At 46.5% G+C, this 58,744-nt stretch overlaps 2 protein-coding genes and 1 long non-coding RNA gene across 5 annotated transcripts in view; 2 read left to right on the top strand and 1 right to left on the bottom strand.

Annotated features, from left to right (window-relative positions):
• Positions 1 to 2,024, bottom strand: part of LOC135899170 (uncharacterized) — a 68,819-nt gene extending 66,795 nt beyond the window's left edge. For both annotated transcript variants that reach the window (XR_011514453.1, XR_010563548.1), the window contains exon 1: positions 1,879 to 2,024. This is a non-coding gene — a long non-coding RNA (uncharacterized lncRNA). The remainder of the gene's footprint in view (positions 1 to 1,878) is intronic.
• Positions 2,025 to 15,551: 13,527 nt separating this feature from the next.
• On the top strand, positions 15,552 to 22,819 carry LOC139059875 (uncharacterized). The gene is made up of 2 exons (XM_070538370.1): positions 15,552 to 15,742; positions 21,169 to 22,819. Exons 1-2 carry the CDS (start codon positions 15,584 to 15,586, stop codon positions 22,597 to 22,599), a joined length of 1,590 nt encoding a protein of 529 aa, XP_070394471.1. The 5' UTR covers positions 15,552 to 15,583; the 3' UTR covers positions 22,600 to 22,819.
• A 17,262-nt stretch (positions 22,820 to 40,081) lies between these two features.
• On the top strand, positions 40,082 to 58,522 carry LOC135899171 (uncharacterized). Of its 2 annotated transcripts, none has more exons than XM_065428438.2 (5): positions 40,082 to 40,177; positions 40,290 to 40,519; positions 54,646 to 54,699; positions 55,330 to 55,405; positions 58,296 to 58,522. In XM_065428438.2, the coding sequence occupies exons 2-5, from the start codon at positions 40,316 to 40,318 to the stop codon at positions 58,322 to 58,324; spliced, it is 363 nt and encodes a 120-aa protein (XP_065284510.2). In that variant the 5' UTR covers positions 40,082 to 40,177; positions 40,290 to 40,315; the 3' UTR covers positions 58,325 to 58,522. The 2 variants fall into 2 exon arrangements, with proteins under 2 accessions (XP_065284510.2, XP_065284511.2); XM_065428439.2 differs by having other exon boundaries at positions 58,273 to 58,522.
• The last annotated feature ends 222 nt before the right edge of the window (positions 58,523 to 58,744 follow it).

Raw genomic sequence — 58,744 nt, 5'->3', positions numbered from 1 at the left:
TGAATGGAGTACCAATTCACTTCGTCGCGAACTTCGGGAGCGCATATCTCGAAAGTATAGTGTCACCCTCAGGGTTCGTTCCCTTGTGGATATGTATTTCGAAGTCACCGGCTACAATTCTTAAATTGCAATGCGGTGTGCTAAGCAATGAGTTTAGAAGGCAGTTAGTGAAACTTCATTAATGAGAAAAACATTTCATTTTGATTTCTCGTGTAAATAATGTCCAACTGTGAGATTAATCTAGCTCAAGCAGTACAATTGTGCTCTATGGTGCAGGGAATTTTCGAATAAAGTGCGAATTTCGACCGGTTGGCACATGTTGCATAAAAAAAACGAGTAACAGTGAAAGACACAGGACACAGGAAGCAGACGGACGAAGCGCTGTCCATCTCCTTCTTATGATTTTGGAAAATTATGTTAACGATAAGAAAAGGCACCTTGTCTATACGCATATATGGGTTGATCATTTCCATGTTTTACGTAACCTTTAATACTCGAGAGTGGCAGATAGCATTTTTCTTGAGCTGGATTACTTAAAGAGGAGGGCATTACTAGCTCGAGAAATGGAACCACATATTCAACTAATCAAAAAGAGTTCACTAATTAGCTTCTTAATTATCTACGCAACTTACAGTTACTTAATATTACTCAATATTGCAATTTACAAATCATAGCTGCGGTGAGCCTGCAAGACGTATCCAGTTGAAATGAATTTCCGAGATGATAACAGTTTCGAGATATCATTTCCCAAAAGGTGCGACCATATACGTAGGCGTTCCAGTTACCTTCGTGTTTGAATGCATAAAAGAGCGTTTTGTTAAAAAAGTAAGTTGAACAACAGTGCATTATTGCGGCGAGTTTGGTTTACCTCGAAAGTGGTGTCATGCTGGAAATTAATTCCAAGTTGATACGGCTTGTACACTCACCGGCAACAATTGATAAACTGCAATATGTGCTAGTAGCTAATTGCGAAGCTAATTAGCGACTTTTTGCTAATTATCTGAATATGTGTTTTGATGTATCGTGCTAGTAATGTCCCCCATTCTAACCCTGCCCAATGACTAGAGTTTCGTCACCTGCAACAGCTTGTTTTTAAAAATTCCGTAAAACTTAAAAATGACCACCCCGTATATCGACCGGATGAAGCGGATTTTCTTTACAAATTAATAAAGCAATTTGGCACTGTTCTAAATAGAAAGTGTCCAAGCTACCAAGCTGTATAAATTATGCCGTCACAACTGCTTTCAGTGTTCGTCGGTGCGAATAATTAGTTGGAGTTCCATTTACAGAGCATACAACGATCGAGTCGTCTAAGAAAATATTCTTTTTTCACGCTTGGTTGGGTACTTTGAGGTGCGTGTGCCGTTTGGCAAAAGCGAAAGCAGCAGCTCGAATGTTTCCCTTGAGGGTGGCGTATGTACAGTAATGCAACATGTGTGAATTTTACAAAAGGCTAGGTTACCGAGCAACTACGTGTATACACTGTGAAAGGAAGCGTTGGACACGCTAGCATGCAAACTTCTTTCTGTTAATGAAATAGCAAAATATAGCTATCAGTGTCACTCCATAAAAGAGTACAAATACAGCACTTTGCATTGCTAGAAGTTTGTTTTTATTACGTACTATGGCGTTTACATCAGTACCGACTTGGTTGTAGGTGACAACGTATTAAAAAACAGTTCTGAAAAAACTTCAATTTTTCTTCTTGAAACACAAGACCATACTTTGGAGCAGCTTTATATAAAGTTACCGGCCATCGATAATTGCTCAAAGCAGTGAACACACATATAAGGATCAATGTCGATGTGTTTGTCAGCTCTTTTTACTGCGGTGATCATCACCACGTCCCAAGGTCAAAAACATTCAGCTTATACTCACGCGTCAGCAGTGGCCATAGGGAAAACAGCGCGAAGAGAACTGTTATGGTGCAGTGTTTCGGTGTCATCGTCTATGCTGCGATTGTGAAGACTAATGCCAGTTCACTACGCCTATTTGGAAATAGATTGAGAGAACCTGTTCGCGTGTTCCCATTATGATACTGCAATTTTGCGAGGCGCTCACTTACCAAGAAGAGCGCTTACATCGCTCGGAGGATTTCAACGAGAAAAAGATGTTCTGAGAAGCTGCGTGCTGCAGAACTATGCTTTAAACTAGAAGTCAGTGCGCAGACAGGAATTCGTTGTAAGCAAAGTGAATGCTCTGAACTGAACGGGCCAAGCTAAACTGAGGCGTCGACTCGGAATACGGTTTGATACAAACAGCCGACAGCGCTTTTAAAACCTCTTTTGGAATGTGCGCGCGAATATAGCGCTTCAGAGGGTGCCTCTCAATAAAGGCGCGTTGTTTTCTAAGCGCACGCATTCGCGGAGCTCTCAATGGCATCTTCGAGACTAAGAGCTGGGGAATAAGGGTAACCGAGCGGCTCGTTTTTACCAAGGCCAACACACAACGAAGCCAAAGAAAGTTCAGGAGAAATTCAGCTTTAAGGCGAATCATTCTTTGCTTCATACTGGGCGCTCCCTAGGTACACTGTAAACCAATTTACACTCTCAAGAATGCCATATGCGTATAATTCACACCTTTATACCATTTCGGCAGTAAGGATGTGAGTTATAGACGAATTTGCACCCTTGGGAACTCTTAAGGGTGCAGCTCGGTTTACCGTGTATGTTCCTGTCGCGCCTCGTTTTAGGTTTCTTCAATGAAAAATTACAGCAGGCTTGTGCAACCTTAGAGAATCACAACCCAATTTCTAGCGAAGCTGTTTATTTCGAGCAGTTGCAATAAGAGCTTTAGGTGCGTGTAATTAGATCCCATACTTGAAAATGCTGCCCGCTTATGACTGATCCGTTTGAGACCTTGCCCGCGCATTAACGCTTTTCAGCATTCGTCAAGAAATGTTTACACAGTCAGTGGTTCACCCACACTCTCCACCCTGCCACCTTCTCCCGTCCCCTTCTCCGACTCTGATATTCGCTAAATTTGATCTCGGTTGCGGTTACAGTTGTCCCAGGGCAGCGGCGAAAAATTGGCGTTGTTCGTAAAACGTTGCAATGATGAAGCTTCTTACCACTTGCGTACGTAATTTACTGCAAAGGCAGTAACTACTCTGCAGGCTTTGAACTTGGCCTACACATTACCCATAACGCGCTTCTTATTTAAACAAATATAAACAAGGCCACTCTGTTTAATTCACCGAGGACACCGGAGAAAGCAACTAGGAAAGTCGCATCATCGCATGAAAATATGAAGAAAAAAAGACGAGGGTTTGGCAATTATTTGTTACGCTTTCAATTAAGCCATGATTGGGACCATGTCGCGAATTACACTTAGCATGGTCCCATTTCTGTGAAATATTTGCTTGCGGTTGACATTCAGTTACGTCTGGGCGTTTGGAAGCATAAGTGAGAGGCCGTACGACATACATCTAACACTTAGTCATCAATTTTTTTTAGAACAGCTATGTTTTTCCACAACAATGTAACTTCCTACAGATATTTGTCATAGTATTTCACAAAGTTTCACTAAATGTGACTTGTGTGGCACATTTAGTTATGCCAGAGCAACAGGTCAAATTCTGCGCCTCTTCTTGGATCTCTATATAACTATCCAGAGCACTTGAATACGCAATTTATTGCCAAGGCACCATTTAACCGACATACTTTCAACTTTGCGTGCATATCACCCATTATCTGGCCCTTAGTGTCACCAAAAATAAAGAAGTTACCTCGTTCAGTTCGCTAAGGACACTAGGCGAACATGTTATCATGCACGGAAAAACAGGAAATACGAGGGTTCAACAACTATTTGCTACACTCTTACTTAGGCCATTAACGCGAACGTTTTATGACATATGTTGCGGTTATATCCGCGCGTTGTCGCAAAACGTATTTTTTAGTAACATGGTAGAAGTACCCCATATCGGAAGCGTGACACTTTTGAGCACTTGTTAAAATTTTTTTTTTTACAAAGGCAGTAATTGATACGCATGCGTTTAACTTGGCACACATATTTGTGACAGCGTTGTCCTTAAGTTTGCTAAACTCGGTCTTGCTTGCATTTTAGTTACACCAGGACAGCTGGCAGAATTTCGCGCTGCTCGTAAAACATGCCAACAAAGCTCCAGAGCCCTTGTATCGGTAATTTATTGCAAAGGCCGTAATTAGTCCGCAAAATTTTAATTTTGCATCCACCATACCCAGCAGCTTCCCCTTAGTTTCTTCGAATATAAACTAGGTGGCTTTTATAGTTCACTGAGGACACCGGAGACCCTTATAAGAAACAAGCTACATTCCTCGTTATCCCGTGTAGAAAAACAGGAAAAACAAAGGTTCAGTAATTTTTTATAACGCTTTTATTCAAGCCGAAAACAAAGAAATTTTCGCCATACAGTGCACTTAACATTCCCCATACTTTCCTTGAATTTGAGGTTGATATATCTTTCCGTTGTTTTATGATCCTGGTAAATATCGTGGATAATAGCAATAAGTAACTATCTACAGAGGCTGTACTTTACCCTCACTGATTAAAACTTTATCGTTTCTTACCTACAACATGCTTCATACTTCAAGAAAATATAAGCACCGTACCTCGCGTAGTTAACCGAGGAGATGGGGCAAAAACAACCGCATGCCTTGTACAACGTATAACATTTGTGCGAGGACGAGTACTGAGTAATTATTTTCAAAACGATTTCATTTTTCCATGAATAAGCTAAAATATAAGAATCGGATATTCTTAAGCAGCTGACGCATTCATCATTATTATAGCGAAAGGGTAAATGCTGGAGGATCGAATTTGAGATCTTCAAATATTTGTGACGTGGAATTGCTGACGACGGTGAGAAAGTGGCTGACAAAAAAGTTTTGAAATATATTTTTCTTTCATGTTTTGCGATTTTAACTGACCCAGAAGATATATGTGAACAAAAATTTCAGCATACCTACTGTAGTTTATTTCCTAAAAAAAACACTATATTGTTTTTTCCCCAAAGAAACCGAAAGCGCCTGTAATGCGTGTACGGGAAAATAGAATATATTTTGTCAAATCGTGGCTCACATCAACAGATACAATAGATATATATCCTAACACACAGACTCCCTGTTCTTCGACTTTATGATGTTTGTTTCACAGAAACGAAACTTAGAGCGCCGCAAAAGACGAAGTAAGGGACCGACACCGCAAGCGCGTTTTTTTTTCCTTCCTCCCACAGAGCACCACATAACTGCCATTAGAGTAATCGGCTTTGGCTAGATTTTACTACACCGACTCGGCACAGCATAGACGTCGGCGCTGCGAATGATTCGAGCTTTTTTGTGAAGGTCACTTTCAAAACAGGCTCGCCTGGCACATTTAAGCTAACTACTTGCGGTTGCCATATATTAGGCTGGGCTTCGAGCCAGCTTGTTGAAAGGGAGGAATCATCCTCCTAAATGGCAACGCGCGAAAACCGTGAGAAGGGTGTAAAGACACGTGATTTCGATTGTTTTGCCTCACTCAGGACTGAGGAAGCAAGGGATAGGACAGCCACTGTTCTAAACAGCCAAGAACGAATAACCGTACGGCCATGTGTAAGAAGTTGTCAAAGCAAGAACTGAGAAAATCAAGCATTCAACTCCAATTTCTCCATTGAAGCACATGTAAGACGCGGAAATGATCTCATTGAACAACTGTTGGAAAAATTTCAATGAAATTGATTACATTTTAGAGAGAAAGGTAAATTATAGTAGATGTAAGAAGCAGACGTTTGATTTAGGACCTCATAATTTATGAACTATCACCAAAATTGTTAGGCAGCAAGAAAATTTTACAAGAATTTACAAGAAGTAATTATATACCAAGGATTTTTAACTCGCTGTCGGATTCCCTATTTTCTCTGTCTTCAAAGCGTGAATTGGTTCAATACCTTTGCGTGAACTTTTCCGACGTTCCCACACAAAGTGTTTAACGTTGACCTATGTAGTATACCCTTTCATACAATCACATTTTCTTTCTTTTTCTTCCTCTCTTCGTTGCTTAGGGTTTTTTGTTTTGGAAACTACTGCACTAGCGCCTTTTTTACTGCTGGCTGCCTGGTACGGCCCTACAAGTCTCCTCCTAACTTGGGCCCACCCGTCAAATGATCTGTACATCTTAAGGCGAAATAAACATTATTATTATTATTATTATTATTATTATTATTATTATTATTATTATTATTATTATTATACATTTGAAGCACAGAGTTTACAAATCCGTAACTGTACCCCCAAAAGTTATGGAGATCCTACGCAATGTGGAGGTAGACGTTGTGCCAAACATTTTGTGGGCTATTCGTCATTGTTTGTGTTTCCGCACGGCCTTACCAGGTGGACCAGCGCATTTGTGTATATCGATTACTTGTGTGGTGTGTTGTACGAGCGTACGTGCGTGTACCGACAGTAGCAAGGCGACGACCAGACCCGCCATGGTGGCGTAGGGGCTGTGGCGTTGCCCTACTAAGCCCAAGGGCGCGGGATCGAATCCTGGCCGCGTCGGTCGCGTTACGATACCCCAGGCAGTCAAAATTATTCTCGCCCTATACGGCGTGCCTCATAGTCAAATCGCGGTTTGGGCACGAAAGACCCGAGACCTAAGACGACGGCCACGCTGACGACGGTCGTATGTCGGCAACGGCATGATTTTTAACTCCGGCCGTTCGACGCGAGTTTACGACGTGCCGAGTGTTGTGTTTTACATAAGTACTGTAGGGGGGCGTAATAGTGAGTAAAACGTGGATTATATCGTCACCCGTGACTATAAGTCTTACACAGTTCGTATTGTCAGGATTGGGGGCTCAATCCCATCGTCCGTGGTCCTTTGCCAAGATTGGAGTACGGCATGAATTCGGAGGTAGCTGGCCCAGGCCGTCGTCCAACTTATTTACGCTGAGATCGTTGATGAAGTGAAGAACTGCTTCTCATCGAGAACGAGGAAAAAGGGTTTATTTACAGAAATTAAATCAGTCTAACATGACTGCTTGAGAAAAAGAGTAACAGTCCAACATGACTGCATGAGAGAAGTGACTCAGTCTAACATGACTGCTCAAGAGAAGTGTCCTCAGCATTCGCACAACCACAGCTTTTATACACTCGATCCGCCGGTCATACGACGCGGCGACTGTTCGTTTACTCATCACCAACTCGCCGCTGCTCTGCAGATCAGTTTACAGACACAAAGGCACACACATTCCGAAGCCCAAACGACGGCGTTGGAGGGTTGCCGTTCCGGGAATTATCGGTGCCGATCGAGGGTCGCTCGTTGTTCTGCGCCACGCTGAAGCGTGAGAAGCACAAAAATACGTCGTTCCCGCGGCAGCTTGTCCATGCGTGTCAAATCAGCTCCGCGTTGGGGAACTCCGGAATCATTTTTCATACACCGAACTAGTTCCGTCACAATGTCGAAGGGGCTGGAGGAAGGAGACGGATTTCACCACAAAGGCCGCTTCTTCGAACGCCTCCCAGCTGCAGCGACGGTGAGGGGGAGATGCGCGTCGTGTCGCCATGTCGTAACTGTGTGGCAATCTTGTTTGGCAGCTCGCCATTCTTAACAGCGCCTCCATGGCCCGGAAAGTCTCGACTGTCTAGCGTTGACAACCGCTAGGCAGGAAGAGAACGGCTGCTGGCAAGGGGGGAGTGATGTCTTGGCTCGCAGCGACCACTTGTGCATTGATGTCACCGCCCCAAAACATCCAAGGACAGGCAACTGCAAAACGAACCCCACAACACGGCTCTGCGCCGAGATGACGTGCATTGGCTCTCACTTTAGACTCGCTAGGCTTCAAAAAAGAACAACGTAAGTGCAGAAACAAAAAAAAAATGCTGCATTTCGCTATGCCAATTTCTGAAGCAAATTCCTGCTGACACATTCAGCAATCATGGAGGGAATCCTGCTAAATGAGAGGGGATCTTCTTCGCTTAATAAAAGTTAACACTAGTAACCCTAAAATTTAGGCGGGACCCTCAAACGCAGAATTCAAATTAGCCTGCTCAAACCATCCGCATTGCTATGCAACTTTCCCTTCTTATATCTAACGGAGAAGTTGTACTCTTGGAGAGTGAGGCTCCATCGGAGCAAGCGGCCATTTTTGTGTGACATTTGATTGAGCCACGTCAGAGGACAGTGGTCGGTCTCGAAGATGAACTTCGCTCCGTACAAGTAACACGACAACTTCTGGGCGGCCCAAACCAAACAAGCGCATTCCTTCTCTGAAGCGCTGTAGGCTTCCTCTCTTACATTTAGTTTACGGCTGGCGTAGAGGATAGGATGCTCCTCGTTATCGTCGCCGACCTGACTAAGTACCACGCCCATACCTCTGTCGCTTGCGTCGCATTGAACTATGAATTCCTTTGTGTAGTCTGGTGCGCGAAGCACAGGGCGAGAAACCAATAGCGTTTTCAAACTTTGGAAAGCGTTCTCTTTGTCCTTATCCCAGTGTACGTTACTCGGTGCTCCCTTTCGGAGGGCGTCTGTTAATGGACTTGCCAATTGCGAGTAATTCGGAATGTACCGTTGATAGCACCCCACAAGTCCCAAAAATGAACGAAGGTCCGTTTTCGTGCGCGGCTGAGAAAAATCTCCAATCGTCGCTATTTTCAGCTCAGCCGGCCGTCTCATGCCCTGACCGACAACATGGCCCAGATAAGTAACCTGCGAACAACCAAACCTACACTTTTCCGCTTTCATCGTTAAGCCGGCTTCTCTCAACCGTGAGAACACCTGTTTGAGGTGCGATACGTGTTGTTCCCAGCTGTCCGAAAAAATGGCCACATCATCAAGATAAGGTAAGGCGAACTCCTGCAAGTCTTTTAGGACAATATCCATTAACTTAGAGAAGCTAAACGGCGCGTTCTTCAGCCCGAAGCTGAGTGCGAGAGGGCGAAAAGTGCCTACAGGCGAGATGAATGCGGCATAGCGGCTGGCACTTTCTGAAAGGGGAACTTGCCAGTACCCCCGCACGAGATCTATAGTTGAAATGTATTTAGCAGCGCTAACTCTTTCAATTCGTTCCTCAATGTTGGGTATCGGGTACAGCTGATCCCTAGTGATGGCATTTAACTTCCTGTAGTCAACACACGGACGAGGGTCCTTGTTAGGGGTTTCTACGAGTATTAGCGGTGACGTGTAGTCACTCTCAGCGGGCTCAATAACTCCCAACTCTAGCATGCGCTGTATCTCTGCCTCCATAATCTCTCTCTGTCTTGGAGACACCCTGTAAGGTTTTGATCTTACTGGTTCGGCAGAGGTCAGCTCAATTTCATGCGTTATCAGTTCGGTTCTACCCGGCCGATCGCTGAATCTGTCGAGATATTCCCCTAACACCCCTTTTAGCTCATCTAGCTGCTCGGGTTTTAAAGCGTGCGAGCTTACCGAGTGTTCTACTACTTCTTCTAGGCCGATTTCAGAGTTGGAGGTCGCCCTATATTCGTCAAACTTGGTACTAGTGCCATCCGGCTCTTTGACGGTATAGTTAACGACTCCGCTCCGCTCTACATACGGCTTCATCAAATTACAGTGATATATCCTCACTTCCTTCCTGCGACCGGGCATTCTCAAAGCATAGTTAGTATCTGAAAGTTTGTGCAACACTTTAACGGGCCCGTCCCAGTGAACTTCAAGCTTGTTCTTTCTTGAAGGTTTGAGGATCATTACCTGGTCTCCGGCGTTAAACGTACGAAGCCTCGCATTCTTGTCGTAATAGAATTTGGCGTTCTTTTGAGCTAGTGCCATGTTCTTTCCGACTAGTTCTTGGGTTGCGCTTAGCCGTTCCAGTAAATTTAGCACGTATTCAACCAATGATTTTGACTTTGGCCATGGGCAGACACACGCTGTGTTCTTCTACAACCTGTTTTATCCATGCTACTTCTCCGGTGAAGTCATCTACGATCACGTAAGACGGATGGACAATGTCCAGCGTGGCGGCACTGTCTCTTAGCACTCGGCATGGTTTTCCATTAACTTGCAGGTCGTGCAGATATGGACTTAAAAGTTCCATATTCTCATCTTTTTCCTCCACGTAGGAAAAAACTACGCTAGGCTTCTCGCAGTTTACAGCTATATGTCCCAGTTTGTGGCATTTGTAACAGCGAATTGGTCTAACAGATTCGAATTTTCTTTTCTGTCCTTTTTGTGCGGTTTCTCCGTTAAGTTTCTCCTCGCTCTTTTCTGCGGGCTTTTCCGCCATGTCTACTGGCTCTGATCGTCTAGTTTGCGCACCCTTTTTGAACGGAAATGGTTTCCGCGGTCCATTTCGACCGTCCCAGTTTCTCTCCTCGGCGTTCAACTTTCTGCGGGTTGCGTACTCTTCGGCTAATTCAGCCGCCCTTTCCACAGTGTTACATTACCTCTGTCTTGCACCCACAGTTTCACAGCTTGGGGGATGGTTTTGTAAAACTGCTCTAAACACATGCATTCAATGATCATGTCTCTGCTGTCGTACGCTTCCGCGCTTTTAAGCCACTCGACTAGGTTGGCCTTTAAGCTATATGCAAACTCCGGATAGCCCTCGCTATCTTTCTTGCCTGTGCTCCTAAACCTTTGCCGAAAAGCTTCGGCTGAAAGGCGGTATTTCTTCAGGAGACTAGCCTTAACTTTTGCATAATCATATGCATCCTGCACACTCAATCTGGCAATTACTTCCGCCGCCTCACACGGCAACATAGACAACAACCGCTGTGGCCATGTACTCGGGCCGAAGTTCATCTTTTCGCAAGTCCTTTCAAAATTGCTTAAGAACAAGCCTATGTCGGTCCCGACCTCAAATGGCTTTAATAGCCTGTCCATGCGGTACGATTCTGCCTCACTTGATCGTGCCAGAGCGCCTTCACTTCTTTGAGACAACTCAAAACGTTTGCTTTCAAGTTCAAGTTGCATTTTTCTTAACTGAAACTCGCGATCTTTATCGCGTTCCTCTCTCTCTCGCTTTTCTCTGTCCAGTTCTTCTCTTTCTCTGTCCCGTTCTTCTCTTTCTCTTTCCCGTTTCTCTCTCTTTTTGAGAAGTTCCATTCCCATTTCAATATCTTCCTCACTGGCCTGATTGGAAATTAGCTCCAATAATTCCGATTTGAGCATTTCCTTGCGTACATCTAGGCCCAGTTCCTCACCAACAATCAACAACTCGTCTCTCAGCAGTGTCCTTAAATCCATGACTGCTGCTTTACTGCCTTGATTCTGCTCTCTAAATCTAGCTAGGAAAACACAACCTAGCTAACACACAACAATCTAGCTTCCCTACTGTTCTAAACAGAACAACCACAAAATGAAGCCTAGAGAGTCAAAGCAAAAACCAAGCACTCACCGCAGATACAGCACCATGTCGCAAAGTCCATCTCACCGCTGTCAGCCAGTTGTCAGGATTGAGGGCTCAATCCCATCGTCCGGGGTCCTTTGCCAAGATTGGAGTACGGCATGAATTCGGTGGTAGCTGGCCCATGCCGTCGTCCAACTTATTTACGCTGAGATCGTTGATGAAGTGAAGAACTGCTTCTCATCGAGAACGAGGGAAAAGGGTTTATTTACAGAAATTAAATCAGTCTAACATGACTGCTTGAGAAAAAGAGTAACAGTCCAACATGACTGCATGAGAGAAGTGACTCAGTCTAACATGACTGCTCAAGAGAAGTGTCCTCAGCATTCGCACAACCACAGTTTTTATACACTCGATCCGCCGGTCATACGACGCGGCGACTGTTCGTTTACTCATCACCAACTCGCCGCTGCTCTGCAGATCAGTTTACAGAGACAAAGGCACACACATTCCGAAGCCCAAACGACGGCGTTGGAGGGTTGCCGTACCGGGAATTATCGGTGCCGATCGAGGGTCGCTCGTTGTTCTGCGCCACGCTGAAGCGTGAGAAGCACAAAAATACGTCGTTCCCGCGGCAGCTTGTCCATGCGTGTCAAATCAGCTCCGCGTTGGGGAACTCCGGAATCATTGTTCATACACCAAACTAGTTCCGTCACAATGTCGAAGGGGCTGGAGGAAGGAGGCGGATTTCACCACAAAGGCCGCTTCTTCGAACGCCTCCCAGTTGCAGCGACGGTGAGGGGGAGATGCGCGTCGTGTCGCCATGTCGTAACTGTGTGGCAATCTTGTTTGGCAGCTCGCCATTCTTAACAGTATACGTATTTATGTCTTTGTCGTGCGGTCGATATGTTAAAACGATCATGAAAGCGGTGCAATACCACACAGGTTTTACATACCGTTAGCTGCTACAAGGAAAGTACTCGGGAATGTGGGCCGATACGTAGCTGTCATGAGTTCAGAGTGTTGGAAACTGTCACGTCAAACACGCGCCAAACGTCTCAAGGCTATTTGGCTTTAGCACGAGGGAAGTAAGTTTGGGGTGTACCCAGAGTCGTAGTAATGTTTCGCATCATGAAATTTTAAAACGACTTAAATTACACGCGATTTAAGCATGTTTGCATTATGTGGATGCATGTTGTGTAGTATGACCTGTATAGCAGGCAATAAAGAAAAAAAACGGTGGCTGAGTGATTGGCGCACTCGGCCATTTCGTGACCTCACCGCGGCCACGTTTTTATTCTAGTTAGATGAAGGTGACGCAATTAGATGAAAATGACGGCTTTTCTGCCACGGCTTTTTCGATGACGGTAGGGTCGCCCAGTGAGCCAAGTATGCGCTCGCACGACAAAGAAGGAAAAAGTTGCGCAATGATCGGAACATTGAGCAGCTGTGCTGTAAGTCAGAGGTTCGATGCCACCGTCGGCCACGTGCTTAGTCTTATTGAAGAATCTCAACATGAGGCGGCAGAGGATCCTGCTTACCACGAAGTGCCATGGAATGAGGAAAAGCGTATGGGATGTCGTGTCAGCCGAAGGACGAATCCCAACAATAAAAACGTAACGCTTCTTTATTCGACTAACGATGGCAGCGGACGGGCATGCCAACGCTGTGCTCGTCCCAGTAGCGGAATGTAGAAGGCGGTCTTTCTCAGCCAGGCAGCCTGTTTTCATAGCCACCGTCGGTGACGCATACCTCGGGCGACGTGGCGGTGGCGCTATGTCTTATCGACCATGCAGTCCAGCGTGCAGCTGTGTTATGCTGGGCCGAATGATAAGAAGATGGAGGGTGCGCAGAAATATGCGCGGAGTGTGTCGCCACAAGAGCGTCTCGCATTAATACCGATATCGCAGTTCTGTAAGCTGCATGTGCTAAAACAAATTTGGTATATTAGTTCATTGCTTCTGTGTAATTGCTACAATGCTTACGATGGTTTTGTGAAGGCATTATTAGTGGCATGCATGGGAATTAGTGGCATGCATGGGAATGGTGTAAAATGCACCAACTTTGTCCACTTGGAGACGTCCTAACGGGTGGAGTTTACGGGTATATCACATTGTTGTTTATTATTGAGTTACAGATTTCAATACTTGGTACTCGACCTTTCTTCAATTGACAGCCTAACAATTGACGGCCTAAATAAAAAGTACCTGCTGCGCACGCGTTTACTACAATTGAAGTTTTAAATTCAACAATCCTGATGAAATTTAGTGCTGTGGACGCCGTGCGAAACAGTTTCTCCAATATCCCGAGCTAAACATTCATCTTAACACATGCAATAGTAAAGCTGTCATCTGTACTGGATAACTCGTTGATCGTCGAGAGAGCCGAATAACAAAGTTGGCAGATTCAGTGCTACCTGTGCGGTTTAAATGATCTTAGGCATAGGAAGCAATGTCATGCCAACCAAAACACCGACTCATATTCAGGGACGTACTTATAGCTAAAGAAGCTCTGACTTCCACTAAAAGGGAACTGAAGTGGAGGAAGAGACGCGGTTATTGGTGATCAGCGTTTCGGTGATCAATTTAAGAAAAAGGAAACATGCACAACGTGCACGCGTGTAGTACACGCTGTGACTTTATACTTGTTTGTGGAACGAGCTTGCCGACCTAGTTGTTTTAACTAATCTTATACCATTACTTCCTGCGCATTACTACAGCAACTAATCTAAGTGCCAGACATTTACTAATGTCAGTATTATTAAGTGCTTCGGTGTTTTGTTTTAGGTATGTAGGTATATGTAGGTATGTCAGAGCGTGCAGAGAGATTTTTACAAGATCTCTGAAAACCAGATGAAGGCGACAGTGGGACGTCACCCCTATTAAACAGGTCAAGGGAGGCGGAGGACGAGTATTCATAAGCTTAAGGAGAAAGAAAGGGAAGGGGAATATCCTTCATTGAGGAGGGTAACTGGCGATTCCACGAAGAAAGATCGCCTTATTTTTGTTGACGACATTCTGGGACAATAAAGGGAAAGTTACAGGAGCGGCATGTGTGTTACTGCGACGAGCATACTAGCAGCGTTTGACAGCGCTTCCGGTTTCTTGGAAGAGATCTTGAATCAGCGTAGCCTCCACATGCGACAATTTCCGTTGACCCAAACGCGGAAGAGAAAAGCAGAAAAATAATTCAAAATAACAGTTGGTGCTGCATTTCATGATACTTTTCTGCTGTAAGTAAGATGTTCACGTTGTCTCTTTCCCATCCTTAACTAACACGGATGACAATGTGGGACTTCTTTTCAGGAGTGATCGTTAATGTTCGCCCTTTGCCTCCGTAGCGTCCCTTCATTGCCGTGGAAAGTGTCCGCGAGGAGCCTATACCTCCTCATTTTTTTTAGATCTAAACGAATAAAAAAAGAACTACGATTACGATACTTCGTAAGTGCGAAATTTGAGCGCAGCAGTATACGTGCTTTCAATTCGCGATATACTAAGGCAAAAGAAAAAATGGCTGTGGCTTATGTAAAGTTAAGCCCAGGATGCGAAGCATACTAGCCTTTATTTTAACGCGACAGCGTTAAGGAGCTCGTGTCGCAGAAAAGCCGGTGTCGTCGGCGTCGGCTCAGGCGTGCGGCGCTTGCTCAGGCGCACATTTCGTTGTCGCGCCGAACGCTGCGTTGCTCGACGCTCACCGCGTCCGATGCGGGGGGCGACGCCGCGAGCGACGGCGCGAGTTGGAGCCCCGTTTCTCCTCTGTCGTGACGTCACGGTGTCACGTGGTATTGAAGGTGACACCGCCGCGCCTGAGGAGCTGGGTTGAGCTCTAGTAATATGCTTGGCATAAAAAATGGCTGTGGCTTAGCTAAGGTTAAGCCCAGGATGCGAAGCATACTAGCCTTTATTTTAACGCGACAGCGTTAAGGAGCTCGTGTCGCAGAAAAGCCGGTGTCGTCGGCGTCGGCTCAGGCGTGCGGCGCTTGCTCAGGCGCACATTTCGTTGTCGCGCCGAACGCTGCGTTGCTCGACGTAAAGCCCCTTAAACTTCGTAAAATAGTGCCACGCTTTGAAGAATGCCGCCTCCTCCTCCAGCGCTCTGGCCGAAGCCGACGCCGCGTCGCTATTGGCCTAATGGCATCACGTGGCCCCTTGCGCCGGCTTCGTTTGTTTACAGTCGCGCTTCAGTGCCATCTTTGCTCGAGAAGCGGCGCTTGTGGGCGGCATTCCTTCCGTTCCTATTCTGTGTTGTTTTGATCTTGCGAACGCCTTGAAAGATGTTTTGTGGGCAGTGCGACGTCGCTTCACGTAATTTTCTGTTACCATGACCTGCTGCGCGTTCGCATGCCAATATAGTTTTAGCAAAGGCAAGAATATGTTCGCGATACCGTCCGGTAAGCGCAACGGGTTAAGAAGAAAGACATGGCTTCACCAAATCGGGAGGGAGAACTTCCGACCAACTTCCTCCGCGCGACTATGTGATGTAAGTTGTAGCTCTCTCAGAATATTGTATGTGCCAGGCTTGCGTATTGTGCTGCGGGCAATAACGTAGTAGATATTGCACAGTTCATTGTGCATGTTGTCATTTGTACGCACGCTTTAACATGATTTTTATGCAACGTCTGCTTTGCTTATATGCGCACTACGTGGTCGTGTTAGTCATATTTGGTGCGCTTAATCGTTTTGAACGCCAACCGGCGTGAGTTCGCGGGCACGCGAGGTTGCGTGCGATAACGTGATTACGAAATTTTTAAGATTCAGCGCAGTCCTTTTGATAAAATGTCAGTCTCGATCATGAAAGCGCCTCAGGAGAGCAACTCTCTGCCGTTTGTGGTTACTTACTAGCCTTCTTTAGATAGACTAGCTTTGGTTGCCACATTTGTTCGTGTCCCTCGTTGGCGGTCGCCCGGTGCATTTGCGATACAGAGGCACCGATGAAAAGCGTGCGTGCTCTCCCGAAACCGTGTTACGCGGTGCGTTCGTCGTCCAGCGACCGCATCATAGGTAATTGAGACGTATGTGCTAATTCGCATGAGCTTTACAGTGTGCGAAGCCTAAGATGCGGCGGTAGAGCACTCGCAAAGAAAACTTGCGGTCGCCCGCCCGTTCGCTGGCTGGATTAGTAGTCGTTCGTGCTTAGTCATTTGCTCGTTCGTTCGCACGCTCGTTTAGTCGTTTGCTCGCTCGTTTAGTTCGCGCGCTCATATAGTCGTTCGCTTGCTCGTCTATGCCACTATTAGTTTCTACAGTCACTATGCCTAATTGAGACGCGCTTGCTGTAGGACTCTTAGGCTGGTGCGTTTGTTTACGCAATCAGACAATAAATGGTGCACACGGACTTGTGACTGCAAAGGCAAATCTGTAATGCATCTATGCTGAAAATAAACTGTTAACTTGCAACTCGAATGCCGTTTCATATCATTTTAACCTATAGATAAAACATCATTTCACTTGTCGCAATTTCGGCCGCGTCATGGCGGGGGGATTTTTCGCGCGATCATGACTTCACTAATAAAGTCATGTCTCGCAAATGTTACTTCGAAGGGACTGCAACCGTCCTCAATGCAAGCACCTCAGTGCAACTCGGTTCGCGACACGTAAGTCACTTAGTAAACGGACGAACCAACGCACGATGAAGTGTTATTCGTGATAAGTCATTAACCTGAAAAAATTACTGAAGGCCACAGTGGTCTTGTTTGAAGATTTCATCATCATCATCATCATCAGCCTGGTTACGCCCACTGCAGGGCAAAGGCCTCTCCCATACTTCTCCAACAACCGGGGTCATGTACTAATTATGGCCATGCCGTCTCTGCAAACTTCTTAATCTCATCCGCCCACCTAACTTTCTGCCGCCCCCTGCTACGCTTCCCTTACCTTGGGATCCAGTACGTAACCCTTAATGACCATCGGTTATCCTCTCTCCTCATTACATGTCCTGCCCATGCCCATTTCTTTTTCTTGATTTCAACTAAGATGTCATTAACTCGCGTTTGTTCCCTCACCCAATCTGCTCTTTTCTTATCCCTTAACGTTACACCTATCATTCTTCTTTCCATAGCTCGTTGCGTCGTCCTCAATTTGAGTAGAACCCTTTTCGTAAGCCGCCAGGTTTCTGCCCCGTAGGTGAGTACTGGTAAGACGCAGCTATTATACACTTTCCTCTTGAGGGATAATGGCAACCTGCTGTTCATGATCTGAGAATGCCTGCCAAACGCACCCCAGCCCATTCTTATTCTTCTGATTATTTCTGTCTCATGATCCGGATCCGCCGTCACTACCTGCCCTAAGTAGATGTATTCCCTTACTACTTCCAGTGCCTCGCTGTCTATTGTAAATTGCTGTTCTCTTCCGAGACTGTTAAACATTACTTTAGTTTTCTGCAGATTAATTTTTAAACCCACTCTTCTGCTTTGCCTCTGCAGGTCAGTGAGCATGCATTGCAATTGGTCCCCTGAGTTACTAAGCAAGGCAATATCATCAGCGAATCGCAAGTTACTAAGGTATTCTCCATCAACTTTTATCCCCAATTCTTCCCAATCCAGGTCTCTGAATACCTCCTGTAAACACGCTGTGAATAGCATTGGAGAGATCGTATCTCCCTGTCTGACGCCTTTCTTTATTGGGATTTTGTTGCTTTCTTTATGGAGGACTACGGTGGCTGTGGAGCCGCTATAAATATCTTTCAGTATTTTTACATACGGCTCGTCTACACCCTGATTCCGTAATGCCTCCATGACTGCTGAGGTTTCGACAGAATCAAACGCTTTCTCGTAATCAATGAAAGCTATATATAAGGGTTGGTTATATTCCGCACATTTCTCTATCACCTGATTGATAGTGTGAATATGATCTATTGTTGAGTAGCCTTTACGGAATCCTGCCTGGTCCTTTGCTTGACAGAAGTCTAAGGTGTTCCTGATTCTATTTGCGATTACCTTAGTGAATAGTTTGTAGGCAACGGAAAGTAAGCTGATCGGTCTATAATTTTTCAAGTCTTTGGTGTCCCCTTTCTTATGGATTAGGATTATGTTTGCGTTCTTCCAAGATTCCGGTACGCTCGAGGTCATGAGGCATTGCGTATACAGGGTGGCCAGTTTCTCTAGAACAATCTGCCCACCATCCTTCAACAAATCTGCTGTTACCTGATGCTCCCCAGCTGCCTTCTCCCTTTGCATATCTCCCAAGGCTTTCTTTACTTCTTCCGGCGTTACCTTTGGGATTTGGAATTCCTCTAGACTACTTTCTCTTCCATTATCGTCGTGGGTGCCACTGGTACTGTACAAATCTCTATAGAACTCCTCAGCCACTTGAACTATCTCATCCATATTAGTTATGATATTGCCGGCTTTGTCTCTTAACGCATACATCTGATTCTTGCCAATTCCTAGTTTCTTCTTCACTGTTTTTAGGCTTCCTCCGTTCCTGAGAGCATGTACAATTCAATTTAGCCATGCATTGTTATCGCGCTCCCGCTTCGCGCACGAATGCTAAAAACTCATTTTATTTTCTCGTGTACGCACAGTCCCGACTCGATGATCGGCACGCGGTATTTCTGTCTGCGTTGAGACACGAGAAACATAATAGCACCAGCGCCCACCTCTGAGGCTTTGCGCGCGCTTAGATTGGCAAGCACGCACATTGGTGGCACTGCTGCTTGTAATACACTTTCGAACCTCCAGAGCAGTGATCTCCGTCAGCCTTTGTACGTCGTAGCTGATACGCGCCGCGAATTCACATGGTAAGGGCGGCGCGGATTCATTAGGCTGAGGGCTTGCTGGAAGCCAAGAGGTTGTCATTCGACGGTAAACGTGTTATTTACAACCATTTGCAACAAGATCTTGCGACACGCCCTTGACAAATGCTGCGTACCTAATTGTAGGGCACGCGATACATTCGCAGTCGTCAACGCACAGCGTTAACACTCCTTTAGATACTTTTTAAAGAAATAGTTATCAAAAAATGGCTGTGGCTTAGGTAAGGTTAAGCCCAGGATGCGAAGCATACTAGCCTTTATTTTAGTTGTTGAACCACTGTTTAGCCTGGTGAACTGCTGTTGCTTGGCTATATTTGGTTCGGCTAGACGAAGAAACAACTCATGCATTACTGCTTCGCCTTCAAGAGTGGAACGCGACAGCGTTCCCGTCGACCCGCCAAGGGGTGTAAGACAATGGGCTACAGGGCAGCGACTACGCGCCCCGCATTGGACGCGGTGAGCGTCGAGCAAAGCAGCGTTCGGCGCGGCAACGAAATGTGCGCCTGAGCAAGAGACGCACGCCTTAGAAACAGCTCGTTTCTAAGGCGACACCGCATTCACTAGAGGCGCTTTTGTACCGCTTTGAAGCATCGTACTCGTGGCTCAGTGGTAGCGTCTCCGTCCCACACTCCGGAGACCCTGGTTCGATTCCCACCCAGCCCGTCTTGCAAGCGTTGAGCCAAAGCCACTTCTCCTCTGTCGTGACGTCACGGTGTCACGTGGTTTCATGGCGACACCGCCGCGCCTGAGGAGCTGGGTTGAGCTCTCGTAATATGCTTCGCATAAAAATGAAACAAAAGCTGCCGTTAGCGAATTTGTATAAGCATCCGACTAGGAATTCTATGCTGTACACGAAGTTACGCGGAGCTGGAAAGCCAACGTGAACGCCTAAACAGCACTGCCTTGCTATGCGTGCATTCACTCTGCGAAAGGTAGTCTGCTGCGCTCGAGCATCGTAGGCGGCGCCATGGTCGAGGAGGGACCGTGAAAGAGAGGAGAAACGAGGAGGAGTGAAGGCGGAGGATGAGAGTGGCACTACTTTACGAAGTTTCAGGGGTTTTAGCTCGACGCTCACCGCGTCCGATGCGGGGGGCGACGCCGCGAGTGACGGCGCGAGTTGGAGCCCCGTTTCTCCTCTGTCGTGACGTCACGGTGTCACGGGGTATTGAAAGCGACACCGCCGCGCCTGAGGAGCTGGGTTGAGCTCTCGAGCGACGGCGCGAGTTGGAGCCCGTTTTTCCTCTGTCGTGACGTCAGGGTGTCACGTGGTATTGAAGGCGACACCGCCGCGCCTGAGGAGCTGGGCTGAGCTCTAGTAATATGCTTCGCATAATATATATCAAGCAATGAAAGGCAAAGCAAGTTCGCAGAGCGAGAGGCAGCATGGGAACGCTGGCATTGTGAGCGGCATCGGAGCCAGCTGTGGAAGACGACGACGACGAAGGCGCGAGCGATACGTTGAGACAAATAATTTCAGACCGAAATCACCGCACCTACTGGCAGTAGGCCAGTGCCATCAGCGCCTTCGCAGAGGTAAGGGCAGTATGGGAACGCTAGCTAGTAGGCGACGGACGCGGCAAGCAGTTGGCGCTGTTACGCCGAGGGACGGCGACGCTCCACCCAGGAATGGGCGGCTAAGTGCGGCGCTCAAAAAAAAAAAACACACACGCCAGGCCGGCACACGTTGCCGCTGCCGATGTCGCATGAAAACAGTTGTGAAACTTGCGCGTACAGAATGCGCAGTGAAATTGAAATCACCTTATGTAACCAACCAGAAAACATGTAGGAAATGAGCCCTTTGACGACGCTTGTTAGCATTGGACGCTTTTGCTGACCTAGTTAACGAACGCTTGCTGAAGATGGCGTTCTTGGAACTTAGCAGCCATTCCGACTAGGGCGCGCTAAGTAGACTAAGTGAAGAGAAGAACGAAGACAAAGCGCGTGTAATCTAGTAGAAGAAGAAGTAAAGAGGGCGCTCCGTTACGGTCGATAATTTACTCTTGTCGACGAGCAGAATGTATGCTCGTGCATGGTTGCAGTTTCGGGATGTAGAAGCTTATTTACTTACATATGTACGATTAATTTCAAAGTTTGCTTGTATGTGCAGTTTTCTCATCGGTCTCTTGATGTCATTGTTTCGCCCCTGAGTGCAGCCAGGGGCCGAAGGGCAGGGACGCGTGACACGACAAAGAAGAAGAAGAAGAAGAATGGAACCCGAGTGGGAGCGACGCGCCGAGCTGCTGACGGATCTTGAATCGTCCGAGTACCCGCTGAGTGAATCGGAAGACTGCACCAGCCACAGTTCGAGTGACGACGGAGCCGAAAACCTTCTGACGCTCTACGAAGAGGATGACGACAAACGCTGCGTGCAGGCCGCGGTGATCGTCACCTTCGTCACGTGCCTGTCCGTTATTTTAGTGCTCATCGTCCTCGACTCCGTCGACGCCAAACTACCCCAAAACTCGACGTACCAACGCGCCAACAGTGGCGCTAACGCCTTCACGCGACGCCGATACGAGCCGGGCAAGCGTTCGGAGAGTTTCCTGATCTGCACGCTCGGCGGCGAAGCCACGGATCGCAGGCTTTACCCTCCCGACGGCCTCTGCAACTGGATCGTCTACACGCACGTGGGGCACAACGCGCAGAACCGCAGTCTGGCGCCCGCACACCCGGGCTCGTGGCCCAGCTGGAGCTTCTTCCTGCGGCTGAGGTCGCAGTACTCGGCCACTCGTCTTATGCCCTCGCTCTCCTGGAGGAACATCACGGGTTTAGAAACGCGCCGGGCGCTCTCGCTCAACCGGACGCTGACCGCGCTGGGCATGGGCGGGCTGGCTCTACTCAACGTGCGCATCGGCGTCGACCAAGTGGCCGCGCTTGCGGAGCTGCTGGCCACGCTGGCCTCCGTGAACCCGGGCATGTTCCTCGCGCTGGGCGCGTCCTTCGAGCGTCTCAACGACCGAACCGCCTCCGGGCTGCTGCCGGCCGCGTTGCTGGACCGCCTGGTCACTCCGCTCGGCCTGTTCGTGCTCGAGACGCACCAGCCGGAGCCCGGCGGCGACTGCAGGACCAGCTTCTCGACGGCCCAGCAGCCGGTGTACGGAGACCAGGGCCAACGCCTGACGTTCCGCGGCGCGCACTCGTTCATGGCACAGCCGGCGCTGCGCTACACCAGCCCGGCCGCCCTGGCCCGCTGCGTGTCCATCATGGCGGGCGCGCTCGTGTTCCACGTGCCCGACGGGGAGCGACCTGTGCTGGGCGCCCCGTGCTCGCACTGGTCGCTGGCCAGGCTGGAGTCCGTCTGTAGGCTGGCCAGCGTGCGCGCCAACGTCGAGGCGAGGGCCATGTACGGGCACACGGCGCACACGTTCTTCAGCTTCGAATCCTCGGAGCACCTCTGGACCAAAGTGTTTTCCACGCTGCAGAGCATGCTGTGGGCCGAGATGCCGACCTGCCTTGCGGTCTACGCGCTCGACTTGGACGCAACGCCCGGGTTGTGCTTCATGGACCAGGAGCGCCCAAACAGGCTCGTGTACACGGCGTACGATATTCTCAAGTTGCTCAAGAACGATTCCATCCTGGGGTGACACGCGGCGCTGCTTTGTTTTTTATCGTCGACGCATTTCGAGTACTGTGTGACAAAATGCGGCGTAGATTGATTTTTATTGTGTTTACAATGCAGCGCTCGCTGCTTATGCGGCCTCGTGTTTTTTGTTGGTGCTTGTTTTTATACTGCAGTATAGATGTCATATTTTGTTGCTGTTATGCTACTGTATTGCTAATGATGCTTATAAACAGTTAATTTCATTTGGCTGGTATTTATTAGAGTACTTTATACAGCTCAGAAGACAAGAGTTAAGCTCTTGTCATCATCTTTTAATTGACGAAGCTTTCTTAACTAAACTTGGTCATCAATGTTTGCTATTCAATGCCACTCCTATTAAGGAATGACTTTCTATTTTAACTCGCTTTTCATTTTTTCTAATCCACAGCTATACTCTTAAATAAAGAATTGGCGTTCAATAATTATTTGAAAAAGCGTTTTTGACTGATAATGGTCTCCAGTGTATGCGATTCAACCCCGACGCCGATTCAGTTGCAGCAACTTTTCAATTTGAACACGCTTTTATAGCTGTTATAAACAAACACTGGTAAATAAAAAAATGAGGTTCTCTCGATGTTGGTGGTGAGATTTTAGCAGGAACCATCGACGATGATAATGTCGGCGACAAATTTCTCGAGGCCAAGTTGGCGAGAAGTTCACCGAAGAGCGGCAGATACCCAACACGTTCATGATGCAGCTCGCTCAAGCGCTGGCGTGAAAGGCGTTCAATGAAAAGGTATATTTCGAATGGGGCATTAGTAACTGACACGAGTGGTGCCTCAGGTTGGAGACTTCTATGCGGTATTCTCGAGTGATATCTTTGGGGACCAGAATATCAAATTTGTACAGTACTCTGCGTCTGCGATAACTCATGTGGCTGATGACTTGTTCAGTAATCAGCGGTCTCTTTACTGCATGACCAGAAGGTAAATGTTGCTATTGATCATCTACCAATGTCGAAACCTCCCGGTCCTGGTAGTGCTTCAGGTGAATTCGACAAAGCTTTTAAGTACATTCTTACTCCTGTTCCACTGAAGCGATTTCGAATGAGTTTTAAATTAGAAGATTTGCCACACTTTTTCACAATAAAGCCACGCAGTGCTAGTCCCTAAAAGTACTGACTGAGAGAAACTAGCATCTTTTGAAGGTTATAGGTCGATTACATGGTCAAACGTTGGTTACATATGTATGCAAAAATTTTGTCAAACCCTTTGCGGGTAGCGATTTTAATTCTTATTGGTCCTCATCAAGCATGTGCAATAAAAGGCCGTCCCATACAAAGTAACGTGCACGTCGCCCGTACGCTGCTTGAGTACTGTTCCACTTCTTATGGGCAACTTGCAATGCCTCAGATTGACCTCGCAAACGCATTTGATGGGGCCTCGCATGTCTTTTTATTTTCACTTCTAGAACGCACCAATGTTGCTTCCACAGTGTTTAAAGACGTTTGACTTTGCTATAGTCATTGTACAACTCGCTCCGCAGTCAATGGTAGCCTCTCAAATCTTGTCCACAAGCGTTATTTCGTGAAACGGGGGTCTCCTGTGTCCTTGCTCCTCTCTAGAACCACTTCGCTTGAGCATTTTGAGCTGTAGCATTGTCCATGGCTTTGATATTCTGGGTAATGAGGTAAAAGTGCTAACATATGCTGATTATATCGCATTCTTCTGCAAGGAGGCGCCGGACATAGATAAAGCTCTTTCTATCATAAAGAGTTTGCTACTATCTCCAGTGCGCAAATGAGTAACATTAAGAGCTCCCGGCTATGGTTTGGATTTTGTACGAATACATCATCACAATATGCTGCTATTGAATGGTCTTGTGTGCCACCAAAATATCTAAGAGTTCCACTGCATGCCTACAAGTTATGTGCACGCAAAGGAGATAGCGCGTTTCAGCCCTCCAGCGCTACACAAATATCCTTTTCCCTACACCGTCTTTGAGTATTTGGACGAGCAGAAACCGGCAACATGGTTTTGGCTACCAAAGTTTTCTATATCTTTCAGGTTCTTCAGTGGACAAGGTTTTACATTTAATGTTTTCACAATTTTTTCAACATTTCTATGGCATTCTATAGTTTGAGACCTATGAGATGCGATAACGTTTTCCGAACACTAAGTGCTGGAGGGTGAGGGTTGGTGCATTTGTATGAGCGACAGTTAGCCTCGCGGGTGTTCTCTTTTCGGAATAGCTTTCACCCAATATTACGAGCTTGCTTGCAGGTTAAGCTGTTTCATGTCCTTCCAGAATTGGTGGTGTCTTCGAATTTCCTTTATATATCATGTTTATGGGCTTTCATATGTGAGATTTATTTTTCTATTGATTATCTAACTATTTGTTTCTCTAAAGATTATTTGTTCACTCTATCAATAAAAATATTTTGAAAGATTTAATATCGATGTTCCCGCCGTCGTTTTATCGACCAATATGCACCAGGTTATCAGGGCATCATTTACTTTCAAGGGTGCGTAAAGTGCCAGTTCACACTTCTACAAATGCTTGTTTTTTTTTTTACAAGTTACACACTGAATTCATTACAGTTAGAATATGGCCTCGTAGAAAGAAAACTTGGTTTTGTCAATTAACTGTCGCTTTTGTAACGTGCTTGAAACTGCTGAACACTGTTTTATTAAAGGCCCCGTGTCGGTGAAAAACCGGCGCTGGTGTCCTTCGTCCGGCGCCCAGCATCAGACGTCGTCTCGGCAAAAATAATTTTTGAACCACGCATTCGAACTGCGCATGCACTCCATATGGCGCAATGAAGTTACTCAACTAATTGAATTTCTCAAGGTAATATACGTAGAAAAATCGTAAAGTACGACTTACACATACACATGATAGACATAGACATGATAGACATAGACATGATAGACATAGACATGATAGCGCCCGATTGTAATTTCTATCATAAGGAGGCAACATAGTTCTGTTACACGAAAAAAAAAACACAAACCCATTTTCCAGCGCTTTTACTATCCATAGCGGCCATGGCCTCCCAGATTTGTGGGCGCATATCTCAAAGGCCATAAAGCGGCGCGCCCAATTTCTTGCAACACCTCCAGATGGCGTTAGCCTCCGCCATAACATGAGCGTTCATAGTTGTTTTTTTCTTTTTTTCTTGTTTAACCCAGGTAGGACATTACGCACTATAATAACAAGAGCTTGGTGGCGCAACCCACCGCCCCGTTCCAAAGGGGACGCTCATAATATCCATCCATCCATCCATCCATCCATCCATCCATCCATCCATCCATCCATCCATCCATCCATCCATCCATCCATCCATCCATCCATCCATCCATCCATCCATCCATCCATCCATCCATCCATCGCACGAATACGAACTTTCTGGTAGAAACATGGCCTCTTGTGTGGGTCGCAGTGGATGTATGGAAGCTTATAGCATCTGTCCATCCATTGCACCCACCCAAGAGGCCGAGTTTCTACCAGAAAGTTCGCCTTCGTGCATAGCGTTCGCCGCCAGCCTTTCCCGGTAAATATTAGGGTTACATAAGCTGCAGTTGCTGCGAAGCGTGAGAAGCAGTCAGGGATCTTTGAATGCTATCGCGTTCCACTCTTAAAGGCTAACCTTAAGCGCCCTCCAAATTTTTTGTTCCGGGATGTCTTCCACGGAAATTTACAGAAGTATTTTGATTCCAATTCTCACAGTATCCGGTACCTTGCCGCTCCGTGTGATGACGTACCAATTGATAAGTTTTTACTGATAGACCTCCAAAGCCTATGAAAAACCGCGCGAATGAGCTCGTGCCACTGCTCGCGCGTTGGTCGTCGTCGTCTTCTTCCACAGCTGGCTCCGACGCCGTTCGATCATCATGCTAGCATTCCTATACTGCCCCTCCCTCTGCGAAGGCGCTGACGGCACTGGCCCACCGCCAGTTGGTGCGGTGATTTCGGTCTCAAATTATTTGCTTGAATATATCGCGAAATGAAGATGCGAATGTATATGATGAATGTATAACACGAATGGATGCGCATGTATAAAAATAATTGTGCGTGCATACCTTTCCTCACGATGACCTCCGATCAAGACAATAAATGTGTTTGCACCTTTATTCAAGATTCTGTGTCACCTCTATGTCGTGTGCTACAGAGCTTCGCTGGTCATCCACCTTCACATAGTCGAATGGCTCATGAATTTTTATCATTGTAGAGTGGTAAATGTCTTGTGGCACACACCTAGTTGCCCAAGATGGCGTCAAAGAGGTTCGTTGAAGATCAGCACAGGCCCAATGGTGCATACCAAGTGCTCTAAGTCGGCGTGAGAGAGGTTCGTCGAAGAGCCGCATACAGTTGAAACTCGATTTAACGAAGTGATGAGCACGCTCCAATTATTTCGTTAGATCGGGAAGCTCGTAAAATCAAGAAAGGAATTTTTCGGTCCTTCGAAATCTAAAACTGTAACGTAGCGACACGCAAAGGCTATCGCGAGATTGTATTTGCCGTTAATCCAGCCAATAATCGTATATAAACGATAATATATCGAAAGCAAGCAGCGCCACCCTTACCGACGCGGTGTTGAGTGGCTTGTTCCGTGCATGGGCGCTGCGTGGAGCCTCGTCAAAACAAAGTTAGGGATGTGAACATGGCGCCTAGATGTTTTACCGTGATAGCTTTAGAGCGCACGCTCGAAGAAGAACCCGGCTGTGTCAAAATTAGAAAGAAATCGCCGCTTTTCTTACTCATTTACTTCAGGAAAAACTTTGTTAAATCGAGCTCGGTCAAGTTTGTTACGTTAATTCGGGTTGATGGTAACATTGAACCCTATGGGTAGCTGCATATCATATTTACCGCAAATAAAGACGGGGACAGCGGGAGAAAACAGATAAACAACACGGGCGGTAACACCGCCCGTGTTGTTTATGTTATGTTATTTATGTTATGTGTGTTTATGTTATTACCGCTCGTGTTTTTTATGGGTTCTCTCCCGCTGTCCTCGTCCTTATTTGTGGTCAATATGATATGTAGTAAACACCAACTAGGCCAAACTGAAATTCTTCTGAAGCCTATGGGTAGCTGCCGGGCAATGTAATTTTTTTCGTTAGATCAGGAACATTGTAAAATCAGATTTCGTTAGATCGAGTTTTAACTGTATGTGTAAACATTGCCACATACTCAGTGACACAGTTGGGCCAACGGTTCGTTCGGAACCTTGTTCCCTCAGCACAGCAGGTCGATGCTGAGGGAACAGCACAGCAGGTCGATGCTGTTATGGCCGGCTGGGTAGAGACCCAGCCGACCATAATCTAACACGTGACCTAGGCAGTCGGCAAAATGGGTAGATACATACGAACACACATTGATAGTTAGCCACCGAAAGTGGATGAAGTGCCCTAAGAATTCAACGCTATAAATATGAACCGATCCCGGAGACAGTGTATGTCGCTGTTTTTTTCTTTCAAGTGCAAGTGCTTTATTTTTCTTCACACAATCATTATTATACAGATATTTGGACCGTTAGCCAGGGAAGGCTAGTTTCCTGTCCAGTGTCAAATTATAACAGACACGTCTGGGGCAGATTTTAACAGCAGAGGGTTCCGTAACATGTCATTATTTGTAACAGACAAGAAACATTCCGAATGTACTCCTATATAATCGATTCAAGTAAATTAGAGATGCTAGTTATCAAGAAAAAAGAATTTGCTGCACTGCTGGGAATTACGTGCGGTTTTAACCTCTTGGGGTAAAACAGTCCAGATTTTTGTGCCATTCAATTCAATTAACCTTTCGCCGTATACATTGCAACACTTTGGTAAGTTGAGGTTAGCTATTAAAGCATGTCTAGTACTGCGAGTTGGAAAAGAAAAGGCGTTTCGAGGAACAGGAAAGTAAGTGCACAAAATATTATTCACTGAAATTGAGGTGTTATAATTACATAGTACCTTAACCGATAACACATGTGTTTGGAAAAATCATTATATGTCCCACAGTTATCATTTGATGCGCTAATTATTTTCAGGGCCCTTTTCTGTACTTTTTGTAAAGGTTGTGTGTATGTCATGCAAGTCGCGCCCCATGATTCTAAAGAATAATTAATATGGCTATGGCAAACGCATAGTAAAGGATTTGAGTACTTCGCGAGCGAAATATCGCTTTGCTTTATTTGGGGAGTAACAACCGTATGCGACCTTCTCGCATACATTTTGAATATATGCTTCCCAATGTATATGCGGGTCAAATATGACTCCCAGATATTTAAACGAATCAACTTCTTGGTGGGGCTATTATTTAAGACAATATTTATTTGACTGATGTCAACATTGTTTCTCATGATCAAAAACTACATATTTTCTCTTATTGCTATTTAAAGTTAATTTGTTTTCTAAAAACCTCGAGGAAATTCTTGATAACTCGGCCATCACACGTGCTTGCAGTGCAGAGCGCGTGTCTCCTGTAAATAATAAAGCTGTGTCATCTGCACACATTAGAACGTTTGAGTTCTGAAGAGCATTAGGGAGGTCATTAATGTACAACGAGAATAACATGGGACCGAGCCCAAAACCTTGTGGGACTCCGCTGGTGATTGTGCTGTATGTAGAACAACACCCAAGGGTTGAATCAAAATCTCAAAAATGAATACTACAAATTCTAAATAACGGTGTCTTGAGCAGTAAGGTGTGTCGCTTGCATTGCTTGAGTACTAATCGCATTAACGTCGACAGTCGTCACGAGGTAGGTGGCTGATGCCGGAATTATTTAAGGCTACGTACTCTTTGTGACACCTTGACATATCTACTAAGGGGGATTGACCAACAATAATAACATACCAATATCACGTATATGCGGTGGGGAAAACAGAGTTTTAGCGTGTCCGGTATCCCGCTAAACGCCGGCAGATCGGGCGGAATCGCAAGTGAGCGGGGGGCACAAACGTGAGTGGCCTGCATGGTGCAGCCACCTGGTGGTGCAGAGCTCGAACAGACAAACACAGAGCTAATTATTGCCGTTAAAAAAACGTGCACAGCTTGCACTAGTGGAGTAAACAGTGGACCTTGTGATCACCTTGCTTGTACGTAGCTTGCCTAAGTTGTTTCTAGGTTTTGCGAGGTTATGCTAGGTTTTCCTAAGTTGTCTCGGCGGGCTTGACGCTGGAAGTTTTCGAGCAGTCGCAGGCCGGGATCGCTTTGTCGGCCACGTCGAGCGTTCAGGCGCCGTCTCTCGTGTTCCCTGGACTGAAACTTGGGATCCTCGACTCGGCATCGCCTCTTGTCAGCCGTAGCTTCGGCGCTGTGTTCCGGATCAGCTCGGTGGCGACGCATCGTTTCTTGCTTGGCATTACGGCGCTCTTCCTGGTAAGCCGCTTCTTATTCGGGCGTCCGGACTCTCTTCGGTCTTGCCATCGCAGCAGTACGTACGCGGAGAGGAAAGAAGGCGAGAGGTGTGTCGCCATGTCGGCGACACTCGATTGTGACGTCACCACTCCGCCCTACGCACGTGGGGTGCGAGGAGACTACGTGGATCGATGCTTTCGCAGGTGGTTGCTAGGCAATGCGAAGTGGCGCACAGCTGGGCTGAGTTTTCTGCTAACGCTCCACGGCGGAACTAAAGCTTAAACAGCTCCACTGTTAAAAGTACACCACCAGGTGGCTGCGCCGTGCAGGCTACTCACCTTTAGGTTCCCTCTCGATCGGTATTCCGCCCAAATCTCATCAACTTTCAGCGGAATACGGGACACTCTAAAACTCTTTATTGTCGGCTCGGGCATATACCTAGTGGCACATACCCATTGGCTCAATTGGTCCACTAGGCCGGACAGCAGTCAGCAGCATGTTTTCTATTCGGGCACATACCCATAGGGCCCGTATTGTCTGCAAGCTGGCTCTCTTTCCATAAACGTCCAGAGAGAGAGAAACAAGAAGGAAAGGCAGGAACGTTAACCGCTGTCTCGCCCGATTGGCTACCTACCCTACACGTGGGGAACGAGAGATCAGAAAGACAGAATGAGAGCAGGGGCGTAGCCAGAGAGGGGGGGGGGGAGGCGTATGGGGCTTTACCCCTTCGCGAAATTTTTTCGTGCTGTCATGCACCGCCGACCAAAACAAACCCCGGCGCCGGAAATCATTCTGTATTTTGTCCAGAATGTCTTTTAGAGCGCAGCTCTTTGGCGTCCGTTCCTGGGTTTCGCGTCGTCGTCGGCGTTGTCGTCGGCCTCGTAACCAGCTCCGCCCCCCTTTCATCCCCCCAGCGCTAGCAGCGACCGACTGATACCGCTGGATGCCGCTGACGCCGCTAGAGAGTCAAGATAACGTGACTGCATAGAACACCGTCGCCGCCATGCAGAAAGAGGAGGAAAGGGTCCCCCCCCCCCCCCCCCTGTTCTTGTGTGGCGGATAGGGTGCTCTTCAGTTGCCGACGCGCCGGTTATTTCACGTAGGCCCCGGCACGTCGACGAATACGTGACCACCTTCCCACGGCTAGACCTGGTTCTTAGCGCTGCGGAAGCGAGGGTATCATATTGTTTGTGTCGGCATCGGCGGCGTTGTCCCGCAGCTGGGGTTGACTCACTATCGGCGTCAGCGGCATCAGTCAGTCGCTGCTATCTCTTCCCTCCTCCCTTTATCGTGTTGTCCGCTTGCTGCGCGCGCTTCTGCCCCCATCGTTTGCCGCTGGGTGTACACGCCGCCCCCCTCCCCCTCTTCCTGCGAGTCTCCGGTTGTCAAAGCGCCGGCTCGAACTTAATTCCTTTCTTCGCTCCTCCTCCAATGCAACCCCTGTGCGGTGGCAATCAGAGAGCCAGATCGGTGGCGGCGGATCTGTATATGTGCACCGCCCGAGCCGAAATTGCTGCTGCCGTTCGCCCTGTGCGGTGGCAATCAGAGAGCCAGATCGGTGGCGGCGGATCTGTATATGTGCACCGCCCGAGCCGAAATTGCCGCTGCCGTTCGCCACTGCGAAATTATCTGCCAGTTCTTTCTGAGCCATGAGCGAGACGACCGATGGAAGTCCTCCGTCTGCTGCTGCTGCTGCTGCTGCTAAACGAGCTGCCAGAGCAGAGACCACAAAGCTTCCTTCATGACTGTCAAGAACTGTTAGTAGTCTTTGTTAAAGGAATACGTGTGAAAAATAAAAAAAAATTCTGTGATAGCGCATACATGTGTTGCTCGATTTCTTTGCCTCAATCTATCGAAAAGGTGAAACAGCTTATTTGCTGCGCTCAAATTTCGCATTAGGAAGTAACGTAATCGTCGGTAATTTTTTTCATGCTTCAAAGGATATTTCAGCGCGAACATTGCGAACTAGGGCTGGATTTCACGGCAACGCCATATACCTGGAGTCACATAACAGAACGAGCCCCATCCGAGTACAACGTTGCAAGGGCGTTTTGATGGCCAGCGGGCATGTCGCAGCATATCGCGGAGGCCGTGGAATTTACGGAGCGCATGGATTTCAATTCCGAAACTTTATGGGTATAAGGTTCTAATAAACTTTTGATGCGAAAGGTGTATTGACATTACCAAAGTCGCACTTAATATTTCGAATTCAGCAACTTAGTGGGTTGAATGTTTTAAACATTTCACGCCAAATATGCATTGACTTTTCTAAAGTCGTACATCGGACCATACAACGAGACAAGCCAAATCAACACATTATCAGAGAAGATTCGTGGAAGGAAAGTAGGGAAACGACAAGCAACGGAGGCGTACAAAAACAAAGTTCACAATAGGGGTTCAGAAACTTTGGTTATGGGAATTCATCGTGGGTTATTTTCCTTTGCTTTCTTATTTTTCAACATAGGTAGGACAGTATACAATAACAAGAGCTTGGTGGCGCAACTCACCACCCCGTTCCCAAGGGCACGCTCGTAAAATCCATCCATCCACCCATCTATCCGTCCGTCCGTCCGTCCGTCCGTCCGTCCGTCCGTCCGTCCGTCCATCCATCCATCCATCCATCCATCCATCCATCCATCCATCCATTCATCCATCCATCCATCCATCCATCCATCCATCCATCCATCCATCCATCCATCCATCCATCCATCCATCCATCCATCCATCCATCCATCCATCCATGGTGGCTTAGTGTTCTGTGCGCAAGGGCGAAAAGCGGAGAGGAAGCGTGCCGCCTTCCATCGCGCGATACATCAGGGGGAGTGCAGGGAGGGGGGGGGGGCATTAAAATTTTGTGATCTGTGAATCTGTGATTGCGCAACTTGTTTATTTGCCTTGTTAGACGCATTATATACTGTGACCTTTTCTAAGACACGGACATTCATTGGATACTTATACGTATATTTAAAATCTTGTTGCCAGGTTTTGTGTATACGTGCAGGGAATTTTGTTTTCAGTGGCACTTTTTAGCCCTTTATCAAGCTGTATCTTCGTATTCGTATATTCTATTGTATCTTCTCATTTCTAATGCACGAGGGCGAGTCGAATGAAAGTGAGCGAACCCGCACCACGCGATAATGGTTCGGTTCATTAGCTGCGAGGTATGCGCGTAGCACACTGGCTTCTCTCATTTACAAAAGTGACGCACAGGTGTGAGGATAAATGTTTTTTAATGCTCTCATAAACTGGGTTGAACATGGTTGCATGACATAATGGACGCTGCAAAAGTTGAACAGCGTAGTGTCGTGAGGTTTTTGAAAGACAAGCTGTTTCCCCAAAAGAAATTGGTCGCTGTATGGCTGCCGTGTACATTGAACATTGCGTTTGATTGGCCATTGTTAAGCGTTGGAGAAAACGGTTCAAAGGAGGACGTGAAAGTTGCGAAGACGATCCAAGACCGGGCTAAATCGCGCGTGCAATCACCCCAACACAATTGCAAAGGTTGATGAGCTGATTAGACAAGAACAGAGGATAAACATCGATGAACTGGCAGAGCGCGTGAAGATCAGTCACGGTTGGGTTCTCACATTAATTCATGAACATCTCTGTTATCGGCTCTTGTGTGTGCAATGTATTCCCAAAATTTTGAACCACCGCGAGGAGACGGAGGTGCTCGGCGTTGCCTTGACTCATCCGATCCGCTATCACAATGAGGGTGACGACTTCTTGTCTGCAGTTGTGACCGGTGACGAATCATGGTGTCACTACTACGAATCTGAAACACGACGGCAAGCCTTACAGTGGAAGCATTCGAATTCACCACCCCCAAAGAAAGCAAAGGCCGTTCTTTCGGCAAGAAACATGTTCACTTTTTTTTTAGATCGTCAAGGGCCATTACTGATTGAATTTGCTAAACCTAGAGAGACTATCAATCGTTTCCAATATTGTGAAACACCGGATAGTGCTGGATGTCGCAATCAAGGGCAGATGACGTGGAAAATTGACGAATGGGGTGATCTTGCTCCTCGACAATGCCTGTCCCCACTTCACTAATGTGGGGAAAATAAAACTGGCAAAGTTCAAGTGGGAAACGCTGCACCATAGGCCGTACTACCCACACCTGCCGCCTGCGACTTCTACATTATGAGGAAAGTGAAAAAAAAAAGAAACAGCTCAAGGGAACCACATTCGTGTCTGCCGATAACGTGAAATAGTCAGCTACAGACTTTTTAAAGCAGCAACCCAAGGAGTTTTATGAGACCGGAATCACGCTACTCGTTAGTCAGTGGGACAAATGTCTAAATGCTCATGAATACTACTTTTAAATGGGTTACCCCGTTTGTCATATATATTCACGTTGGCTCACTTTCAATTGACTCGGCTTCTTATATTTTGTTTTGCAGAACTCCTGCTTTCTATATGTGCCCTCTGTTTTGAGTGTAGTTTCAGTGCAATTACTCACAATACAAAACCGGTGACAGCTGCTCCTGCGCAATACATTGGAACAAAGGACAGCGCCATCGAGATTTTTTCCTGGCCGTTGCATATGTACAAAAATGTAAACAAGATCCTTGAATGACAAAGTTTCGTTAAAATATTTGTTCTGAAATTTTTCATTTCACGACCTCTACATATTTCATATCAGCGGCATGCAGCGCTTTGCTTGTTTTAACTGGTGTAGTTCTAAAGTTCGAGTAATATTTTCCTTACTTATTAAACAGACAACAAACATGGAAGCATTGATATCAATTATTCAGGGCACAGTTTTTTGGGACGTCCGAGTACATTATTTTATGAAAAAATACATATTTTACTTGGCTGGACAGTACGTAGCGCTCAAGAATTCGTTTGCAGCATCTTTGGCAATGGCAGTGCAGTTATTATTCATTTATTTGTTTGATCTCTCGACATATTCTACAAGGATCAGGCCGAGCTACAACGAGAGCCCCCCTCCCCCCCCCCCCTCCCTCCCGAACAAAATTTCTGGCTACGCCACTGAACGATCTCATTGTGCACGTATCAGCAGGGGAATGTTCACTTACTTACTTACTTCTTTACCTGACCCCTTCTTTAAAAATGTAATATCTCAAGTAGAGAGAGGGAAGAAACATCTTTAATTTGAATAAGGATAGCTTGATTTGCAGGAGTGGATCCCTCTTCACGGGAATCTATGCGCCGTCTTGGCTGCGACCGCCCTCTCCACCAACATGATGTGGTACGAGAGGCGGGAGCTGGGCAGTGGCGTCTCCCACTGCTCTTGGGGGTGGGGGGTACGTACAAGCGCGTTAGCGCTTTGGTGGTTCTGTGCAATACCACCGCGTTCACAGCTCACGAAGGCGCGCAAGAGACAACACTGAGATTGTTGCAAACCAACATGTTCCGTCATCCAAGGAGGCTTCATCTCGCGTTCCCTACTCAATATGACGAACAATGTAAATACTGCCAACAGATAGGAGGACTCCGGAACATTGTCATAGGTTGCAAACAATATCCAGACTTGCCTCCTCTGTCGCGAACAGACGAGCTTCCGTCACACACTCGTCTTCATCAACGTTCACTTACGTATATGTTCCTTCACGATGAATGTTCGTCCACAAGCGCTCTTCTAGTCCGGTTGCCTTCGAAGAGTGCGGTAGCGCTTAGGTGGCCTTGTGCATACAAGAAACCTGCGGCCAATTAAGGTCCCCGGATCTTAGCTTCCAGGGAAGAGCCAAAGAAAGATATCTCTTGAATGCGCGTTTGTGGTTCTAATCCCCAAACACTCTTAAATAGAGAACTTGTATTCGATGTAGAATATGGATGATAGCATGTTTACATGCATTGTCGTTGAATAAGCGAAACATTATTTCGCTGAAAAATTGGCAAAAAAATTGACACTAGTTGGGATAAATTTTTAAGAAGAACCGTATCGCTCCACGTGCTCGCCTGTACAGGCATGGGACATGGAAATTGCACCTGTTTTATAATGTTGGCCACATTACAATATAAATGTAGGTTCATGTGCGCTTTTATTGAGAGTTGCACGATATCGTTGGCATTCCTAAATTCCCTTCGAGCCAACACTTTATTGCACAGTATTTGGCCGCTAAATCTTCACAAAGCTCGGGTGCTATCGCTGCGTATTCTAGACATCTTGCATGTTAGAGAATCTCCATGTCGCTGTCATTACACGTCCGCAGCATTTATTATCTTGCTTCGCCCGAAGTAAGCGTGAGCCTGTGATGCAGCGTACGTGCGCTTGAGACTTTGAATAAATCAATTGGTTAACAAGCATCCTGATGGATATAAAAGTAAGCCTTGAATGGCGGGGTTTATTGTCTCAACTGCGCTGTGGTTTAAGAAGGACGGACACCGTTGTGGAAAGCTGCGAATTCATTTTGACTGCCTGGGTTCTCGTACGTGCATCCAAAGCATAGTACACACGCATTTTAACCCGATAGTGTTAAAGGGAAGCTGAAACCTTTTCCAGAAAAAAATAAGTGAAGAGCAGTACGTCGTGGTTTCCAACCCTCTGAATTCGAACGTCGCATCAAAATTGAGTGAAGGAAAGCGCAAACATATTTCGACGAAAAGTGCAGCAACAAACACGCCCAGCTCGCGCGCCTCGTTTCCGCCTGTGATTGGTCGGGCGCCTCGTGACGTCAACAATGGTGTTCATCCGGACTGACTGCTGCCGCTACACACGAAGCGCGGTGCAAGGTAGTTTCGTGGTGTTTTGCAGAGACGGCCATAGAAAATTTCGAGAGCTTGCGTTTCTCTGAGAAGTTCGGCGTTAAGTCCAAACTCCATGAAAACGATGTTGCGCGCGACGGTGACGGGCGACGGCTTCGAGCGACAAAACCAGCCGTCGCTTGAACAGATCGCTCGGTGTTGTCGTTCGATCGCTCGTTTCCAGAAACCTAGAACTCGTCGCTCGTCGCCCGGAAATGCTATGAGCGACTAGCCTATAGTGCGAAGCCGAAAGTGGATGTGCATAACTCAAATACTACTGTTTGTCGCACGGAATGAGCAAACTATTGTATTTTAGACGTGCAAGAATAATAACCTAGTGCAAGACCTTCAGAAATATTTTATGCACCTTTTTCAGTAAAATACATCAACTCAAATTCATAAAGCATGCGTCACGCTATTTTCGGCAAGTATATTGCTGCCCTCATACCGGGAAGTCGTCGCTCAAAGCCGTCGCTCGCGTGGAGTTCGGCTTGCAGGCGACGAGTGAACGCGACAGCCATCGCCTCGCTTGTCGCGCTGTCGCTGTCGCGTGCAAGATCACTTGTAAGTGGTTTATACTTTACTCCCTACATGTACGAGCCGATTGCGAAGAGCCGGCCTCTCCAAGAAGCAAAAAATGCTGGTGCAAGCACTGCTTTCCACGTGAACGAAGGCGAAGTGTTAGCATCTCCTTGTGTTGGAAATGTTCTTTGGGGAGTATGTTTTTTTTCTAAGCTGCATTCATCGTTCCAGTGAGTAGGTTTCCGGGCAAACAACTGTAGTGTTATGTTCCTGCATGCCTCCTCGTAGAACGTAAGCGGTGATGCGATCTTCGGCATTTGTGCGCTGCCCCAAAGCTGTCGGCAATCTACACAGACGGTTTAAACGCGGGAAACGTTTACCGGCTGTTGCAGCACGTGTAGTATAGAACCTTCATCAGCGCGCCATCCGCACGCTACTCGTAACCGGTGAATTCCGTCGGCTACGTGAGATGGTCGGTTTCTCTATGTGTGCGAGAGAAGGGGGAGCGCAGCGTCCTGGCGTGAGCAGGCTTTCCAACACATGCAAACTTTACGCTTGCACTGCGTTATGGTAGCTGCATGCAGGCTGTTTCACAACACACGTGCGAATAGAAAATTCGCGGTGCTTGACGATGAAACCTGCGTCAAGGGTGGGAGATAAACATGCACCTTCCGTTCAGCGTGCTACTTATTTTTTTTTATGAGAACCTAAAGCACACGTTATTGATAAACTCCGGTAGTAATCGTCACGGAAGTGGTTAGAGCACAGCACTGTTGTTATTGAGCGCTTGAAGTTGTTTCGCTTCACAGCAGCCTCCCACTTAGCTGAAAGCTTCTTGTCTTGCAGGAACTAATGGAACATCGGAACATCGTCGTGGCCGCTGGTGTTCATGCAAGCGTAGGCTGCACAGAACGCCGGCATGATCTGCCAACAAGTTCAATTGATGCTGCGCACGTCAACTACCACTCCTATATACACACAATCAAATGAATGTAGGGTCGAGCGAAGCAGATTAGGATGGCACGCACGCAGAAATAAGCCCGGTCAGGCACGGTCGCGGAGACTGCGAAGGAAGAGAACACCAGTGCTGACGTCACTACGCCGCGGTTTCCGGTCTCCGCTCGCATCGTCAGCGTCAGCAGCAGCGCGCGGCGCTCGACGGGGGGCGGAGCTACAGTGCAATTTCAACCGACGATTGCGTCGCTCCTAAGTGGAAAATCCCCCCCAAAAATTTACCTTCATGGTTTATAAGGTTCTCGCATCCGCATATGAGCGTCTTATTTAATTCGACAGACTCTTCAGCTTCCCCTTAAGGACCTTGCATCGCAGAAATTCCGGTGTCAGCGGAGTTGTCCGTGAGCGAAAATTGCCGCATACATTTTAGTATATGTATATGCCACGCCTTGCTATATGACATGCGGTATGTGCGGTACATTGCCACACCATTCCATCACTAAAGTTACTCGTACCTTGTCTTACACTCTTAACAGAGTTAATCCTCGGAATTTTGAGAATGAGAGCTCACGAACAAATGTGAAACAAAACACCGACAACGCATGCCTTTTATGTTACAAATCTTGTGACTCAAATATTAAAAGTGCGAAACAATAACGAAAACCTGAAAATTACGTAACTTTTTTGTGCACAACCTGCGGGATCGGCCCACGCAACAGGAGGCCGCGTTTCTATCAGAAAGCTCGCCTTCGTACATAGCGTTCGCCGCCAGCGCTTTCCGGTAAACATCACGATTACATAAGCTGCAGTTGCCGGGAAGCGTGAGAAGCAGTCAGGGATATTTGAATGACATCGGGTTATAAGCTTAAGCGTCCTTAAGCGTCCAGGTTTTTTTTTCTTTTTTTGCATTCTGCCCCCCTCGAACTGCGGCCACCATGGCATAAAATTAAACCCGCGAGGGCCCAGTGCTAGAACGCCACAGACATCGAGCCACCATGCCGGACAAAATTAAACTCGTGTAGCCGTATGTCTCCTCTTGGCGCAACAACATTCTTCGGGTGTCCGAAACGTATCACTGAACATGACTCTTACGTGGCCTACAGTCAATCTATTAGTGACGCTCTCTAAGCGTGATATCGCATATCATATTGACCGCTAATAACGACGGGGAAAGCGGAAGAGAACACAAAAACGACATGGCGTCTTTGTTGACGCCGTGTCGTAGTTGCTGTAGTTGCTGTGTCAGCCAGTGAAACAGCAACTAGGTGAAACTGAAGTTCTTCTGGAGCGTGATATCACCGTGTGTCGCGCGCAAACGCGTCAGAACTGGCGGCGAGTTCGGACAATGATGGCTTATATACGATGGTATACGCTAATGCGTTGGCCGACCCGCTTGCGTCATCAGAAGTTTTTAATACAACCGACGATACAGGAGATAGTTCGAAACAGCGGCGAAATTGTGTTTATGTTTCCCACCATCAGCGTTTGTCATATCTTGTCGACAACAATAATAAGCAATGGTAGAAACAGCATGCCTCTAGCATGGAGTTCAGTCGCTGCTCCCGCGATGTTCACCCGTTCGCTCCTGGCCCTCCCAGTAGCCGAGGTCCCTATGTCCAACACAGAATTACTTCTACATATACGCTCATCGCTATACTCTCGGGTCTGAGTCGATAGTGAGAAAGCGTCCTTCGGCTACAAATGTGTAATGCGATGTCCGCGCGCAGACTCATTTACCTCGGCATGTTTTTGGGTTCAGCCAGCCTTGACAGGTTGCCCTGCATTAGGTAAAATATTAAACCTGTTTCGTCTTGTTTCAACCTTTCTGAAACGATAACGAGCAAAAGAAAACAGCCGCCCACTGATTACCACGCACACGCTTACCGTCGCAGTGATAGGGCGGGAACTGCGGCGTTAAGTTTCAGCTTGACCTGCGGTGCAGCCTTCCTATCACATTTCGCGCGCTTATCTGGCACCCGTTGCGGCGAATGCAAACGACCCCTGGTTCGCGCCGCTCTGGGCTCGGCTGCACTTTTGAAGCTCCCGTCTTTCCCGCAGCTCCGTATACCGGGAACCGTTTGAATGGTAAACCTCACTCCTGTAGGCCACTTAACTGCAGACTCGGAGTGGGATTTGTGCTCTTTTTAGCTCGAACGCAAGGCTCGCTCATCCCACCGGTACTTTCGTCTCTTGGCAGCGGCTGTGACTCCGCACGTTCCAACGATGACCGGCGACTTCCTGACGACGGCCTTTCCTGTTGTATTGGTTTTGGTTGCGAGCGACAAATTCGGGGGAGAGCAAACGCTCACGCTGGAGGTGTTTCCCGAATTCAAGCACTACAACGTCAGCCTGTGGAAGTCTCGTGGGGGCGCATGCGGAGACAACGCCTCTTCGAGCATCGTCAGCTGGAAACGAGAGTACCTTGAGGTGTGTCGGCCGGTGCTATTGCTTAGTATACACCTATGAGGACGAGGCTGAAACGTAATTGCATGGCTTTGAAGTATTGCATTTTTGGTGTGAATTCTCTTTAGCATTTGGGCTGAGCACGAGGTCGCGGGATCGAATCCCGGCCACGGCGGCCGCATTTCGATGGGGGCGAAATGCGAAAACACCCGTGTACTTAGATTTAGGTGCACGTTAAAGAACCCCAGGTGGTCGAAATTTCCGGAGTCCTCCACTACGGCGTGCCTCATAATCAGAAAGTGGTTTTGGCACGTAAAACCCCATAATTTTTTTTCTTTAGCATTTGGGCAGGTATGAAGAACAGCATCTTTAGATAAATTCACATAGTGGGCGGTACCTGTACGTTGGTTTTTGGCGTTTATAAGAGGAAAGGAAAGATGCCTATTTGATTATTATATAATTTGCCTTTCTTTACCTGATCTCGGTGGCAGGCAATGCAATTTCGCCCATATTGTTAAGAGCTGAGATCTTGGATACTTACTCTCAAGCATTCTGAAGTTGCCACTAAACTCAAGTCGTGCAACCAGTGTGCAGTGAACGACAAGAAACAAAATTTCATCACGCCCTGGAGTTCAAGCACCGTTAATGAACTCGTTATACACAGGTAGGCAGAACAATTTTGTCGGCGACAGGTATCAGCGCCTAATGGGAAATGACCACTTCCTCATGCTTACGAATGTTGCTCGATATCAAGGGCGCTATAGCATAAAGCTAATCAAAACTTTTTATTCCATTTCTGCAACCAGCCCGCCACGATTGGTTAAACATTTATCGGGCCACTTCCACTTCGCCTGTCATTCACGCGATGTCATGAATATTGAGGAAACTCTACATTTGATATAACGTGTGCACAGTGATTATGCATGATTAGACCAAAGAAAAGCTAATGAATTCTTTTGAGTCCACGCCTTCGTCACTATTAGCCCTCCACTATTAGCCAAAATTTTCAGGCTGCACTCGCTTCGCCTGTCTGTCCTGCGACGTCACAAAACCGGGAGAACTGATAACGTCAAATTGCTGTGTACGCAATAGAGATGCATCATTATGCAGAACTAAACTGATTTTTTTTTCGGAATTTAGCCGGAGACTGTCCCGTTCCGCATGGAATAGAGAATGCATACCCACCGATCGCTCTGACACTGGCTATTCGGGGCAGCCCGGGAGAATGGATTTATTTGCGTGTGATAAAAAAAAAATGTATGGCAATATAACGCTGTCGAGCCCATTCGGCACGTATGCGACATCAATCTCCTAACTCTTGTTCGCCCAGGATTCGTTTTAGCGGTATGTTTGCCTTGCCGTTGCACGCCGCCGCAGTTTCCGACACGCCGCCGCAAGCTAAGCAACGGGAAGCAGGCCAATCGCAGGCGCCGACACCATCCTCCTCATCTGATTATCCACTTTCACTGCGCTATATAGCTCGTCCCCACTGAAAGCTTCTCCATTTGTGCGTGCTCCTTGCTTCTGGTCAGCCAATTAGATAAGAAGATCCTGTCAAGGTAGGCAATGCTATGTTCATTGAAAGCAAACAATAGTGACCACCTATAAACGAGAAGAGTGTTTGATTGGGCTGTTCAAACACTGCGAGCCACCATGCGATGCTTGCGCAGGCGGTTGGGTAAATTTAACGTCAGGAGATCGAAATAAAAACAATTGGAGCAATTTTACGTTATAAGACGCCAAATGAGCGAACTAGTTCCTGGTCACAAGGTGGGAGTCTCTGGTAGTTCCTGGTCACAAGGTGGGATGCGCATCAAAATATTTTTCTGAGTCCGTCGGAAACCTTTTCGCGGACATACTGCGCAGCAATTAAATGGCTACGAAAGTCATAAAGTTGCCGGACCATTTCTCCATCCCAAATCTAAAGTTACGGAACCTTTCTGCGGCCCGCAAGATGGCGGAGCGCATGGCCTTACGAAAGGGTGTGATCCACCACCGAAAACGACACCTTACCGAATACATTCCGTGATTAAAAGGCATAGTGAAAGGATAAGAACAGAACAGTGAGTGGCATCATACACGAAGTTGTCAGTGTTTGGCCTCACCTCAAGATTGTGGGGATTAACGGCACACTTGCCGGCAAGCCTCGCATAAGCGGACTTTTTGAAACCCTCTCCTTGAATCAAAGCAAGGCTACTGTGGCCTTAGCGTGAGATATTGCGGATGTGTTCTTACCTCAACGAGCAGCAGAAGCATCGGGGCCTTTACCACCTCTTTCTGAAATCATCACTAACGAGCATACAGTGACATTGTGCTACGGGCCCTGGCCTCGTAATTACGATCTGTCCAAGCAGCAAAGACAAGATTCACTTGTTTTGTCCAACAATGCATGGTACACAGATCGTGTACCAGAGGTGTGTGCAGGGGCTGGGGTAGTGTCTGTTCTAAAAGTTAGAAAAAACACCGTCGATTTTTCCTCGTAGCTTTTTGTTTAGTTCCGCGTGTGGACCTGGCTATTAGGTGTTTCTGATGGGAAACCGCCTGGAATGATAGAGGAGGTACCGTTTCCACTGGTTTCCAGTAGGTATATGACGTATGTTGAAGATTAAGCCGGCTTTTGCAAGGCGTATAGCTGGATAGACCACCACCGGACGTGCAATAGTGCATCTGCTTCCATTTTCGCCGACCTTGAGAGTATACGCATTACTAGCTAGTTCATTGTAGTCGAGGACCGCAGACACAAACGAAAACATGACAGCAACAAAGTGAGTGAACAAAACACCACTACATCGCAGCAGCAGGCATCCATAATAACATATTTGCTAATCGATGCCATCCTAAGTCTGAACTTTGTCAAGAGACTGGTCCTAACTGTCTATATTTGGAAACTGTCCCCTGGACATGTAGAAAAGGTGCGAATTCAAGTAAGAGCATTCTCATCGTTGACTAGTTAATGCATGGCCAAGTTGGACACACTGAAAACCGTTCAGCTACATGGACACAGCGGTGCGTTCTGTCATCACGCATGGTCGTTGCATGAGGGCTGGCGTCATTTACTAAGTCGGCAGTTTCATCACTGGTATACAAGCGCTCCTGTCCTCTTCGGTCAAGATTATTCAGTTACGTTGTCTTGACTGATCGGCAAACCTAGAACATTATCGCCACAAGTAAAGGTCAGGTACATAAGCTAACCGGTGTGAACCTACATAGTCGTAGCCCTAGAGTTTCTCAATGTAACACCTAGAGGGAAATCTTGCGCCACCGTCTATGGGAGTTTCCTAAGGGGCGCTGTGCCGTCATTGGAATGATGGTATACGTGCATGCGAGGCTTGTGTTGGCGGGTGTTGTAAGAGGCTTCGTATAAAACATGGATATGGCTACACAAATAACGCGTTCTTAAAGTAAAATCTTCATAAAATGCTTCCATTCGCGCATATAACATCTTTACTCACCTATGACCAAGCGAAGAAAAGCAAGAACAGACGACAAACTGTTTCAAAGCGAACGCGAATCTTGTCGTCTGTCCTCCAACTTTAGCGGCCCGCTGATACATCTTACGTTTAATATAATTGTACATACAACAACAAGTTCTCATAGTTAAACAAACCATGTTATTGAGTAATAAAAAAGCGAAAACAGCTTTTTACGTGCTGTTTTAGTAGAAAATGAATCATTGTGACAGACGGAATGGTGCTTGCCTGGCTCTCCAAGAACGATGCCAATCCGAAGTCACAATATACCGGCATTCCCATGCATACCACAGCGCAGCAGCGCCAGATTTCCCTCTAGGTAATATAGTGAGAAACTCTATGGTCGTAGCGGTACAGTGCTATGACTGCTTGATGCTGGGTCATGTTAGCATGGTCTACACAGGCCAGATCAAATCAAGTCCTCACTGCACATACTTATGCCCAAACTTCACTAATATTACAGAAAACAAAGCGCTCGAAACCCAGCGGACTACACGAAGCGACTACGAATGAATGTCCCAGGCTGAGAAAATAGGTCACCTTAGACAGATAATGACTATGAACAATTATACCTACGCCGAGACAGCAACTTAATACGATGTAGGAGGAGGCGTTCGCCTCCTCCCATCTGGTAGCAAGAAGGGCATTCTATAAGTATTAGCCTAACGTTCATGACGCTCTTCAATAAAAAAAAAAATCCTGCAACATTCCTCCGGTGAATGAAATATTAGCTGGCGTGCACTGGAGCAATCATGTAAGGTCGGTGCTCAAAGGACGCAGTATCCTAATCACTAGTAGGATAGTTAACGAACTGCCGCTGATGTGTTCATTAGAGAGCCAGTATGAACCCTATTGCAAAAACCAGAGCCACTGGGACCCAGTGCGCCGGATTATCGGCCCAGTGCAGCGCGCTGGACGCTGGGGCGCTGGGAAGGCGCTGGGAAGGCGCGGCACTGGCTACTCGTGCGAAAAACAGCTCTAGCGCGTTAAATATGCGGTGCCTGGACACCGTATATATTTTTTTGAATACAGAAAGCAAGGAAGAGCGCTTTAGTGCAATAAAAAAGAAAAAAACCGTAAAAAATAAAATTGCTCCGACAAGGATTCGAACGACCGACCTACAGATCTCAAGCCCGTCACTTTACCACTACGCCACGCCACCTTTTTTTTTCTTTATTGCATGGAATTATCGGTACTGTCAAACCAACGCAGTTACATTACATATGAACATACAAGAGAAACAAATTCACAGATGGTATACAGTCCAATGACAGTTCAAAATTCTGGCAAACAAACACAAGCGTCCAGGTGTGAAATCCATTCAGGGACGGGATCATATGTAAGCACCACACTACGGACTTGAGCAGTCTCTTCACGGAAGATAGACCTTGTCGAGCGAGGTGGCTCGGCATGTCTGTCGATCATTCGACTTCTCCATAATGAATAAAGTCCTAATAACATAAACAAATCATATGGTGTATTACTGGCTGTATTTTCGAAAGGAAGGAACAGGATACCATAACATGTGAGAGGAAAGTCTTTTTTGATAGTTCTTTGTAAAATGTCCCCCCCCCAAAAAAAAATGCGTCACGACAAAGTATAAAGCAATGTTCTATTGTCTCGGGTTGATTGCAAAGCCTACAATTTGTATTCCAGGGTACATACAGTCCTTTTTCCTGAAGCCACGTTTTAACTGGCAGTGTGGAAGTGTGCAGCTTAAAGAAAAACGTTTTCGCTGCTGGCGCAATGCACATTCTACGGACACGGCAAAGAACATCTTGACCAAATAGAGACAGATACGGCTTTCGGTACAGAGGTTCAGGGAAAAGGTTATCTATAAGTGCTACGTTTAGCGACGTTCGATTAGCGGTAAACAAATATTCAAGGGTGAATCTGGCTTTTAAGAATGAAATAGTGTCAACAAGTTCCTTTAGGAAGCCCCATAGCGGTAGTTCTTGAGCAAAGTTTGTCGTGACAAACAGAAAAGGTAGGTGTGACGCAAGACGTGCTCGATTAACTGCGAGAAGGAATGGATGATGGACATTTTTAAGGTAAAATAAGCGCATGACCAATTGTCGCACAAATAAATGCACAAGACCCAGGCCTCCCTTTTCAAGCGGGAGAAAAAGGTTGTCCCTTCTCATAGCTTCCCATGATGAATGCCAAATAAAACATGCAAATATTCTATGAAATGCCTGGACATGGACACGTGAGCAGTGCAAGACCTGCAGAACATAAAGAAGCTTAGTAGCGAGAAATGTATTGCATGCTTTAGCTCTCGCAAAAATGGAGAGATCACGTCCCTGCCAGGTTGTCACCTTTCGACGGATAGTGGTTATCGTGGACGTCCAATGAGGTCCACTATTACGGAAGTTATCGAGAGGTACTCCAAGATATCGCAACGGAGACTGATTCCAATGAATATTCGCGAATACAGAGGGAGTGAGCGCCCACATGCCTAGCCAAAAGCCCCTACTTTTGTCAAAATTTACAGTAGCTCCTGCAGTCTCACAGAAACTCAGGGTAGCGTTTATTGCCTTGGTAATGCTTGGCTTATCGACGCAAAAGAAGGCAATGTCATCTGCATAAGCTAGCACTTTAATTTCCTCACCGGCATACATGTATCCTTTAATGCTCGAGTCGCAAAGCACGCTTAAGCAAAGTGGTTCTAAGTATATGGCGAAGAGTAAAGGCGAGAGCGGACAACCTTGACGAACGGATGACTGTACTTGTATTATATCTGAGAGGGTACGGTTCACAATTAACTTTGTGGTGCAATGTTTATAACAAAGTGTTATACCATTGCATAATACATCCCCTAATTGTACATGTCGCAGTAGTTGGAACAAAAATCCGTGTTGAACCTTATCAAAGGCTTTGGCGAGGTCAATCTGGAGAAGAGCTACTTGATCCGTACTACCCTCTATGCACTCAAGGACTGAACGTGCGATATGAATATTTGTCTGTATAGAGCGGCCTCGAATTCCGCATGTTTGATGATCTCCTACTAATTTAGTAATGACTGTCTGCAATCTATTGGTCAGTATTTTTGCAAATATTTTGTAATCCACGTTACATAACGATATCGGCCTATATCCGTTTACTCTCTTTATTGTTTCATCATCAGTGCTTTTTGGTATTAAGGTTGTGTGGCCCTGATAGAAGGATGGAGGAAGCTCACCATATTGATAGGCTTCTTCGAAAAGCTGCTCCAAAAAAGGACACAGGAATTTCTGAAATTTTATATAAAATTCAGCACTAAGGCCATCAGGACCAGGCGTCTTGTTCTTCTGCAGCGTTTCGACAGCAAAATTAATTTCTTCTCGAGTTATTGGCCCATCAACGCTGAGCCGATCATCTTCTTCTAAGTGTGGCATAAGGGAAATAAACTGATCAGCGTTTTCTTCGTATCCATTTTGAGGCTTAACTGCAGCGAAAAGATCTTTATAGTGAGCTTCAAATAGGCTTATTATTTGGGACGTGTCGGTGTATATCGACCCACCAGACTCAATTTCTAATATTTGCTTGGAAAGCGCGTATCTCATCACCGAGAGCCCTTTTTGTGGGCTGTTCCTCTGTGAAGCGAGTTGTGCGTGAACGCACCATTGCTCCTTTGTACACTTCCGTCTCATATTTCTGTATTTGTGCGCGAACTGTGTTTATTTCATCGATATATACAACCCTGGTTCCTGGCTTTCGAAAGCGTGCAGCTTGTGAAGTAGATCATGAAGGTAATGCTTTTCAGCTTTTTTTCTTTGAGACAGCTCACGTGAAATGGCAATCGCCTCATTTTTCACTCTATTTTTGAACATTCCCCATTGAGCAAACAAAGGGAGCTGTTGACATTGTGTTATTTCTAGCCATAATTCTTTCACTTTGTTTACAAAACTTTCCTCTCGCAAAATTTGTGTATTAAGTTTCCACAGTTCCCAGTTTGGAGCAAACCTGCGAAATTTTCGGGGACCCCATGATACAGCTACTAAACAGTGGTCTGTAAAAAATACAGGCTTCACGGCGTAGTTGTGAATGTTAGACCAGAGATTTGTCGAAACATACACACGATCAAGTCGAGCATGGGAGACGCCTTGAAAGTGCGTGAACCGCACCCAAGATGGTGTGTGGGCGCCCACGTCTATTAGATTGTGATCTTCCGTTAACTGATGCAGGAAAGTAGCACTTGCATCATAACGATTAGTTAGGTATGAGTGGTCTCTGGAATGACAAACACAGTTGAAGTCTCCCAACAGTACCAAATCTCTATCAGTATCTAGGAGCGGAGCAAGCGAGAGGAAGAAAGCCTTCCTGTCACTCACTTTTGAGGGAGAATAAACGCAAATAAATCGCCAATTACGGGAATGAAAAATAAGGTCACAGCATATAAGGCGGCCTTCCCCATCAACACGCAGCGACAATGAAGAATGATTTAACTGCTTTCTGACTAACAAAAAGCATCCAGCGGAAGCACCACATGCTTGGCTAATACACACCTCGTAATCAGGTTGAAAAGTTTGCAGCGCAAGGTTGACATCACCAGCAGACGATATCTTTGTCTCTTGCACTGCACCAACATCAACTTCATGCTGCCTAAGCACGTGTAGTAACTGCTGCTGACGCCTTATATGCCTTAGCCCACGTACGTTGAGTGTCGCTACACATAAGGGGAGGGAGAAGGCGGTAGCCATTTTGCTCACCTAAAGTTTTTGTGTTTCATCGCCCTTGGCCACAGGTAAATCTGTGGTCTTGCTCCCTTTGGACTTCTTTGTGGCACTCTCCTGACTACGCTGATAAAACCGGCCTGGCACATTATCACCAGGAGAGGGAGTTCGCTGAGCACTAGGAGACACTTTCTCGGGCGCCTGTAGTGCACTTTCTGTTGCTTCGTCGTTGCATGGTGCCCGACGTTTCCTTGCCTGACTTATGTCCATCGCCTCTTCGTCTTCTTCCTTGTCATCAGGGGGCTTTTCTTTAAGGCTTGCTACGCCAGGTGGGCAAACTGAGTCATCCTCGCCGGTAGCTTCGCTAGTATAACTTGAGGTGTTGTGACTGGTTGACATTGGCTTCAAGGACTCCTGGTCCTCGTCCCTAATGCCACCTGTAGTCTCTCCGGTGGCATCTACTACCTCTGTAGAATCCATGAGGTGGTCCAGTTGTGGCTCGTCTGCGCTATATTGCCCAGAACGAAGGTTATTGGCGTAGGTGGACACGCAGGCGTCCGCTGAGTGACCAAATCGGTGGCACTGTAAGCATCTCGGTGTTCTGCATTGTCGTCGAACGTGTCCCACGCGCTTGCAACCAAGGCACAGCGGAGGCCTACCGGGGATAAGTACGAGGCACTGGTGTCCATAAATGGATATAATGTGCGGTATTGAGGTTACGGTGATAGTGTCCTTGAGCACCAAGGAAACCTCCCGGTTTGTTGTCACCCACTGTTCCATGCCAGTGCATCTCCATACTTCTCTCTCCACCGACTTCACCTGACCATAGGCCTGGAACGCCTCTTCAACGCGTCGTGGTTCAAGGTGAGGTGGAAGCCATAGTAATTTAAGCTTGATGTTTTTAGTCTCCGGATCTATCACCATGCACTTCAGCCCTTTGACACGTAGCTCACCACAGGCGACGAGAGTCTGTTTTGCCGCACTACTAGCGCAAGTAACCATCCATACGTGGCTCATTTGATACTGTCCGACACCTACAATATCTGAAGTAGTCACTACCTCAAGCAGAGCGTCTCGGAAGTCGGGAGCACGGTATGGTCTGCCACTCAAGTCCGTATGAAGGAAAATTGAATTCAAAACATCGTTACCGGTTGGTAGACGTGGGAGGACAACTTTATAGCTTGCATCTTCGTTCAAAAACGGGGTCGACGATCCTCGGCCTGGGGCCGATACGCTGTTTCCAGCAGAGAGCATTTTGGAGCACAGCCGTTCCACACGGCTTCTTCTTCTTCTTCTTCACGCCACGCCACCACACGGAAATTCTCGGATAATTTGCCATGTCAAAGCCGAGAAGCAGTTTGTTTCGCAGAGCTACGTCTCGTACAGACATGGTTGATGCGCTATCACCCAGCAACTAAAACTCACGCCTGTACCAGAAATAAAAAGTGGCTGTCCGTATTCAGCAGCATGCTTGGAAGTGCCACACCATCGATTTTCACTTGCGATTGCTATTTTAACTACCCGCGCCGAGATTGCTCCCCACCGAAGCTTAGGCCTAGCGTATCCGCCGAGTCCATCCTCTGGGAGTGTCTAGGCGCAGGAATCAAGGAATCTAACAAGGATAAATCACTCTATATGTCAGCTTTCGCATCGACGTTCTTAAATAAACATTTTTTTCATGTATACAGTGCCAGCATAAGAAGCGATGACCGCAGATGTGACGCGTCATAAACACAGGTATGTGTGCTATCGCCGAAGGCTCCCAGCACTAGCCCGCGCTTCTCTGACGAAGATCTATGACTAGCCAGGCGTCTTGACTGAAAGGCATCACTGTACTAAGGAAACGGTGCATATCCTTTGCGTGAAGAACCAGAAATGGCTATCGAAATCGGCAGTAACAGGCCATACACCATCCCGGGTCGGCGGTTCATTTAGGACTTTTTTTCGAAGTTAAAACAGCAATCGCAAGTGAAAATCGATGGTATGGCACTTCCAAGGATACTGCTGAATACGGACAGCAACCTTTTCTTTCTAGTACAGGCGTGAGTTTTAGTTGCTGGGCGATAGCGCATCAACCATGTCTGTACGAGACGTAGCTCTGCGAAACAAACTGCTTCTCGACTTTGACATGGCAAATTATCCGAGAATTTCTGTGTGGTGGCGTGGCGTAGTACGCTAAGACCTTAACTTCACTGCTGAAAAAAGTGAAGCCTCGAATACATGGTGTTGCAAGCAAACGTAAACAAAATGGCTCCAAGTATATCGCAAAAAGTAGAGGGGACAACGCACATCCTTGTTTCACACTCGACCGCACAGGAATTGACATACTTAATTCTTTGTTGATCACTACATAGCTGTGTTTTGCACTGATGCTAGAAGCGTGCAGGAAGTTGTCAGTGTTGCTAAGGCGTTCTGCACAGCAACTGGTAGCGTGATCAGTTGGCCGAAATGCCTGGGATTTTGGGATTGCACAAATGCCTGGGATTGCACAAGCCGGTGCAATTTGTTTCACAAGGTGAAAAATGGTGGGCTAGGGCTCTCACACCTGTTTTTCAAGCAGCTGGTAAGCAGATTATTTTTTGTTCGGGACCAGACTGATGTGTTTTTGAGAACTGTGATCCAAGCACGATTGCAGGATTATCTATCTGACTTTGTCGTGTCATCTGCTTCTTTCGGAGCTGGACTACTCAGTCCTTATTTGCGTGAAGTGGTTACTTCCGTTCGCCTGCTCAAGGCAAGGTTCTTATATGAATACTTGTGTGATGTCACGAAAAAGCGTTTGTATTCTGATATTCTCGATGTATTTTTACCATTACCGGTTTACCGAGCTGCCTACAGGCTAGGTCCTGAGCGCGATGTGCTAAAGCGCGTTAAAAAAATGCCAGTGAGACCCTCTGCTAAAACGTTCTTTTTTCAATTACATACCGACACTCTCCATGTAAAGCCATGGTTACAAAGCAAAGGTCTTTTTGTACCTTGGTCGGTAAACTGCTTAATCTGTAATGAGCCAGAATCAATTGAGCATATTTTTATTGACTGCCATGACGCCGTATTTCTGTGGGACGTCCTACAAAGAACACTTAAAAAAGAATTGCCGATAAGCCCTTTTGGAATCCGGTTTCTTCCACGTGCAGAAACAGGGGGAGCGCCGAGTGATATGCTAATGCTGCTTTGCATGCACAGCGTATGGAAGACGAGAATGGACATCAGGCATTGTCATATACAGGCTCACTCAGCAAGACACTATTTTGTTGAGAGCATTATATACACACGCGACTTGTTCAGAGCACTAGGTGAACCCCCGGAATGGCTTCCTGTACTAGACCAATTGGCTTCTGTGAAGCCCTTCTAAACACCTTACACTGGCCGAGCTGTGGCTGGTGTTTTTAGAATATGTACATGTCGTGTAATTGATCTTTTTGTTTGCGTTTGTGAAAAGGCAATAAAGAAAAAAAAACGTGGCGTGGCGTAGTGGTAGTGACGGGCTTGGAATCTGTAGGTCGGTCGTTCGAATCCTTGTCGGAGCGATTTTATTTTTTACGTTTTTTTCTTTTTTATTGCACTAAGGCGCTCTTCCTTGCTTTCTGTATTCAAAAAAATATATACGGTGTCCAGGCACCGCATATTTAACGCGCTAGAGCTGTTTTTCGCACGAGTAGCCAGTGCCGCGCCTTCCCAGCGCCTTCCCAGCGCCCCAGCGTCCAGCGCGCTGCACTGGGCCGATAATCCGGCGCACTGGGTCCCAGTGGCGCTGGTTTTTGCAATAGGGAATGGTTAAATATTACGCATATAAAAGGAATCCGCATTTTTTTGCGTTCCTCAAGCATGCTTCAGGCACGGCATGCTGAGGCACACAGGAGGCACAGTGTTTTCGTTTACCTGCGCTGGCCTCCCAAGCGTTGTTGACCTAACTTCTGTGAGTGGCTGAGCTCATCCTTCTCAAAAACGCTCTCCAAGTACTTAGCAGTAGGCCTATAGGTCTCATTAAATATACTGTAGTATATTTACTATATTATATACTATAGTATATAGGATCGGGCCACATTGCTGGTCTACACTATCGTCGAGATTGATCCATATTTTTGGTTACATAGTTAAATACCCAGTAAGAAGATTGGTGATATAATGCCCAGCATACTGTTTGCAACAAAAATTAGATTATGCCTCTCCACCCATCACGAAAGAACAATGGCAGGAATCTCTCAAGAGCATCAATCTCCACATTCAACTCCAGGCTGCCAGAGGGCCCACGACATTGCGGCGGGGCTTGATCTCCCGGTTCCATCGTGGGCGGAGCCACCGACTTGATCTTCGGGAGCCTTCGGTTTTGGCTCCCCGAGGTCTCAGTCCCTCAGGACTCAAATAAAGTTCTTGTCATGTCATGTCTGGAGCGTTATGTGTCAAAAGCACGATTTTATTATGAGTCAGGCTGCAGGGGGACTCCGAATTATTTTTGACCACCTAGGGTTCTTTAACCTGCTTCAATGCACATTACACCAGCGTTCTTGTATAGGCATTCTCGATCTCAAAGAGTCCCCGAGAAATGAAGCTAGCTGATCCACCTTAGTTAACGAGGACGTCGTTTACGGCCTACCAATTTCTGGGCTGATCTCGAAGTGACTGACTCCTCCTTAGGCTCGATGTTCAATGCTGAAAATATTGAACATGACTTATCCGAACCACCTTAATGCCTACATTGACGAATAGGTTAGTGGGATTCTTATGGCCGTGCCGCTCTTGGTACTGCACGACCAGGACCTATGGACAGCCTGCTTTCTGAAACTATTGCAAAGAGGATACTGCTGTCGTTGCTGCAATTCTGAAACTCATGACTAGACTCGGCACAAAAAGATGTCCTACTCTTGGATTAGATTTTGCCAGTTCAGCAACTTACTCGTGGAACGCTTTCAAAAATGTTCTGTCGTCAGCGAGCGGCTTCATTTGAAGATGCCGACAACAACAAAGATGATGTTTTAGTGAATACCTTGGCATGTTGATGCCACTGTATAATGAAAAAGCAGGTTTTTTTTGTCAATAAATGCCTTTTCAAGGCAGCCGGCAGTGAGAGCTCCAGTTAGTCACCAACTCTATAATAAATAGACAATCCGACTTCGGTTTGATTGTCTTCCGACATCGCCGCGTTAGCTCAATGTTGTAAAGGGAATTGGCTGCAAGGAATTTAACTGGAAAATTTCACACAGTAAGAGAACAGGTTAGACTTATTCACTCCGGCACGAGCTAATATTGTGGGTCGTGCTGCTTTTCCATGTTGCACTGATTGCAGTGATATCGGCACCATGAAACAATTCACTTGGTCCTGTCAGCACTTCTGTGTTGAAAGGAAAAGGACGCTGGCTAGCATGAGACGAAGAGAGTTTTGTCACACGGTGACGGAAGATTTAATTTTTCTAGAAGGGTCGCTCAAGTTGGAAAAGAATGTGTGGAAAATGAATTGCTTTCCCTTCTTTTGTTTTTTTTTACTTTTACGCACAATTTCTATCTTGGTGATGTCGAAGAACGGTGATTTCGCGACTTGTTCTGTGGAGTTTATTCACGTGCGTGGTTAGAAAAAAGCGATGCATAATATTGGCATAGGTTTATATGCTTATTAAATCACGAATTTCACACACATGATCGAATACAGTTCGGTTGAGAAACTGTTCGACTGCTCAACTATGAGGGACAGGGTATAGATGAGCACGGCAGAATGAGTACGAACCTATGAGCGCTGCTAAAGAGAGAAAGTTATTGCGTGGCCTTAGTGCAGGTCTTTGCTTTTGGGAGATCGTGCGATGGAAGTTGTCTGCTGTGGAGGTAAAAAAAGTCGGCAGATTTTATTTTTTGTCATTATATTAGTACAAAGGAAAGGAAAACTTAGTTTTTCTCATGAAAAATCCGTAGACGCTGTAGCACTGCAGTTACGTGCTGGCTTGGGGCGCTGTCTGCTCATGCCAGAAAGCAGTTTGTTTCCATCGAGAAGTTTTGTGTGCAAAGTTGCATGTTCAGCCCTGTTCTTTGATCGCAGTCTTCCGCTGTTGTCCGGTATGACGGCCTTCCAGAAGGACAGTATTGCATCACGGTAAGCAAGGCCTCGGAAAATATGAACCACTGTCCGAGTTGCGCATTTCTTAGTAGCGAACTCGACTTTGATGTTGCGAGCAGTGTTGAACTCTACAGCTGAACTCCGGATGTTTTCCAGCAAACGAATATTTATTTTCTAAAGCAAGTTAGTACAGTCTCCTCTTTATAAAACAAGATGGTTATCTGGCAGATAAAATTTCTGTTTATTACGTATGTTGTAGGAAAGCCGTGGCCTACAGCACTTCTCGTTTTCTGTAACCACGACGTCAGTGGGGCTGTCCTTCAACGGGGCTCCAAGCGTTGGTCTCCCAAAACACGTGGAACTGCTCACTTTCGCAACCGCGTGCTTTGCGGTAACGCCAAAGTCGGTGTACGAATAATTTCTCTAAATTTAAGGAGCCGGTGCAGTCGTGATGTGCCTTTCAATTACTGAAAAAATATCCTTCACCAATGCGCCAAAGAAACCTCGTGCTTCAAATGTCATTTACGTGGAACGTGGTCTAAACACTGTGCATGGGGAAAATGCGTAAGCAAAACTTGGTGGGTTTGACACAGTGTGGGGTAACTACATTCATTCAAAAGATCAATCTTGAGATGTGCTTCAAGGAATGTCCACCTTCTTTTCTAGGTGGATCCTATTACTGCGCGCTGTTTCCCTTCAAACTTTTGTTACAGACTGACTACCTCCACTTTTCACATCAAAGGTGAGTTGTCTGAACGAATTGTTTGATTCATGTTTGTTCTTAAGAGCCAAATTTAACAATTCAAACGCAGTTAAATAAACTGCAGCCTAAGCCTGTCAGCATGTACACGTAGCCGTAATACGATGAATGCTTGTAATGCCAGTGGTAGCATGTATCGTTGCCACCAGGCCCTTCGTACTCTCCTTACATTTCCTGAAAGTACTGACATGACTCCTATTTGAAGTCTCTCTGGCGAATAGCATTCCTAATTAGCCTGCTTAAGTCACCTTGGGTCTCTCTAGCCACTGCGCCGCTCTTGAATGAAAAGAAATATCATTTGAAATTTACCCGTTGCACGATGGAATCGAACCCTTGTCACATGAGTTCCTGGTGGCAACGGCACTTTTGTACTGCAGGTCCACGCGTTAACGCCGGGCCACCACTGCCCGCGGGAATCGAGAGAATAATTCTCATCGCTTGCACGCACCGGCATGCCACACATCTCGGAGGCAAGGCTCGGGCTTTGTCGGCTCGCCGCTAGATAGCGCAGCGTGTCCGGAGCGAATAGCGACTGAGGAGCCCGCCTACAGTAGACGGCTGACACATGACGCGTTTTGTCGGTGGTCATACAGTGGTCCGCTACATTGCTTGAATGCTAGTCACATTAACTTCGACAGTCATGTGATTGGTTTTGCCGGAATTTGCGTTCTTCTTTTTTTTTATTTCTTCAATTTTTTTACAGCTTTAATAGCGCGGCCTGCAGTGATTTCTTTTGTTCCTACTGCCGTACTGCATTCGTTGTCGTGTCGCTTTAGTTCTTAACATCTGTCATCTTGCTCTTTGTTTTCCCATTCCTTCCCTTCTTCCTATCTTCCATTTCTATGTTTGAATGCCTTCCTTTCTGAATAGTACGCAGACGTTGTATTCCTTCCGGTGGCAGTTGACAGGCGGCTGCCTTTCTTTCTTTTTCTCTATTTTGATTGCATATATGTTTTCAAACCAAATAATAATAATAATAATAATAATAATAATAATAATAATAATAATAATAATAATAATAATAATAATAATAATATAGTGATATTAACAAATATGAGCTCAGAAACATAAGAATACTACTCATCATCAGTAAATGCTTGCTTAGTGCCTACCAAAGAACTCTAGAAGCTCGTCATATATTCGCAGTTCTTCTATCAAGGTAGTTCTTGGAAGGACGTTCGGGGTTGTGAGCGACTGTGAATTGTTTTGTTGTGACGGATTTTGGGAGGTCATAGGGACTTTGTAGAGAAAACATTATTTAAGCTTTACTAGTGCATGGGCTGTTATACAATACCAAGAAAGCAACTTTTACTCTTAGAAGAGTCTTGGCCAGCAAGAAAACATGTAATATCGAGAGACCACCAGGTGGCGACACCGTCGTCAAGTTATCCCACTAGCTGGTCGTGACGTCATGCATTTTGAGGGCGTATGCTTGGGCCTAGTTGTCTTTTTACCGGCAAAGATGGACTACATTGAACTCTAAGGGAGTCGAAGACTGAACTTAGCAAGTTTACTTTGAGATCAGTGACGTCACACTGACGTATCGGCGCTGTGGTTCTCTCTGTGTATTTAAAATGAAGAATTCTTAGGCTTTACGTGCAAAAAAATAAACACTCTGATTATTAGGCAGGCTGTATTAGGGCACTCCATAATAATTTTAGCCACCTGGGACTCTTTAACTTGTATCTAAGTATAAGTACAAGGGCGTATTTTTAATTTTTTCCTTGCATTTCCCTCCCACTGAAATGCTGCCACCGTGGCCAAGGTCGAAGCCGCGACATTAGCAGCGCAACGCCATAGCCAATAAGCTAATGCGATGGGTTCCAAGTTTGGATAATGGAAGGGTTTACCTTTATTTTACTTTCGAGTAGGAATCTTACTTTCGAGTAGTAGGAAAACTGACTTAATGTTTGTATTTGACGTCTCTTTAGTGAGGCTCAGAAAAATAACCCTAGGTTAGACTCTTGCACGTAGGTTGACTTCTTGGAACATACTTTATGTTATCTCTGCAAAAAGAGCGGGGCGCTTTGTAGGTGCATAAAGCGGAGCACGTGCTCTCTACCCTTTGGTGTCGCACTCGAACTGTACATTGGCGTTTTCATGACATCACAGATCCGAGGTTTTCTTATGAGTAACATGACAACTTTGTCACGTTGCTTTCGTTCTTACGTTAAGCAACAAAATTTTTTTACCCGCCTCACTGACAAAGCTTCGCTCACCCGCCGCGGTGGCTCAGCGGTTATAATGTTGCGCGGATATGCAAGGACGACGTCGCGGTTTCAAATCCCGCGACCACGGCGGCCGCATTTCAATGGGGACGAAATGCAAGAACACCCGGGTCCCATGCACTGGGATCACGTTAAAGAACACCTAGTGGTCAAAATTAACCTGGAGTCCCCCACTACGGTGTGCCTCCTAATCTAATCGTGGTTTCGGTCACGTAAAATCCCAGAATTCATTCACAAAATTTAGTATGCATTCTGATCATTCGCATTATTCCGTAACATTTGCGCAGAAATGACGCGAACAATGTACGAAATTAGGACAATAGCATACATGTATTTTTCTGTAAGATGACTGTCAAGAACTACTGTCGCCAAACAGACCAAACATTATGGCGTCATGAAAATTGCTTTGAGGATTTGGAGTTGGCATAAGAATCCCTCATTTAAAGAAAAGTAAAGCGTTCATTTGCGTAACCATGTCGCTGGTCTTGGCAAAAGTAGTCCGTTTTCTATTAAAGCACCGTATTCTGCCAATATTCTATACCTGAATGTTATTCTTTACTGTGTCCTCTTTTTATAACTGGCGAATTCTGATAGCGCAATCGTCTGTTGGACTTATTCCAGGAATTATGCCTTAACATGCGCAGGAGTTCGGAGACCCGGAGGGCAGCTTTGAGTGACTACGAGCATTGCTGAGTACCGGCGTCAGGAGCAAAGAAAAAACAGCCGAGCTGTGGAACAGACGAGGGGTCACGGATTATCGTCAGAGTATTTCGTCTGATGGACGCCTGGAGAACGGAAGGAGGCCGCCTATGAGTTCGAGATTTCTGCAGTGGTTCACGAGTCTCGGCGACGCATTAAACAACTCAGCGAGTCTTCATGTGTATACTCCGTGTGCTATTTTTACAGGCTCGAACCAGTTGACGAGTACTTGTCGCCTTAACGGCGTCGTCAGCTTGGTGTGAAGCTAGAAACTGCGTAATGCAGTTTCTATAGTACCGCTAACGACCTGTCCTCAAATAGAAGGCTGCTTTTGTTCACGCAGAGTTTCCACTGAGACATGTGACCCGTCTTATTGTCATGCAGTTAGCAAAGA

The sequence above is a fragment of the Dermacentor albipictus genome, chromosome 5 (genome assembly GCF_038994185.2).
Source record: "Dermacentor albipictus isolate Rhodes 1998 colony chromosome 5, USDA_Dalb.pri_finalv2, whole genome shotgun sequence".
In the NCBI taxonomy this organism is placed as follows: domain Eukaryota; kingdom Metazoa; phylum Arthropoda; class Arachnida; order Ixodida; family Ixodidae; genus Dermacentor; species Dermacentor albipictus.
Note: the sequence above shows the minus strand (reverse complement) of the source record. Positions and strands in the feature narration are given on the sequence as shown.

What these genes read in the sequence shown, in the direction of transcription:
- LOC135899171 (XM_065428438.2), top strand. Translation starts at nt 40,316, where the DNA reads ATGACCGGCGACTTCCTGACGACGGCCTTTCCTGTTGTATTGGTTTTG. An exon ending in AAGGACAGTATTGCATCACG is followed by an intron (nt 54,700 to 55,329) that starts GTAAGCAAGGCC and finishes CTTCTTTTCTAG; the next exon opens with GTGGATCCTATTACTGCGCG. An exon ending in CTCCACTTTTCACATCAAAG is followed by an intron (nt 55,406 to 58,295) that starts GTGAGTTGTCTG and finishes TAACATGCGCAG; the next exon opens with GAGTTCGGAGACCCGGAGGG.
- LOC139059875 (XM_070538370.1), top strand. Translation starts at nt 15,584, where the DNA reads ATGACCTGCTGCGCGTTCGCATGCCAATATAGTTTTAGCAAAGGCAAG. An exon ending in CCTCCGCGCGACTATGTGAT is followed by an intron (nt 15,743 to 21,168) that starts GTAAGTTGTAGC and finishes CCCTGAGTGCAG; the next exon opens with CCAGGGGCCGAAGGGCAGGG.